Genomic DNA, 72,089 nt, shown 5'->3' on the forward strand with positions numbered 1-72,089 from the left:
GTAACTGTATTCATTTTAGTGTGCTTTATGATTTGAAAATGGTGTGCCACAAAGGTCTGCTCATGCCCCATTTGATTTTCATTATTCAAAATATTTAATTCCATTTCTATGCAGATAACAACAATTGCACATACCAGTAAAAGCCAATGACCAATCCAAAAAAACATAAAAGCCTATAGTTCTGACTTATGATAAAAGGTCAGGACCCTGTGTTCGGATCATAGTACTTTGTGAAACACAGGACCTCCCTGAAAACACTTGTGAAAATAATTTAATAGGTGATGTACAGATTGATTTTCACGTAAATGCAGCCAAGGCAGCAAGTTTCAGAGTAAACATCTAGTTGGCAATATGAAATACTTATACACGAATGAAACTGGGCTAAAAAGTGTGAATACTTGCCAAGTGGCATCTTCCCTTCCAACTCTAATCCTTTGTCTTTTATCTGTAACACACACACACAAACACACACACACCAAATGTGCCCTTTGAGAACCAGCATTAAGCAGGTTGTAAAGATACTGATCTGTCTCTCAGGATGGCGAGACAGCAGGATGCAAAACACAGTCTGACCCTTAGATCTGTGTGTGTCCGTGTGTGTGTGTGTGTGTGTGTGTGTGTGGGGTATCAGTGAATAAAAGAGTGTATGAAATAAGTAAGACTGAGTACGTTTAGTTGTGTATGTGTTTGTGTCTATGTGTGCATGTTTGAGTGTGTGTTTAAGCTTTTAACATGGCAGTCAGTGTGTGACAGAGATGGATGTGGTGGTCTTTCTGCGATCAAATCACAGTAAGGAAGAGAGACAGAGAGAGAGAGAGAGAGAGAGAGAGAGAGAGTAATATTGCAGAGTTAGTGGGAGTATAGAATAAATGCATTAGTTTGTGCGTCCTTGGTAGCTCTATTGATTTTAACCTTTTTTTACAAGGGCATCTTCTGCTCGTTGTTATGACAGAGAGAGGGGGCACTGCAACAATCCATAGACTACATAATTCAACAATCCAAACTTTTCATAATACATTTTTGATAGGGGTGTGAAAAAAAATCGATTCACATTCGTATCGCGATTCAAGCTCTACCGATTCTAAATCGATTCATAGAATTCCAAAAAAGTCCAATTACTGATCAATGCAGGAATTTAGGTTCATTCTATTCCAATGTGTCTTTAGATTCATCCATGATATTTATCAGTAAAGTCATTGTAATATATTTTTCGAGCATATTGTTGAACCTTATGCTTGCTTTAATGTATTATCTTGTCTTCTATTCCTGTTAGTGTCGACATTATGTTTATTACTGTATATTATGGTTGTTAGGGCAAGTGCCACGGTTGAATGCTAAAGCCGATGTGGAAATATCTTACAGAATAAAAAATAAATGTATTAAATTTTTCATTACCTATGATTAGATTCAGTGTTTCCACTATATACATTTAGCAGCGGCGGTCCACCGCTATTAAATTAATGCTTCAGCATCTAATGAAATTTCATTAAGACGTGATTACATGCAGAGTTGTCTGCTGCTGAAGTCAAGCGAACAGTCATCCGCTCCTTCTCCCCTTTGAGGGTGAGCAACTGGAACAGTGACAGGACGTCATCACTCGCAAAGTCATGACACCCAAATGAACAAAAGTGTGAGTACAGCATTTTCTCCTCAGGCAGAGTGGCAAACAGGGACAAAAGCCTCGACGGCTAATTGAACAATATGAATGTTCCCTCAGCATTTTGTTTTGTTAAACTGTCTGTAAAATGAGCGGTGATGCATCTGTTTCACGGTACCGTCTATGTTCTTTCCTTAGCGTTAGTTAGCTAGCAAATAAGTCCACTGACGGCGACGTTATTGTTCATATTTTGGCACAATGTTTAGTAATGACAAAGTAGTGGTGATTGAAAATGTGATCTGAGATGCACATTGCGAATGTGTTATGTATCTGGAATTGCTGTTTAGCTGTGTATGATATACAGAGATGGGAAGTAACGAACTCAAGTAGATTTTTCAGATATTTTTACTTAGCTGTACTATTTATTTTTGTGCTGACTTTTGACTTTTATTCCTTACATTTTTAACACGAATATCTGTACTTTTTACTCCTTACATTTTACTAAATTGGCTTGTTACTTTAGTTTCAAATAATTTCAGTGGCATTACCGTTATTATTTTTCGCATCATCAATATCGAATTCAATCTAATTGGATGGGAATATACGTATATAAGTTGCACTTGACGCACCACTTTAAGACGACTCGACAGATTCGGCGGCATTCATTCGCGGCAGATCATTGCGGCTTGATGGCGGTAACGTTAGCATAGTAGTATGGAAAAATTGTGAGACTGAAATATTACATTTATTATTATTAGCACTCCATGTTCAAAGATTTACTAGCTGTCAAGTCATTTCTTATACGATGCTGCCATCTAGTGGTTGTTAGTTGTTACTCTAAAAGTATGGAGAACTTCTTAATTAATGTCTGTTTAGTAATTCATATTTTATCCTTTATTTTCTTCCCAGAAGCTTTTCTGCCTTATATGGTATGCTCATGAATATTTAGATGAGCTACGCACTGATTGGTTGGTTGAGGCACACACACACACACACACACACACCCTCCCCTCCGTGCTGGTGCACACCACGTCACACACACTGCACAGAAATTTAATACATTGTTCATCTGCTATTTCATTACTAAATTCACTTCTGAGACTTTTTATGTGAGAAATCAACCATGTGCCGTTTTACAAAAATTGATGGCTAATTGCAGGAGTTCAGGAGCTCTACAGCCTGTCGTCCTGCTGCAGCCAGCTCACGGCCAGCAGCCCGCGCAGCTCCATATCTGCGCAAAGTCACCGTTTCTGGGTTACTGGACTACCAAATGCTGCTGCCCTGACAGAGCTCCACACCCCTCTTCCTGCTAAATGGCCGGTGTGTGTGAGTGAGAGTGCGGTCAGTGAGCTATGCCCGCAATCTCTTGTGGAGCATTTTAACTTTGAAAAACCACAGGTTCCAGTTAATCTTATTTAAACAAACGATTGGGGAGATAAACACCTATTGTCCGCGAGTTGGCAGGAACCAGCCGCTGTCACGTCAGATGAAAATGTATGGCTAATTGCAAATTTGGTACGACTGTGTCGGACTAAATTTGCAGTTAGCCATCAATTTTCGTAAAACGGTCCATATTTGAGCTCTACATAGTTGTTTTCTTGCATAAAAAAGTCTCAGAAGTGAATTTAGTAATGAAATAGCAGACGAACAATGTATAACATTTCTGAGATCTGCGCAACCTAGATTCAGAAGACCAGCTGGTCTCAGATCAGTGGTTTGAATGTAAATGTTGGGCCGTGACAAAGGTACAGACTAGAGTCAAATAAGTTACAGACACCGAGTTGACGTCAACTATGAGCTTTGTTGAGTTTCGCCCGTTTTCAGCAGCAGTTTCAAATTGTGAGATTTGCATAGGAAATCGGTGTCAATGGGACTTTGAGGTTCTATGTATGCCTATTTTACCCACTGAATTGTTGTAATTCAACTATGACAAGGTAAACTCGGTTTTGCATTTTATCAACCCTTTAACACAAGTATCTGTACTTCTACTTGAGTACGGGAAGCAGAGGCGGAGTGGCAATTGGGAGAGTCTGGACTTTTCCCGGTGGGCTGGTAGTGTTTCGAGGCCGCAAGGGCTGGTCTGATCGGCCGCTGTCCGCAGCTGCTACCCGGCCGCTGCCCGCTGGTCAAACTGCAGCCTCTGCTCAACCCAGGCCGGTGGTCTACGAAATTTCCTGGTAGATGTTTTGGTCCCACTCTGCTGCTGGAGTGAGTACTTTTGCCATCTCTGGTGATATATGTAAAGCTGAATGGACTCACAGTAGTAAAACAGATTTTATTCTGCTCCAAAGAATTCTGTGAGAAAAAGGGCACAATATCTTGGAATGTAATTGTAAGACATATGATTTTTTAGAAACGATTGCAAAGAAGGCAAAATGTTGCTAAAAAGGAACTACATGCTGTATTCATTTAGGTAGGGTGACCAGACGTCCCGGTTGGACCAGGACAGTCCCGATTGGACCAGGACAGTCCCGATTCTGAGTTTCGTGTCCCGAGTCCCGACAAAAGCCTGTCAGGATGCAAAAATGTCCCGATTTTAATTCAATTCAATTTTATTTATAGTATCAAATCATAACAAGAGTTATCTTGAGACACTTTACAGATAGAGTATGTCTATACCACACTCTATAGTTCACAAAGCCCCAACAATTGTAGTAATTCCCCCCAAGAGCAAGCATTTAGTGCGACAGTGCGAAAGTGGCGAGGAAAAACTCCCTTCTAGGAAGAAACCTCGGCAGACCCAGGCTCTTGGTAGGCAGTGTCTGATGGTGCCGGTTGGGGATGCGATGAACAGTGGAAATAATAGTCACAATAAAGATAAAGGAACAGTGACTACAAATGGTAGTCATAGTAGTTGTCATAGCAGGGCACTGCAGGGCGTTACAGGATGTAGTGTGGCACAGCAGAGCATAGCTGGACGTAGCAGGACACAGCAGGACGCAGCAGGACACTGCAGGGCACCGCAGAGCGTAGCAGGGAGTGCAGCAGGACCATGGCGACATCTGCAACCGAGATCTTGGTGCCATCCCAATCCAAGGAAATATGCTGGCCGAAAAAAAAAACATAAGGACTTCGGGGAGTAACTAGGTTAGTAACAAGCATTTCTGGGACAAGGATGCACACAAATGGAAACAAATGGAAAGAGAGGTGAGAGAAGCTCAGTGTGTCAAAGGAAGGAAGGAAGTCTCCCGGCAGTCTAGAACTATAACAGCATAACTAAGAGAGACAGATTAAGGAGAGGAGCCTGGTTTGGATAGAACTCTCCCCAACCGGATTGTGCTGTACTGGCTGTACCCATATTATTGATTTATTATTATTGATATGATAGATGAGTCTGACGACTATGAAGAGAAGCAGGTGGGCCGGGCTAGGCGGACGCTGCAACTCCTCACTCTCTAACTATAAGTTTTATCAAAGAGGAGGGTTTTCAGTTTATTCTTAAATGTGGCGACGGTGTCTGCCCCCCAAACCCAGACTGGGAGCTGTTTCCACAGGAGAGGAGCCTGATAGCTGAAGGCTCTGGCCCCCATCCTACTTTTACACCAACCACTATGAAATTGTCAGCGATTACATAGCTGACGTGGTCTTATATTAGCCCAATCATTAACTAAACCCATGTAGAAGACTAATAAAGCGTCCAGCGTATGATTTTAACAGTGTGTGTGTGTGTGTGTGTGTGTGTGTGTTTGTGTGTGTGTGTGTGTGTGTGTCAGTCAATCGTAGCAATCTGTTCACCCTACACTTAGGTAACATTACTGTTGACAACCACACATGTTGTAAATAACCAGAACTCTCTTCACCACTCACCCAAAGTGATTTACGAATATTAGCTATACATATTAACTAGTTGTGTATATACTGTATGTTTCAGGGATCTAGTTTAAGCACCTAGTTAGGTGCGCAAGCTGCACAATTTAGCTAACATATTGCGGGATGTGGGCATGTGGTGACAAATTGTTGTTCCTAAGTTACGTTTTTGCTTGTGATAAACAGTGATGCGACAGGTCACATAAAGATATGTAGGCAATAAAAGAGGTGAATGAAGAAGAATCTTAATTTGTTTTCTGTGGGTGTTTATGGGAATGTGGATCTTCCAGATAAATTTGAGGAGTGCCTATGGTTAGCATTTTCCACATTTAATCGTGTCATGCAGTGAGGGATTCACACTGGTCTGGTCTTGGTCTTGACTTGGTCTCACCCCCTCAAAGTCTTGGTACAAACCAGCTGAGAGCATAGGCGTGCCCGACAGGCTTGAAGCTAATGCAGAAGTGCAAAAAACTGCAGTGTATCCCCATAGACCATGTTTAAATGCCCTCTACAGCATGATTCTGATTCTGATTCATTAAATTGTTGGTTATAGATGTACAGTGGTTCCTATAGAATTAGATTTTATTTGTGGTAGTAACGGTCCAGGTGGAGGGAGACCTTTAGTTAGGTGCTGTAGCAACTTGAATTCAGGCAGCACAAACTCTAGGGCCGAGCCCCGCCTGGAGCTGCGGTTTGTGCTGCCTGAATTTGAGTTTTCTCCAGGCTGCCTACTGCGGCTCTCCCCGCTACTAAGTAGTCTAACTCGCGTCTAAGCCTAGCTTTTTAGTCTTTGCTAGCTTTGTAGCTTTGAGCCAGGCTTCATTCGGCCCGCCTCAGCTCCATCCACGCTCTACATCTTTGCCCATTATGGATTAGTCGAGAGTAGGCGGAGTCAGGCACTGCCAACATGGCGATGGCCGGTGCCACCGGGAGCTAGGATTTAATCCTGGGATATGGGATTCCTGGGAAATCGGATCAAGACTATTTCCCAATTCCCAGAAAAGGTTATGACGGGAAACAAAATTAAATTAAAAATGCAAGAAGTAGTCATGGATATTTTGGATGGATTTACATTTAATAGCACAAAATGCGACTATCTCAGATGAGCACTTAAAGGTGCCCTACAACACGTATTTCATTACTTTGTGGTAATGTCTGAAGTTCTACCATGGACTCTGTAAAATGCCTTGGTTACCTTGTTTCAAGCCATTCTAGCGTGGTATAGAAAGCCTACAGGAAGACTCAGCTCGATTTCTGCCAGTTCTCATTAATAGTCAATGAATCAAGTTTGAATCTGATTGGCTAACAGCTAGCCAATGAGAGCCTGGCTGTCAGAATCCTTTACCCAGCCCAACTGGGTGAGCTAATGAATAGTAATGAGCTCCGGCAATATGTCAGACTGACCAGCTTTTGTAATTGCTCTGATTTCTCTGCTTATTTCTTTTCAGTGGCTAGAGCTGACAACGGAGGTAGCAGTTCATTTTCACATTCATAACACAAACACATATGGACCTAACATATTTCAAAAAATGAAAGTAAAAACCGTTTTAAATGGCAGGGCACCTTTAAAAGAGACGGCCATATTCTTCCCAAGAATCCCTCTGAAATCTCCCAGCAGGTTAGAGGGTTTGCTAATGAACAAAAAAACAAACTGGCAGATATATTCCAAGATATGGTGAAGCAAGGGATGCGTTTTTCTTTGACCATCGACAAATACACTTCCTCACAACATAAACGATTCATGAGCATAAACGTGCATGGGGCACAAACATATTGGAATCTAGGTATCGTTAAGATTCATGGAACAATGCCAGCCGAGAAAGTCAAAGTGTTGGTTGACTCCCAGCTTCAAAGATTCAAGCTTGACATGGACAAACACATTGTGTGCTGCACTACCGATGGAGCATCAGTGATAGTGAAATTTGGTAGACTGGTGCTGCCCGAACTACAGCTGTGCTAAGCGCATGCTGTTCACCTGGCTGTCACAGATGTGCTCTACCGCCGTGGTGATCACCGAGAAGAGTTAGCTGACGTCCCTGAAAGAGTGATCGAGAGCGAGGAAGAGGAGGATAGCAACCCCGAGTCTGACGACGATTCTGCCGAGGATGGTCGGTCTGGGTGAGAGAAGAAATGTACAAGAGAGTGGAGTGAGTCCGGAAAATTGCCAGGTATTTCCACAAGTCACCTGTCAGTAATGACAAGCTGAGAGAATGCATCAAACGAGATCATGGGAAAGAGTTGGTGCTCATTTTGGATTGCCAAACCCATTGGAACAGCCTGGCTGATATGTTGGATTGCTATATTGTACTCCATAGACCAGTGACCAGTACTCTCATTGACAGCAATCCTGCACTAATAATCACCAACGAGCAGCTCGCCCTTATAAAACAACTGAGCTCCTGCTTGAAACCGGTGAGGATGGGTGTCAAATCTCTTTGGAAGCGAGACACCACTCTCATTAAGGCAGATGGAATTTTTATTTTCATGATGGATCAGCTGAGTAAGCAGGAGACTCCACTGAGCCAAGAAATGAGAGATGCAATTGAGACCAGGTTCACGCAGCGGAGACAGAACAAACTAGTGTCTTTGTACAGGTGGGCCTTCCACGGAATTTAGCCTTAATTCGATTAATAATTAATTGGATAATTAATTTAATTAGAATGGAATGCCTTCTAGTGTATAGTGACAATAAAATGCATTCTATTCTGTTCTTATCTCTTCTATTTAAATCGTGATTGGGGGTGCATGTCAATAGGCTCATTTTAATAACTATCATGTTGGCAGGTACCTTCTGGTTCTATTTCGTATAGGCTTCGCCCTCTAAGGGTACGCTATTGGGTTTATCCCTTCGCGCATGCGCAGTCGTGAAGATTTTCTTTCCCGCCCTTGCGTACAGTACGGGCTTCAACTACGTCCGCAGATACTGTATATATACAGAGCGGACCCGTTGTTCATCTCCCACTTTTTCTTCAAGCTAGCAGTATGAAGACAAACTCGACTTCCAGCGGTGTTCTCTTCTGCTCCAACTGCCGGACCGGCTACATTCCTCCGCCGGACCTCCATCCCCGCTGCGAGACCTGCCTCGGTGCCACTCACGCGGGCCTGGCTCTCGCCCCCAACACCTCCTGCCAGTTCTGTGCCCGCCTGCCATCTAAAGCTTAACCGGCGGGCGGAAGCTTTTCTGGTTTGTCAGCCTAGCGTGGAAGGGGATGGCAGCTGGGCAGACAGACAGCAATCCGTCAACACCCTGGATCCGCGGGAGGAAGGCTTTATCGACGAGCACGAGCTCGATTCCCTCGGATAACGCCTCCGTCACCGGCTGTCCCCCCCCCTGGGAGGACTAGACCTCGAAACAGGGATCGATGCCCTCTCATTGCGGCTCTCCCCATCTCCGAAACCGTTTCAGTGGCCTCCACCACTAAGGCTCTCTTCTTGGATCTGCCGGAGATCATCAAAAGGCGGCAGACCAGAGAGGCATAGCGCTCCCGGCTGAGCTTCCTCTTGAGCGGGGATGTTTACACTCAGGAGCCGCCCTTCTCACGGGCTCCACTCTGGCCGCGCTTCATGGAGCATTCGGCCGTTCGTGGAGGAGGCTCTCTCTCTCCCAGCCCGGGAAACTGAAGGCTCCCGTCTCTCGCTACGCCCCGTTCACTCGGGTTCAAGGCGACACAGAAGTGGGCTTACCTTTGGTAACCCCCCTGGAGCAGAGCCTGGCGTCCATTCTGCTTCCAGAGGCTGCTTTTTTCGGCCACCGGAAGCCCGTGCCTTTTTCCCCAGGATCAGGTATTTGCTAACCTCTGCCGTCTCCGCTATGGCGTGGCTATGTCGGGGCGCGGGTAACGTCTGTCCCTCTACGGTTAAGTGCCGGAGACACAACAGCCCTTGTTCCCACTGAACAATGCGCTAACAACATGACAGTCGTTCCCCACACAAGCCCACACAAGCCCACCGCAGCACGCGGAGCACCACCGCTCTCTCACTATGCAAACAGCGGAAGCCAACGCTCACGAGCTATGAGCGGTGCCGCTCAGTCATTCTTCTCCCCCCGGCTATGCCAGCGGGATGAGGACGACAGTGACCCGGTGGCCACTCCCGCCCCACTCGGGCGCCGCCCTTTCAACAGAGCCCTACCATGGGCTGAGCGACACGATCACACGTCTCGCTCAGCGGCGGAATGAGCTCTGCGCTCCTTGCTGGCCATGTCTGTAAACACAAACATGCGCATGCCCGCTTTCGGAGCACAGCGCGGCATGGATGAGTGTGACACACAAAAGAAAGGCGGGTTGCATCCTATTCTCGACCTGCCCCAATTCAACCGGTGCATAATGGGGCGCCAATTCCACATGCTGACGGTCAAGCACGTGTTGGAATGTGTGCGCCACCACGAATGGTTCACGTCTGTGGATTTGTAAGACGTATACTTTCACATCCAATTATTCCCAGACACAGGAAATTCCTGCGCTTCTTTTTCCAAGGGGCCCATTCCAGTACAACCGGCTGCTGGTCGGGTACTCACTGCCCCCCCGCACTTTTTCCAAGTGCATGGAGACGGCACTTCAGCCGTTGCAGAAGAAAGGCATCAGGGTCCTGTTTTATCTGGACGATCTGCTCATTCTGGCCCCCTCCCGGGAAAAGGCAGCGCTGCAAACTATGAAAGTTTGCGACATCTGCAAACACTGGCTTCGCCATGAACTGGCAAAAAACGCTCACTGCTCCCTGCACAATCGATAGTTTTTCTGGGCGTGGACATAAACTCGATTGTCATGAGGGCCAGGCTGTCAACGGCAAGACGAGACGCACTGATCTCTCTGTTGTCGCACACCACGCCATACGCGGCAGTGTTAGCGTTGTCTGTGATGCTTTTTCAGGGAGACATGTTGTCGTGCGGACGGACAACATTACAGCAGCAGCGTTCATAAACCGCCAGGGCGGCGTGCGCTCGGCCCGGCTATTGGAAATGGCCAGGAGCCTTCTGCTGTGGGCCCACAGTCATCTGGGGTTTTGAACCGGGCGGCAGACCTAATGTTGAAGGGAGGGCCCTCTCACAACGAGTGGAAATTGAATCCCTCTGTTGTTCAGGAGCTGCGGAGCAGGTTCAGGAAAGCGGAAGTGGATCTGTTCGCCTCACGAGAGAACACACAGTGCACACTGTGGTTTTCCTTGAGCACATGGGACAATCCACCCCTCGGCGTAGACACCGCTGGTAAAGCGTTTTCTTGAAGGGGGTCAGCTTGTTGTTTTTGGAAAGAGGAAGGCACTGAGAGGGACAGGACTGTTTACAATTGCTCTCTTCTTAACAGTTAGCTGCCATGTATCATTATGCATATTCATTTTCTTTTGTTGTAAACTGTAAAGCTTGAAATAAAAATCCTGGAAATAGAAGTTTATTCTATGTCTGTTTTTTATTTTTGGTTTGCATAATTTCTTATTTATTTGGATAGCCTAATTCTTATATGGGTAGGCTAATATTCAGTGTAAAATGTTACATTTCATAATATTTCCCCTCTTTGCTGAAGTCAAATTTTTCACGCACAAATACCTACCTTTTCTGCAGTAAATGGTTCACCAATGGCTCCAGACTTGTGATGAATTACGACAGAGAAATCCTTATCAATTACTTTACCATAACCATGTCAGAGAAAAATACAGTTGAATATTGAATTACACGGAGGGGGGAATTGACTCCAAAATAATTTATTTAAATAACTATATACAACAGTGCAAGTGCATAAATTCTCATCTTCCCTTCCCTCCCCCCCTCCCCCCTCCCCATCCCTTTGCACCAGTCCTGTCTGCTCCTTTTTTTTCCCATAGCCTCTGGCTGCCAGGCACTCCCGCCATTCAGTCAAGGACTCGATGGCTGTCTCCCCACAGTACCAGTTCCCGTAGAACTCCTGGTGCCCTGGCAGCTTGCGATCCTTTAAGCAGCTTCTACACACCACCACATCGTTTTTTTTTAGTGTACTTTCTAAACTGTTCACCCGCCTCTTCCCTCTCCGTCCTCCTCTTTCTGTACCTTTGTGTACTATAGGGAACATCTAAAACAGGTGGTGTTGAAGGCACAAGATCGGCTGGCAGGATCAGCCTCTGGCTTGGACCTTGTGTCGTTGTGGCTGAAGGGCACTGCAGGGATGTGAGCGTGGCGGTGGCTGAAGGGCACTGCAGGGATGTGAGCGTGGCGGTGGCTGAAGGGCGCTGTAGCGAAGAGGATGTTGCGGCAGGTTGGTCCGTCTCCCCAAATGTCAGCCGTCTTTTCCTGGCCGTGCCTGCTGTATTGGTTGGCAGGGAAAAGACGTGGGTTGTCCACCACAACCACGACGGACAGAGCCTCTTTCTGGAGTGTAGACTGCTGCTGCACAGGTCCTGTAATTGGAGCCTCAGGACAGGGGATGGCTTGTTGCAGCACCTTAGTCTCTTGACTCCGGCTACGATCGTTAACAACAACAAAAGGGCATGTTTAAAGAAGAGATATATTCCACAAATAAAGTCGTTGTTGCTACCTAGGTTGTACAGATATTTATTGATTTACTCACCATTTTGCCAGCGTTGCCGTGTTCACCTCGGACAGCTGGATGGTGGTTTCAGTCATCACACGTGCGTTGTTGATAACACATTGGCGTAAGTTGTTATACGCATGGATGACTTGGGTCCAGCGGCTCTGGCTCTGGCTGCTCTCGGGGCTCCTCTTTTTTTTGCCAGTGATGGCCATGCAGAGCTGGATGAAGATGGTCTCCATCAGGCGGTTGCAGTTTGGCCACTGGGCCGAACCGTGTGACCCGATGAAAGACCTGGACAATTAAGGCAGTGCAAAACATGGTAATTATAGCTATGGTCACACTGATTGCAAAACAAACAAACTAACACAAAAATCAAATGAACGTACCGTCTGGTGGACTCCACCCCTGGTGCCACATTAAGTTTTTTGACCCTAAACCGACCTATGTTTAGGGTTTGCTGGTGACGAGGAGGGTATGTTGTCCTGCCCTTGTCAAAATCAGACAAGCCCTGCCAGAGGGCTATGATGTGCTTTGCCTCCTCCTGTGTCAGGGCAAGGCTGTGGATTTTTAGTGCCACAAGACAGCGTGCCAAGTCCTGGACTGCTGCATAGCCGGGGATGTTGTCCGGTCCAACAGAGCTCTAGATGAATAAAATGGAACATAGTGACAGACTTGTAGCAAAGCACAATATATTAGGATTGATTCTTTAAAATCAATTGCAAAAAAAGTTAAAACTTACATCAGATGAAGACACAGGATCAGGAGCTACAGCAGACGGGCCTGTGGCAGGTGGAGGGGCTGTGGCAAGCCCACCTGTGGCGGCTGGGGACTGGGCAGTGGAGGGCACTGCAGTGGCAGGGGACTGACTGGTGAGTGGCGTGGCACGCGCTGGGGACCGTCTAGTGGGTGGTGCGGCAGGCCCCGGGAGCACACTGGTGAGTGGCGTGGCAGGCGCTGGGAGCACACTGGTGAGAGGCGTGGCAGGCGCTGGGAGCACACTGGTGAGTGGAGTGGCAGGCGCTGGGAGCACACTGGTGAGAGGCGTGGCAAGCGCTGGGAACACACTGGTGAGTGGCGGTGGGACCAGCGAGTGGGGGAGGTTCCAGGATGGGGACAGTAAAGTCCTCTAACTCCTCTACCTCAGGCTCAACATAGCCCTCATCCTTGGCCACAGACACCTCCTCTGTCTCCAACGCAGCCAGTGTGAGTTTGTAGTCCTCCAGTGCACGGCCAGTCTGGTGATACAAATACTCCACTCCAATGAGCTCACCTGAAAAACACATAGTATCCTGGATCCATGAAATAACTGGCCTTTAAAAATACAAATATGCCTGCCTCTATGGGAATTTAACATAGGGGTGCCCCCTGTATTTTAAGGAAGAGCATTTATTTATTTACGATACATTATTCATTCACAAAGAAAATTGGTCTCCTTAAAGGTTGAGATCAATTTCCAAAAGATGATTTTTTATTCCTCTTTTTAATCAACTTTAGCAAGGGTGTATTCACTTATGGTGAGCACTGTAGATGCAAAACATTTTAATTCAAATGAGATTTTTTAGACACAAAGTAAGTGTACCAGTGTATCTCTGTGGAGGGGTGTATGCCAGGACCCTCCTTCCTATGACCTCCTCGGCGAGCTGGTTGACAGCATGCCGTAGAAGGCCACTGTAGGAGTGGGGCTCCACTCTCCCCTATGCAGCCATGCCCATGTCCTCGTTCCACCTGGCAAGGCCATCCACCAGATAGGCCTGGAAGAACGTGGCACCGGCCAGAGTTCCTAAAGATGGAAATAATTGTTTTATTTAATTGTGCTTTAATTCTCTACATCAATCTACATGTTTTTGTGTTAAAGTTGAGATGAGTTTTTACCTGGGATGAACCGGTTCATGTGGAGATGGAAACTCTCCAGAGATGTTGACCCCCTGGCGCATCTGTAGGTTGGCAGTGTGCGGCCCCCTTTCTGCAGGGTCCCCGTCTGCATATACAGCTGCACGCCAGGGGGGTCCTGGAGGCAGCAAAGGTGTTTTTTCTGCGCCTTCCAGATCTCCGTCATCCTCTCACTGTGGATGAGGCACACCCCTCCCCCCCCCCCAAAAAAACAAAAAAGGGGGTGTTTCTCCTTCTTTCTCCCCCCCCCCCCCGCCCCCCGCCCTCCCCCCCGCAGTTGCAGCCTATCTCTGCCCTGGAGAGGTGTCGCATGACATCAGCAGGGGTGGAGGGGTGGATGTGTCTCGCTGCCAGCTCAGCGTGCTTGGCCGCTGTCAGGGCACGCACGTCGTCCTCATCCCAGATGAAAATACACTGGCTCAGTTGGTTCATGAAGCCAGTGTAGAGAGAGTGGGAGTCTGTGGTGCACCCAATGGCAATCCTCTGCATGTAGTGCCATATGTCCAAGCGTATTAGCATGCGGTCCCACGTCCTAAACAGCCTGGGCAAATGTGTGGATCCGCAGCAGTCCCGGTCCACATAAAGCACCGCAGGAGGCGACACCCCAGCGTCGTTGTAGCGGCTGACGAGGCCTCCAATCAGTAGCCCTCACTGGCCATAGCCCTCACTGGCCGTCAGCACGGACATGATCACCTGCCCGTGATCATTGCCAATGTTGGTGGCCCATGATGCTGTGGAGCGGTGTGTCAGCTTTTTTACAATCTTCTTGGTTGAATCCATTTTCAGGACTCGCCCAAAAAGGGAGGTGATGCTTGCCTTGATCTCTTCCAGCCTGCCCAGCACGTCCTGGGAGTACACCTGCATCAGCCACCGATGTTTTGGCACCGGCAGCATCGCAGGCATGTCTCCGATGGTCACCGGAGCAACCAACCCTGCAGACACAGCCCCCACTGTGACCCCACTGCAGTCTGTCAGGAACTGGAGCTGCTTTTGCAGCCAAACCTCAGAGTGCTGCTCCGCCAGCTGTCTCTGCACCTGGCTTCTGCTGTTCCCGAGGCCCCTCTGGCGCATCTGCCACACGACTTTCATGTCGCAGCCCAGCTTGGACGTCAGCAGACAGGGGAACTGGACGCGATGGCCAATGTCCAGCTAGCGGATGATGTTGCAGGTCCAGCTGATGACCTTACGCTTGCACCCCTTGCAGGCCAGATACTCTGCCACCATAAAGTAGATCCCGCTGACCCCAACCACTTGCCGTACCCTCCGGTGCAATCCGGCAGATGTCAGCTCCTCCTTCCCACAGTCCTCATGAGGGCAGAGTAGCCGCACGCGCCACAGCTTCCTCGGCATCCAAAGGAACAGGGGGTGGCCAAAGTACCTCTCCATCGACAGAATACCGGTGGGGGCAAGTGATGGCTGCGGGGGGTACCACTGTAATGGGAAAAATTACATTTAAGCATAATTCCTTTTTATAATTCCCGTTTTATTTCTACTTTAATTCTCTCACATTATTGAAAGACCGTTTATCTCAGTTTCTGCTTAACTGCTGAGACGTCCAGTCTGGAACATAATGTGAGCACTGTTTGTCTGAACAGATAGGGGCTACAAGGTCACCCTAAAACTATTTCTAGTTTTCCCATGCCAGTTAAGATGTAACTGGGGGGGTGAAAGTCGTACAGGGAGGAGGAGGCGAAATGGCTCCGAGATGTCTCTTGTGTTTTTTCTGATTGTCTTCATGTGTATCAGATTGCCTGTAAGAATTGTAGCGTCACAATAATCCAAGTGTGTGTGTGCTGTCACTCTGAAGATGCATATAAGCCTGGTGTTCTGTTCACTCATTTGAGAAACTGACTCCACACTGGGCTGCGGCCTTTTGTGAAATCATGTTGCTCCTATTTGCAAATATATATGTTTTTAATAAAATATAAAAACCCAACTTGGTTCTAGTCTCAGACTCTAGTCTTATTTGTTTCATTATACTAAACTCTGAAAAACTCCCCCCTGCTGCAAAGGAAACTTCCACTACATCACCACATCCTGTCCACCCTGTTAAAGTCCAGCTCTGGCTGTCCAGTCCTGGACCACTTAAAGAGGGCCTTTGAGATCCACTGCTGGTCTAGGACTGGCAAGGCCGGTATCCAGCCAGCAGGGAGACAAACTCTGCTCTCTATGAAACAGAACACAAGAGATGCAGTGTAAGGCTCTTGTTTTATGTACGTTGTGCTGAACACTCACAAATTGAAATGTCTGAGATTATCTTTTGTATTTATTGTTTTCTGCGCATTGCATCAACTGTGTTTTTTTGTAATTTGTATATGTCATTTTACTACTATTATTCGTATTACTACTATCTCACAAAAAATTATGTTGTATCTACAGGCATGCCAATAACATTTAATTTCAATCAAACTGAATTGTATCTCAAGTGCTGCTATCTCCTCCTCCACACGCTCTGCTGCCATGAACAGGTCCCTGTCATCCACGGCACACGGTGGCTCCAATCCACACGGCACTGCTGCTGGGACTGATGGATGGATGGGCTCCGATGAGCCTCGTGCTGGCACTGCTGGAATGGCTAGAGAAGACAATAATGATTGAGTTTAAAAAAAAAAAAAAGAATCTTTATGTATGTGTATTCATATTACTATTGGCATCACACACTTTAATTACATCAAACTTACTAGGCTGAAACCTGTTGGCAGAAGAAGAGACAAGTCTGCCAGGCGCTGGGGACCGACTGTTGGATGGCACTGCAGAGGCTGGGGACCGGCTAGTGGGTGGCACCGACCGACTGGTGGATGCTGCTGCAGCAGAGGCTGAGGCACTGCCAACAGATGATGTGGAGGAGGATGATTGGGTGCTCGGCGCCCGTTGCAGCTTTATGGAGATAGCCCTCAGGAACATCTCCATGTAGCGTCGGAAGGCTTGCTTGTTGACTCTGTTGGCCAGGGAGTCCTTCACCTCACCCCTCTCACTCTCCCTGATCATGGAAGCCACCAGGTACCCACCAAACCCAAGAGCATTCTCCAAGACCCACCTGAATGTCTGCCCCCTGAAAACACCAACCTGCAGCTTATGCAGACCCAGCACACAGACCTCATCTTCTGGGTCAAGGTCTTGCTCAACTGCAGCTCGCTTGGTCGACTCCAACACCTCCTCTGGTGAAAGAGGACGCAACCATGGTTGGGCCCTGCTCTTCACCCGACCAGCATCATGGGAGTCATTTAAATTGACTTTCCCATCAGCCCTCTTTCTGAACTTTGGCAACATATCTGTCAGTAAGGAAGACAATGTTAAAACCTCATGTGCATCTGAGCACCTATCAGAAGATTAGCCCAATGATACATCTTAAAGACTATTTAAAAGTTAGAAACATGATGACAAGTCCAGATAGCGCTAAGGCTATAACCACCCCATAATTTTCGATTTGTTTAAAAATGTACATACTGTAATTACACCTATATATAGCCACACAAATGTACATACTGTAATCACACCTATACATAGCCTTGTTCTACTGCTCTTCATGCTATTCATCCTGCACATACACTTATTCTACTACTCTTATAATGTTACCACACTGCACATAGCTGTACATATCTGTCTATATGGTTCACACAGATTACCCATATTTATTCAGTTTTTCTTATTATATTCTGCTAATACACTGCATATATCTATATTATTCGTAATATTATTATAATGTCACTGCTACTTCATTGCACATATCTGTACATGGTGTTTATACATCGTTCATGTTACATATATTACATAGCCATATTTATTCTGCTCTCATAACACTGTAATATATTTAATTGTCCTGTCTATGCTCAACCTGTCTATACTTGTATATTACACTGTACTTTTCAGATTTTTTTTTGCACTTTTGGTTGGATGCATTTTGTTGTCTTTGTACTTGTACTCTGCACAATGACAATAAAGTTGAATCTAATATCAACGCAGAAAGGAGAATGGCACTGTACCGACCACACACATACCTATAGATTGATTATATAGTAATAAAGGCTTTGCTAATAAAAGTCCACCAAAAGTGACGATGACTAGCTAGCTAAAGATAAAAAAAAAAAGCTTCAAGCGACGACTTTGATTACGTCCCGGTAAGATAACTGCCGCGGGCTAATTTAACATTAATTCCTACCTGGCTTGTCCTAACAGTGATTAATCATCAATGGTAGGCTAATAATAATTAACAAAAACCAGTAACTTTAACTTAGTCAAGCTTTATGAATGAAGCAGAGTTCAGTTTGTGTAATCGTTTTCAAGTGGGGGAGGGATAACTTCAGTAACTTTGAACTTTTGAACATGACACTTACAATACAATAAATATAAATAAAAAAAACGTAAACAAAGTCGAAATCTTCCTCCGCAGAAACAAAACTTGCCGAAAACAACACTGCAAAATACTCGCTGAGGTAAATAACCGTAGAGTTAGCGTACCTGTCCAATTTAGAGCTCGCGCCGCTACAGGGGGTGAGGGCAGGACGTACCCCATAGCAACGGTTCTCTGATTGGCTCATGCTTGACCCGGCCCTTGGATATGCTGACTGCTCAGGGACTGTCTGTTGCCAGGCTGTCACTCTGGGGGAAACAGCTCTCCTCATTGGCTCCTGTTTCTAGGAAGACACTCGAGCTGTGATTGGTTGCTGATTTGTGGTGGCAACGAGCCCCCTCATTGGCCAATTCTTGAAAGCTATTCGAGCTGTCATTCGCTGGCCGTTGCTCAACTCACAGCCAGCCTTAGGCACCAACGAGGCCACGGAAAGTCTTGCAATTATTGAGAAAATTACGGAAAGTGTTAGGTTGTAAAAAGTTAAAACCATACTTATGTTTTGAAAACATTGTTTAATGGGGCCTGCAGCTAAATCTAATCAAGTAACTACACTAATCAGCATTTGTCTGGCTCACACCTTCTCTAGCTTCTAGAGAATCAGTAGAGGTCATATCAGTCATTTATCATACAGGAGAAAGCTCCTTGTCTCCACACATGGAGATCTATTGTATCTGTTTTGGGGGAGCCACCCCCTGTTGGGCCAGACTTGTTTAGAACAAAGAAAATGTGTATCTCTGTAAACTTGAATATAATCAGCACTACCATGATAATTGACATTTGTCTGTGACCTGGAGTTAATCTAATCAGAGGTGTGTCCTTAATCTGAGAGACCTCTGACCAATAGGGTAAGATTTTATTTGAGGAACCACCCAGGTGTAGGGAATAAATGTGGAATCCAGGGAAGGTCTCGGGGCTTCAATCTGTGACCCCGCAAGGGAAGCAGTTGACGTCCGCTGTTTACAGCGTATTGTTTTGTCATCTTGCATGGCTGCAATCTGTGTCCCCACAAGGGGAAGCATGTCTGCAGTCTGCTGCTGGCAGTGTTTTATGTTTTATGTTTAATTGTGTTTTGACTGTCGTTTTCATGCAGTTTCATTAAACCTTTTGCTTAACTTTCAATTCGACCCCAGCCTCTTCTTCCTCCTCAGAAATCAGAACGATCACGTCTTTTAGAGATTCCTTACAAAAGACTAACAATGCAGTCTTTAAACTCAATAACAGCAATGTATCTGCAAACCCAAATGCTCACACAAAGGCTCAAATCAACCGTAGGTGCTTTGTCATGACCCCACGCAAAAGCCATGACAAAAGACGGGAAGCAAAGGCTGTGAAGGAAATGCAAGACTAAGAATATGACTACAACACAAGAAATGATGATTCAGTGACGGCGGTAGTCAGTTTAGTCAGTGGTGAATGTGTGTGCATGGATGAGTGTGAGGTATGGTGTCAGAGATTTACGCTGGACAGCGTAAAACAAACAAAGATGAGCGGGAGAAGTGCTGGACAGAGCTCCTCTAGGGCAATCACTGATGGACAACAGCTAGTGAAACACTACTGAGGGCGGGCTTTATACGACGATGGACAGATGATCAACAGTAACGTAATCAACCACGTCACCAAAGAGCGCTTAGGTTGAATTTGTTTACAGCAAAGATGGCAGCCGCTGGAGAATTGAGATGTGTACATTCCGCCATCGCGTCTATTGTAAAAGATATGGACAGCGCATTCATTTTGAAAGAGGAACAGTGAACCGCGATCACGTGTGTATAGACATTGCCACATCCGTCCGCACGACACTGAAACTGCCGCTTCTGCCTTTGCTCTGTCGAAGCCTGCCTTTGACTCGCAGCTTCTGTCATGTCTGTCTCTGTTGCTCTGATTGGTTGTAGGTCTATCCAGTTTAGGGCAGAGGCATTTTCTTTCCTGGTTCGGTTGAAACACGCCCTGTAATCACAGCCCAATGGAGCAGTATCGGACTCACATTCTGACTAGGATCTGAGTGTGACGACTTCATGCTAGGTGGGTGTGCCAACGAGGCTTGAAAATTTGCACGTGGTGATTCGGAGGAGATGTCATAGTTGAAAGCATAAAGTAACTTCATTTTCTAAAACGTCTGCCTACAGTGCCAACGAGAGCTTTTCTCATATATTACAGGTTAAGCGATAACTATTCAACTTCGCAAATCACCATTGATCTCGGAAACAACGACAGACAACACGATGTTATCACAATGCCCACTCATATGCTTGTTCCAGAGGTTTGGAGCACCTGCTTTATTTTTAAGCATCATCAATGCTTTTTTTGTTATGCAAATCTTGTGGAAGTCTACTTTTTAAGAACACATATTCGCAGTTGATTTTAAAACTCCTGCCCCGTGTGAGGCTTGAACTCACGACCTTCAGATTATGAGACGCCGCTGCCTACTGCGCCAACGAGGCCACGGAAAGTCTAGCAATTATTGAGAGAATTACGGAAAGACTAACAAGCGGTCTTTAAACTCAATAAAAGCAATGTATCTGCAAACCCAAATACTCACACAAAGGCTCAAATCAACCGTAGGTGCTTTGTCATGACCCCATGCAAAAGCCATGACAAAAGACGGGAAGCAAAGGCTGTGAAGGAAATGCAAGACTAAGAATATGACTACAACACAAGAAATGATGATTCAGTGATGGCGGTAGTCAGTTTAGTCAGTGGTGAATGTGTGTGCATGGATGAGTGTGGGGTATGGTGTCGTGAGATTTACGCTGGACAGCGTAAAACAAACAAAGACGAGCGGAGAGGTGCTGGACTGAGAGCTCCTCTAGGGCAATCACTGATGGACAACAGCTAGTGAAACACTACTGAGTGAATTTGCTCAGAAAATAAAGAAAATGGCTTAATGAAGCTTAATTTGGCCATCACTTTCAACCACCTAAACCTGGTAAAAGGTATGAGGTACTCATCCATAGCCAGTGAATTACCTACTGTAGCATTAGCCTGGATGCCAGCCGAACTTAGCCCCGCCAACAGCATTTGAGGTCGGTATGTTCGGTCTGGACTTGATCCGGTTGGATCAACTGTGCTCGAACCAGAGCAGTTCGGACCAATCAAATTGTCAGGGCGGGCTTTTGGCGATGAATGCATGAGATGATCAACAGTAACGTAATCAACCACGTCACCAAAGAGCTTAGGTTGAATTTGTTTACAACAAAGATGGCTGCCGCCGGAGAATTGAGATGTGTACATTCCGCCATCGCGTCTGTTGTAAAAGATATGGACACGACACGTCATTTTGAAAGAGGAACAGAGAACCGCGATCACGCGTGTGTATAGACATTGCCACATCCGTCCGCACGACACTGAAACTGCCGCTTCTGTCTTTGCTCTGTCGAAGCCTGCCTTTGACTCGCAGCTTCTGTCATGTCTGTCTCTGTTGCTCTGATTGGTTGTAGGTCTATCCAGTTTAGGGCAGAGGCATTTTCTTTCCTGGTTCGGTTGAAACACGCCCTGTAATCACAGCCCAATGGAGCAGTATCGGACTCACATTCTGACTAGGATCTGAGTGTGACGACTTCATGCTAGCTGGGTGCGCCAACGAGGCTTGAAAATTTGCATCGGTGATTGTCGCAGATGTCATAGTTGAAAGCATAAAGTAACTTCATTTTCTAAAACGTCTGCCTACGGTGCCAACGTACTTTTCTCATATATTACAGGTTGCCGATAACTATTCAACTTCGCAAATCACCGTTGATGTCGGAAACAACGACAGACAACACGATTTATCACAATGCCCACTCATATGCTTGTTCCAGAGGTTTGGAGCACCTGCTTTATTTTTAAGCATCATCAATGCTTTTTTTGTTATGCAAATCTTGTGGAAGTCTACTTTTTAAGAACACGTATTCGCAGTTGATTTTAAAACTCCTGCCCCGTGTGAGGCTTGAACTCACGACCTTCAGATTATGAGACTGACGCGCTGCCTACTGCGCCAACGAGGCCACGGAAAGTCTAGCAATTATTGAGAGAATTACGGAAAGACTAACAAGCGGTCTTTAAACTCAATAAAAGCAATGTATCTGCAAACCCAAATACTCACACAAAGGCTCAAATCAACCGTAGGTGCTTTGTCATGACCCCACGCAAAAGCCATGACAAAAGACGGGAAGCAAAGGCTGTGAAGGAAATGCAAGACTAAGAATATGACTACAACACAAGAAATGATGATTCAGTGATGGCGGTAGTCAGTTTAGTCAGTGGTGAATGTGTGTGCATGGATGAGTGTGAGGTATGGTGTCAGAGATTTACGCTGGACAGCGTAAAACAAACAAAGACGAGCGGGAGAGGTGCTGGACTGAGAGCTCCTCTAGGGCAATCACTGATGGACAACAGCTAGTGAAACACTACTGAGTGAATTTGCTCAGAAAATAAAGAAAATGGCTTAATGAAGCTTAATTTGGCCATCACTTTCAACCACCTAAACCTGGTAAAAGGTATGAGGTACTCATCCATAGCCAGTGAATTACCTACTGTAGCATTAGCCTGGATGCCAGCCGAACTTAGCCCCGCCAACAGCATTTGAGGTCGGTAAGTTCGGTCTGGACTTGATCCGTTGTGGATCAACTGTGCTCGAACCAGAGCAGTTCGGACCAATCAAATTGTCAGGGCGGGCTTTATACGACGATGGACAGATGATCAACAGTAACGTAATCAACCACGTCACCAAAGAGCGCTTAGGTTGAATTTGTTTACAACAAAGATGGCTGCCGCTGGAGAATTGAGATGTGTACATTCCGCCATCGCGCTGGTAAGTTGTAAAAGATAGGGGAGGCATTCATTTTGAAAGAGGAACAGAGAACCGCGAATACGTGTGTATAGACATTGCCACATCCGTCCGCACGACACTGAAACTGCCGCTTCTGTCTTTGCTCTGGTCGAAGCCTGCCTTTGACTCTCGCAGCTTCTGTCATGTCTGTCTCTGTTGCTCTGATTGGTTGTGGTGGTCTATCCAGTTTAGGGCAGAGGCATTTTCTTTCCTGGTTCGGTTGAAACACGCCCTGTAATCACAGCCCAATGGAGCAGTATCGGACTCACATTCTGACTAGGATCTGAGTGTGACGACTTCATGCTAGCTGGGTGTGCCAACGAGGCTTGGAAAATTTGCACGTGGTGATTCGTCGCGAGATGTCATAGTTGAAAGCATAAAGTAACTTCATTTTCTAAAACGTCTGCCTACGGTGCCAACAGAGCTTTTCTCATATATTACAGGTTGCCGATAACTATTCAACTTCGCAAATCACCGTTGATGTCGGAAACAACGACAGACAACACGATTTATCACAATGCCCACTCATATGCTTGTTCCAGAGGTTTGGAGCACCTGCTTTATTTTTAAGCATCATCAATGCTTTTTTGTTATGCAAATCTTGTGGAAGTCTACTTTTAAGAACACGTATTCGCAGTTGATTTTAAAACTCCTGCCCCGTGTGAGGCTTGAACTCACGACCTTCAGATTATGAGACTGACGCGCTGCCTACTGCGCCAACGAGGCCACGGAAAGTCTAGCAATTATTGAGAGAATTACGGAAAGACTAACAAGCGGTCTTTAAACTCAATAAAAGCAATGTATCTGCAAACCCAAATACTCACACAAAGGCTCAAATCAACCGTAGGGTGCTTTGTCATGACCCCACCAAAAGCCAGCGCAAAAGACGGGAAGCAAAGGCTGTGAAGGAAATGCAAGACTAAGAATATGACTACAACACAAGAAATGATGATTCAGTGATGGCGGTAGTCAGTTTAGTCAGTGGTGAATGTGTGTGCATGGATGAGTGTGAGGTATGGTGTCAGAGATTTACGCTGGACAGCGTAAAACAAACAAAGACGAGCGGGAGAGGTGCTGGACTGAGAGCTCCTCTAGGGCAATCACTGATGGACAACAGCTAGTGAAACACTACTGAGTGAATTTGCTCAGAAAATAAAGAAAATGGCTTAATGAAGCTTAATTTGGCCATCACTTTCAACCACCTAAACCTGGTAAAAGGTATGAGGTACTCATCCATAGCCAGTGAATTACCTACTGTAGCATTAGCCTGGATGCCAGCCGAACTTAGCCCGCCAACAGCATTTGAGGTCGGTAAGTTCGGTCTGGACTCTGATCCGTTTTGGATCAACTGTGCTCGAACCAGAGCAGTTCGGACCAATCAAATTGTCAGGGCGGGCTTTATACGACGATGGACAGATGATCAACAGTAACGTAATCAACCACGTCACCAAAGAGCGCTTAGGTTGAATTTGTTTACAACAAAGATGGCTGCCGCTGGAGAATTGAGATGTGTACATTCCGCCATCGCGTCTGTTGTAAAAGATATGGACAGCGCATTCATTTTGAAAGAGGAACAGAGAACCGCGATCACGTGTGTATAGACATTGCCACATCCGTCCGCACGACACTGAAACTGCCGCTTCTGCCTTTGCTCTGTCGAAGCCTGCCTTTGACTCCGCAGCTTCTGTCATGTCTGTCTCTGTTGCTCTGATTGGTTGTAGGTCTATCCAGTTTAGGGCAGAGGCATTTTCTTTCCTGGTTCGGTTGAAACACCCTGTAAACACTCCCAATGGAGCAGTATCGGACTCTACATTCTGACAGGATCTGAGAGTGGCGACTTCATCACTTCGCTAGCTGGGTGCCAACGAGGCTTGAAAATTTGTAACGCGGGTGATTCGTTCGCAGATGTCATAGTTGAAAGCATAAAGTAACTTCATTTTCTAAAACGTCTGCCTACGGGCTAACGAGGCTTTTCTCATATATTACAGGTTAGGCGATAACTATTCAACCCGGCCAAATCACCGTTGATGTCGGAAACAACGACAGACAACACGATTTATCACAATGCCCACTCATATGCTTGTTCCAGAGGTTTGGAGCACCTGCTTTATTTTTAAGCATCATCAATGCTTTTTTGTTATGCAAATCTTGTGGAAGTCTACTTTTAAGAACACGTATTCGCAGTTGATTTTAAAACTCCTGCCCCGTGTGAGGCTTGAACTCACGACCTTCAGATTATGAGACTGACGCTACGCCTACTGCCAACGAGGCCACGGAAAGTCTAGCAATTATTGAGAGAATTACGGAAAGACTAACAAGCGGTCTTTAAACTCAATAAAAGCAATGTATCTGCAAACCCCAATACTCACAACGCGTCAAATCAACCGTAGGTGCTTTGTCGTGACCCCACGCAAAGCCATGACAAAAGACGGGAAGCAAAGGCTGTGAAGGAAATGCAAGACTAAGAATATGACTACAACACAAGAAATGATGATTCAGTGATGGCGGTAGTCAGTTTAGTCAGTGGTAATGTGTGGTTGCGTATGGATGAGTGAGGTATGGTGTCAGAGATTTACGCTGGACAGCCGTAAAACAAACAAAGACCAGCCGGGAGAGGTGCTGGACTGAGAGCTCCTCTAGGGCAATCACTGATGGACAACAGCTAGTGAAACACTACTGAGTGAATTTGCTCCGAAAATAAAGAAAATGGCTTAATGAAGCTTAATTTGGCCATCACTTTCAACCACCTAAACCTGGTAAAAGGTATGAGGTAATCTATCCATAGCCAGTGAATTACCTACTGTAGCATTAGCCTGGATGCCAGCCGAACTTAGCCCCGCCAACAGCATTTGAGGTCGGTAAGTTCGGTCTGGACTTGATCCGTTGTGGATCAACTGTGCTCGAACCAGAGCAGTTCGGACCAATCAAATTGTTAGGGCGGGCTTTATAACGACGATGGACAGATGATCAACAGTAACGTAATCAACCACGTCACCAAAGAGCTTTAGGTTGAATTTGTTTACAACAAAGATGGCTGCCGCTGGAGAATTGAGATGTGTACATTCCGCCATCGCGTTGCGTTCGTAAAAGATATGGACAGCGCATTCATTTTGGAAAGAGGAACAGAGAACCGCGATCACGTGTGTATAGACATTGCCACATCCGTCCGCGAGACACTGAAACTGCCGCTTCTGCCTTTGCTCTGTCGGGCCCGCCTTTGACTCGCAGCTTCTGTCATGTCTGTCTCTGTTGCTCTGATTGGTGGTAGGTCTATCCAGTTTAGGGCAGAGGCATTTTCTTTCCTGGTTCGGTTGAAACACGCCCTGTAATCACAGCCCAATGGAGCAGTATCGGACTCACATTCTGACTAGGATCTGAGTGTGACGCTTCATGCTAGCTGGGTACTAACGAGGCTGAAAATTTGCAACGCAAAATGCGGGTGATTCTGATACGCCGATGTCAAGTTGAAAGCATAAAGTAACTTCATTTTCTAAAACGTCTGCCTACGGTGCCAACGAGAGCTTTTCTCATATATTACAGGTTAAGCCGATAACTATTTCAACTCGCAAATCACCGTTGATGTCGGAAACAACACAGACAACACGATTTATCACAATGCCCACTCATATGCTTGTTCCAGAGGTTTGGAGCACCTGCTTTATTTTTAAGCATCATCAATGCTTTTTGTTATGCAAATCTTGTGGAAGTCTACTTTTAAGAACACGTATTCGCGAGTTGATTTTAAAACTCCTGCCCCGTGTGAGGCTTGAACTCACGACCTTCAGATTATGAGACTGACGCGCTGCCTACCGCTAACGAGGGCTAATGGAAAGTCGAAAGCAATTATTGAGAGAATTCGAAAGGAAGACAACAAGCGGTCTCTTAAACTCAATAAAAGCAATGTATCTGCAAACCCAAATACTCACACAAAGGCTCAAATCAACCGTAGGTGCTTTGTCATGACCCCACGCAAAAGCCAGACAAAGAACGGGAAGCAAAGGCTGTGAAGGAAATGCAAGACTAAGAATATGACTAGAACACAAGAAATGATGATTCAGTGACGGGCGGTAGTCAGTTTAGTCAGTGGTGAATGTGTGCTGGATGAGTGTGAGGTATGGTGTTCAGAGATTTACGCTGGACAGCGTAAAACAAACAAAGACGAGCGGAGAGGTGCTGGACTGAGAGCTCCTCTAGGGCAATCACTGATGGACAACAGCTAGTGAAACACTACTGAGTGAATTTGCTCAGAAAATAAAGAAAAGGCTTAATGAAGCTTAATTTGGCTATCACTTTCAACCACCTAAACCTGGTAAAAGGTATGAGGTAACTCATCCATAGCCAGTGAATTACCTACTGTAGCATTAGCCGGATGCCAGCGAACTTAGCCCCGCCAACAGCATTTGAGGTCGGTAAGTTCGGTCTGGATCTTGATCCGTTGTGGATCAACTGCGCTCAACCAGAGCAGTTCGGACCAATCAAATTGTCAGGGCGGGGCTTATACGACGATGGACAGATGATCAATAGTAACGTAATCAACCACGTCACCAAAGAGCGCTTAGGTTGAATTTGTTTACAACAAAGATGGCTGCCGCTGGAGAATTGAGATGTGTACATTCCGCCATCGCGTCTGTTGTAAAAGATAACGGAAGCGCATTCATTTTGAAAGAGGAACAGAGAACCGCATCACGCGGTGTATAGACATTGCCACATCCTCATCCGCGACACACTGAAACTGCCGCTTGCTCCTTTGCTCTGTCGAAGCCTGCCTTTGACTCGCAGCTTCTGTCATGTCTGTCTCTGTTGCTCTGATTGGTTGTAGGTCTATCCAGTTTAGGGCAGAGGCATTTTCTTTCCTGGTTCGGTTGAAACACGCCCTGTAATCACAGCCCAATGGAGCAGTATCGGACTCACATTCTGATTATTGAGAGAATTACGGAAAGACTAACAAGCGGTCTTTAAACTCAATAAAAGCAATGTATCTGCAAACCCAAATACTCACCCAAAGGCTCAAATCAACCGTAGGTGCTTTGTCATGACCCCACGCAAAAGCCATGACAAAAGACGGGAAGCAAAGGCTGTGAAGGAAATGCAAGACTAAGAATATGACTACAACACAAGAAAATGATTATTCAGTGACGGGGTAGTCAGTTTAGTCAAGTGGTGAATGTGTGTGCATGGATGAGTGTGAGGTATGGAAGTAGAGATTTACGCTGACCTGCGGAAACAACAAAGAAGAGCCGGAGAGGTGCTGGACTGAGAGCTCCTCTAGGGCAATCACTGATGGACAACAACTTAGTGAAACACTACTGGAGTGAATTTGCTCAGAAAATAAAGAAAATGGCTTAATGAAGCTTAATTTGGCCATCACTTTCAACCACCTAAACCTGGTAAAGGTATGTAGGTACTCATCCATAGCCAGTGAATTACCTACTGTAGCATTAGCCTGGATGCCAGCCGAACCTAGCCCCGCCAACAGCATTTGAGGTCGGTAAGTTCGGTCTGACCTGATCCGTTAGGATCAACTGGCCCAACCAGAGCAGTTCCGGACCAATCAAATTGCAGGGGCTTTACATGGACAGAGATCAATAGTAACGAATCAACCACGTCACCAAAGACCCTTAGGTTGAATTTGTTTACAACAAAGATGTCGCCGCTGGAGAATTGAGATGTGTACATTCCCCACCGCCTTGGTTGTAAAAGATATGGACAGCGCATTCATTTTGAAAGAGGAACAGAAAACCGCGATCACGTGGTATAGACATTGCCACATCCGTCCACGCAACGACACTGAAACTGCCGCTTCTGCCTTTGCTCTGTCGGAAGCCCCGCCTTTGACTCGCAGCTTCGTGACGTTGTCTCTGTTTGCTCTGATTGGTTGTGTGGTCTATCCAGTTTAGGGCAGAGGCATATTCTCTTCCTGGTTCGGTTGAAACAACCCTGTAATCACAGCCCAATGGAGCAGTATCGACTCACATATCTGACTAGGATCTGAGTGTGACGAATTCATGCTAGCTGGTGTGCCAACGCAGGCTTTGAAAACTTGCACGGGTGATTCACATCGCAGATGTCATAGTTGAAAGCATAAAAGTAACTTCATTTTCTAAAACGCCTGCCTACAGTGCCAACGGGAGCTTTTCTCATATATTACAGGTTAGCGATAACTATTCAACTTCCGCAAAATCACCGTTGATCTCGAAACGACAGACAACACGATTTATCACAATGCCCACTCATATGCTTGTTCCAGAGGTTTGGAGCACCTGCTTTATTTTTAAGCATAATCAATGCTTTTTTGTTATGCAAATCTTGTGGAAGTCTACTTTTAAGAACACGATTCGCAGTTGATTTTTAAACCCCTGCCCCGTGAGGCTTGAACTCACCAATCTTCAGATTATGAGACTGACGCGCTGCCTACTGCTAACGAAGCTAAATAAAGAAAGTCTAGAAAATTATTGAGATGAATTTCGGAAAGACTCCGAACAAGCGGGCCCTAAACTCAATAAAGCAATGTATCTGCAAACCCAAATACATACACAATAAAGGCTCAAATCAATCATAGGTGCTTGTCATGACCCCCAATGCGAAAAGCCCAAGACAAAAGACGGAAGCAAAGGCTGTGAAGGGGAAATGCAAGATTCAAAGAATATCACTACAACACAAGAAATGATGATTCAGTTGACGGGGGTAGTCAGTTTAGTCAGTGGTGAATGTGTGTGCATGGATGAGTGGAGGTATGGTAGTCAGAGATTTACGCTTGGACAGCGTGAAAACAAACAAAGACGAAGGGAGAGGTGCTGGACTCGAGAGCTCCTCTAGGGCAATCACTGATGGACAACAGCTAGTGAAACACTACCTGAGTGGAATTTGCTTCAGGAAAATAAAGAAAAATGGCTTAATGAAGCTTAATTTGGCCATCACTTCAACCACCTAAACCTGGTAAAAGGTATGAGGTACTCTCCATCCTATAGCCAGTGAATTACCCACTGTAGCATTAGCCTGATGCCAGCCGAACTTAGCCCCCCAACAGCAATTTTGAGGTCTGGTAAGTTCGTCTGACTTGATCCCGCTGTGGATCAACTGGGCGCCGGAACCAGAGCAGTTCGACCAATCAAATTGGTTAGGGGCTTTATAATGACGATGGACAGATGATCAACAGTAACGTAATCAACCACGCCACCAAAGAGCGCTTTAGTTGAATTTGTTTACAACAAAAAGATGGCTGCCGCTGGAGAATTGAGATGTGTATATTCCGCCATCGCGCCTGTTGTAAAAGATAATGGAAGGATTTTTTTGAAAGAGGAAACAGAGAACCGCATCACCGTGTATAGAATTCCACATCCTCACACACACTCGAAAACTGCCGCTTGCCTTTGCTCTGTCGAAGCCCGCCTTGAACCTCCGGCAGTTTTGTCATGTCTGTCTCTGTTGCTCTGATTGGTTGTAGGTTCATCCAGTTTAGGGCAGAGAGAGGCTCTTCTCCCTGGTTCGCGCAAAACAACCTTCCTGTAATCACAGCCCAATGGCAGCTATCGGACTCACCATCTGACCTAGGGATCTTGAGTGTGACGACTTCAGCTAGCTGGGTGTGCCAACGAGGCTTGAAAAATTTGCACGCAAACGTGATTCCGTCGCTAGATGTCAGTAGTTGAAAGCATAAAGTAACTTCATTATTTTCTAAAACGGGTCTGCCTACAGTGCCAACGAGAGCTTTTCTCTATATATTACAGGTTAGCTGATAACTATTCAACTTCGCAAATCACCGCTGATCTCGAAACAACGACAGACAACACTCTTACTATCACAATGCCCACTCATATGCTTGTTCCAGAGGTTGGAGCACCTGCTTTATTTTTAAGCATCGAACAATGCTTTTTTGTTATGCAAATCTTGTGGAAGTCTTACTTTTGGAAGCACACATTGATCAGCAAGTTGAGATTTTAAAACCCCTGCCCCGCGGTGAGGCGTTGAACCCACAACCTTCAGAGTATGAGAACTGACGCTGGCTGCCTATGCGCTAAACGAGGCAATGGAGAGTCTTAGCAATTATTGAAAGAGAATTCACGGAAAGACTAACAAGCGGGTTCTTTAAACTCAATAAAAGCAATGTACCCTGCAAACCCAAAATACTCACACAAAGGCTCAAATCAATCGTAGAGGTGCTCTCTGTCAAGACCCCTCCAGCTACTCATGACAAAAAGATGACGGGAAGCAAAGGCTGTAAATGAAATGCAAGGACAAGAATCATGACTACGGAGCAATACAAAAACTGAACGAAGCATACCGATAGCATCATCAATGCTTTTTTGTTATGCAAAATCTTGTGTAAAGTCTACTTTTAAGAACCGCGTATTCACAGTTGATTTTAAACTCCTGCCCGTGTAAGGCCTGAACTCACGACCTTCCAGATTATGGAGACCCGTGGCGGCTGCCTACTGCGCCAAGATACGGAGAGTCTAGCAATTATTGAGAGAATTACCCAAATACTCACACAAGGCTCTAATCAACCGTGGGTGCTTTGTCATGACTACGCATAAAAGCCATGACAAAAGGCGGAAAACAAAGACTGTGAAGAAATGCAAGACTAAGAATATGACTACAACACAGAAATGATGATTCAGTGGCCAGTGGTGAAGATCAGTTTAGTCAGTGGTGAAGATATTATTGCATGGATGAGTGTGAGGTATGGTGTCAGAGATTTCACAGCTGGACGAAGCATTAAAACAAACAGGCAATGAGAGGTGCTTTGGACTGAGAGCTCCTCTAGGGCAATCACTGATGGACAACAGCTAGTGAAACACTACTGAGTGAATTTGCTCAAGAAAATAAAGAAAATGGCTTAATGGAAGCTTAATTTGGCCATCACTTTCAACCACCTAAACCTGGTAAAAAGGTATAGGGGTATAATCCATAGCCAGTGAATTACCCTACCACAGCATTAGCCTGGATGCCAGCCAGACTTATTGTAACTGTAGCATTTAGGGTCGCGGTAGGATTCGGTCCTGGACTGATCCGTTAATGGATCAACTGCGCTTCGAACCAAACAGTTCAGGGACCAATCAAATTGTCAAGGGCGGGCTTTTGCTCACGACTGATGGACAGATGATCAACAGTAGCGTAATCAACCACATCACCAAAAACTTAGGTTGAATTTTGTTTACAACAAAGATGGCTGCCGCTGGAGAATTGAGATGTGTACATTCCGCCATCGCGTCTGTTGTAAAAGATACGGACAGCGCATTCATTTTGAAAGAGGAACAGAGAACCGCGATCACGTGTGTATAGACATTGCCACATCCGTCCGCACGACACTGAAACTGCCGCTTCTGCCTTTGCTCTGTCGAAGCCTGCCTTTGACTCGCAGCTTCTGTCATGTCTGTCTCTGTTGCTCTGATTGGTTGTAGGTCTATCCAGTTTAGGGCAGAGGCATTTTCTTTCCTGGTTCGGTTGAAACACGCCCTGTAATCACAGCCCAATGGAGCAGTATCGGACTCACATTCTGACTAGGATCGTGAGTGTGCGACTTCATGCTAGCGGGTGGGTGCGCCAACGAGGCTTGAAAATTTGCACGTGGTGATTCGTCGCAGATGTCATAGTTGAAAGCATAAAGTAACTTCATTTTCTAAAACGTCTGCCTACAGTGCCAACGAGAGCTTTTCTCATATATTACAGGTTAAGCGATAACTATTCAACTTCGCAAATCACCGTTGATCTCGGAAACAACGACAGACAACACGATTTATCACAATGCCCACTCATATGCTTGTTCCAGAGGTTTGGAGCACCTGCTTTATTTTTAAGCATCATCAATGCTTTTTTTGTTATGCAAATCTTGTGGAAGTCTACTTTTTAAGAACACGTATTCGCAGTTGATTTTAAAACTCCTGCCCCGTGTGAGGCTTGAACTCACGACCTTCAGATTATGAGACTGACGCGCTGCCTACTGCGCCAACGAGGCCACGGAGAGTCTAGCAATTATTGAGAGAATTACGGAAAGACTAACAAGCGGTCTTTAAACTCAATAAAAGCAATGTATCTGCAAACCCAAATACTCACACAAAGGCTCAAATCAACCGTAGGTGCTTTGTCATGACCCCACGCAAAAGCCATGACAAAAGACGGGAAGCAAAGGCTGTGAAGGAAATGCAAGACTAAGAATATGACTACAACACAAGAAATGATTATTCAGTGACGGCGGTAGTCAGTTTAGTCAGTGGTGAATGTGTGTGCATGGATGAGTGTGAGGTATGGTGTCAGAGATTTACGCTGGACAGCGTAAAACTAACAAAGACGAGCGGGAGAGGTGCTGGACTGAGAGCTCCTCTAGGGCAATCACTGATGGACAACAGCTAGTGAAACACTACTGAGTGAATTTGCTCAGAAAATAAAGAAAATGGCTTAATGAAGCTTAATTTGGCCATCACTTTCAACCACCTAAACCTGGTAAAAGGTATGAGGTACTCATCCATAGCCAGTGAATTACCTACTGTAGCATTAGCCTGGATGCCAGCCGAACTTAGCCCCGCCAACAGCATTTGAGGTCGGTAAGTTCGGTCTGGACTTGATCCGTTGTGGATCAACTGCGCTCGAACCAGAGCAGTTCGGACCAATCAAATTGTCAGGGCGGGCTTTATACGACGATGGACAGATGATCAACAGTAACGTAATCAACCACGTCACCAAAGAGCGCTTAGGTTGAATTTGTTTACAACAAAGATGGCTGCCGCTGGAGAATTGAGATGTGTACATTCCGCCATCGCGTCTGTTGTAAAAGATATGGACAGCGCATTCATTTTGAAAGAGGAACAGAGAACCGCGATCACGTGTGTATAGACATTGCCACATCTGTCCGCACGACACTGAAACTGCCGCTTCTGCCTTTGCTCTGTCGAAGCCTGCCTTTGACTCGCAGCTTCTGTCATGTCTGTCTCTGTTGCTCTGATTGGTTGTAGGTCTATCCAGTTTAGGGCAGAGGCATTTTCTTTCCTGGTTCGGTTGAAACACGCCCTGTAATCACAGCCCAATGGAGCAGTATCGGACTCACATTCTGACTAGGATCTGAGTGTGACGACTTCATGCTAGCTGGGTGTGCCAACGAGGCTTGAAAATTTGCACGGGGGTGATTCGGTGCGCAGATGTCATAGTTGAAAGCATAAAGTAACTTCATTTTCTAAAACGTCTGCCTACAGTGCCAACGAGAGCTTTTCTCATATATTACAGGTTAAGCGATAACTATTCAACTTCGCAAATCACCGTTGATCTCGGAAACGACAGACAACACGATTTATCACAATGCCCACTCATATGCTTGTTCCAGAGGTTTGGAGCACCTGCTTTATTTTTAAGCATAATCAATGCTTTTTTTGTTATGCAAATCTTGTGGAAGTCTACTTTTTAAGAACACGTATTCGCAGTTGATTTTAAAACTCCTGCCCCGTGTGAGGCTTGAACTCACGACCTTCAGATTATGAGACTGACGCGCTGCCTACTGCGCCAACGAGGCCACGGAAAGTCTAGCAATTATGGAGAATTTTCGAAAGACTAACAAGCGTAAACCAATAAAACAAATCCAAAAATACCCAAAAGCCAAACAACATTTAACCCCAAAAACAACAAAAAAAAAACAACCGTAAAAAAATGCTTTTATGCAAATTTAGTACTTTAAAACACATATTAGTTGATTTTAAAACTCCTGCCCTGTGAGGTTGAACTCACACTTCAGATTATGAGACTGACGCTGCCTAGCAAGAGGAGAAAGTCTAGCAATTATTGAGAGAATTACGGAAAGACTAACAAGCGGTCTTTAAACTCAATAAAAGCAATGTATCTGCAAACCCAAATACTCACACAAAGGCTCAAATCAACCGTAGGTGCTTTGTCATGACCCCACGCAAAAGCCATGACAAAAGACGGGAAGCAAAGGCTGTGAAGGAAATGCAAGACTAAGAATATGACTACAACACAAGAAATGATGATTCAGTGACGGCGGTAGTCAGTTTAGTCAGTGGTGAATGTGTGTGCATGGATGAGTGTGAGGTATGGTGTCAGAGATTTACGCTGGACAGCGTAAAACTAACAAAGACGAGCGGGAGAGGTGCTGGACTGAGAGCTCCTCTAGGGCAATCACTGATGGACAACAGCTAGTGAAACACTACTGAGTGAATTTGCTCAGAAAATAAAGAAAATGGCTTAATGAAGCTTAATTTGGCCATCACTTTCAACCACCTAAACCTGGTAAAAGGTATGAGGTACTCATCCATAGCCAGTGAATTACCTACTGTAGCATTAGCCTGGATGCCAGCCGAACTTAGCCCCGCCAACAGCATTTGAGGTCGGTAAGTTCGGTCTGGACTTGCCACCTAAACCTGGTAAAAGGTATGAGGTACTCATCCATAGCCAGTGAATTACCTACTGTAGCATTAGCCTGGATGCCAGCCGAACTTAGCCCCGCCAACAGCATTTGAGGTCGGTAAGTTCGGTCTGGACTTGATCCGTTGTGGATCAACTGCGCTCGAACCAGAGCAGTTCGGACCAATCAAATTGTCAGGGCGGGCTTTATACGACGATGGACAGATGATCAACAGTAACGTAATCAACCACGTCACCAAAGAGCGCTTAGGTTGAATTTGTTTACAACAAAGATGGCTGCCGCTGGAGAATTGAGATGTGTACATTCCGCCATCGCGTCTGTTGTAAAAGATATGGACAGGCACATCCATTTTGAAAGAGGAACAGAGAACCGCGATACGCTGTGTATAGACATTGCCACATCCGTCCGCACGACACTGAAACTGCCGCTTCTGCCTTTGCTCTGTCGAAGCCTGCCTTTGACTCGCAGCTTCTGTCATGTCTGTCTCTGTTGCTCTGATTGGTTGTAGGTCTATCCAGTTTAGGGCAGAGGCATTTTCTTTCCTGGTTCGGTTGAAACACGCCCTGTAATCACAGCCCAATGGAGCAGTATCGGACTCACATTCTGACTAGGATCTGAGTGTGACGACTTCATGCTAGCTGGGTGTGCCAACGAGGCTTGAAAATTTGCACGTGGTGATTCGTCGCAGATGTCATAGTTGAAAGCATAAAGTAACTTCATTTTCTAAAACGTCTGCCTACAGTGCCAACGAGAGCTTTTCTCATATATTACAGGTTAAGCGATAACTATTCAACTTCGCAAATCACCGTTGATCTCGGAAACGACAGACAACACGATTTATCACAATGCCCACTCATATGCTTGTTCCAGAGGTTTGGAGCACCTGCTTTATTTTTAAGCATAATCAATGCTTTTTTTGTTATGCAAATCTTGTGGAAGTCTACTTTTTAAGAACACGTATTCGCAGTTGATTTTAAAACTCCTGCCCCGTGTGAGGCTTGAACTCACGACCTTCAGATTATGAGACTGACGCGCTGCCTACTGCGCCAACGAGGCCACGGAAAGTCTAGCAATTATTGAGAGAATTTCGGAAAGACTAACAAGCGGTCTTTAAACTCAATAAAAGCAATGTATCTGCAAACCCAAATACTCACACAAAGGCTCAAATCAACCGTAGGTGCTTTGTCATGACCCCACGCAAAAGCCATGACAAAAGGGGAAGCAAAGGCTGTGAAGGTGCAAGATAAGAATATCTAAAAAGAAATTAACTGATAAATAAAAAAAATAAAAAATTAAACAAATACTCACAAAGGCTCAAATCACCGTAGGTGCTTTGTCATGACCCCACGCAAAAGCCATGACAAAAGACGGGAAGCAAAGGCTGTGAAGGAAATGCAAGACTAAGAATATGACTACAACACAAGAAATGATGATTCAGTGACGGCGGTAGTCAGTTTAGTCAGTGGTGAATGTGTGTGCATGGATGAGTGTGAGGTATGGTGTCAGAGATTTACGCTGGACAGCGTAAAACTAACAAAGACGAGCGGGAGAGGTGCTGGACTGAGAGCTCCTCTAGGGCAATCACTGATGGACAACAGCTAGTGAAACACTACTGAGTGAATTTGCTCAGAAAATAAAGAAAATGGCTTAATGAAGCTTAATTTGGCCATCACTTTCAACCACCTAAACCTGGTAAAAGGTATGAGGTACTCATCCATAGCCAGTGAATTACCTACTGTAGCATTAGCCTGGATGCCAGCCGAACTTAGCCCCGCCAACAGCATTTGATTAATTTTTACAAACTGTAAAGTATGTACTATCCATAGCAGTAATTACCTACTGTAGCATTAGCCTGGATGCCAGCCGAACTTAGCCCCGCCAACAGCATTTGAGGTCGGTAAGTTCGGTCTGGACTTGATCCGTTGTGGATCAACTGCGCTCGAACCAGAGCAGTTCGGACCAATCAAATTGTCAGGGCGGGCTTTATACGACGATGGACAGATGATCAACAGTAACGTAATCAACCACGTCACCAAAGAGCGCTTAGGTTGAATTTGTTTACAACAAAGATGGCTGCCGCTGGAGAATTGAGATGTGTACATTCCGCCATCGCGTCTGTTGTAAAAGATATGGACAGCGCATTCATTTTGAAAGAGGAACAGAGAACCGCGATCACGTGTGTATAGACATTGCCACATCCGTCCGCACGACACTGAAACTGCCGCTTCTGCCTTTGCTCTGTCGAAGCCTGCCTTTGACTCGCAGCTTCTGTCATGTCTGTCTCTGTTGCTCTGATTGGTTGTAGGTCTATCCAGTTTAGGGCAGAGGCATTTTCTTTCCTGGTTCGGTTGAAACACGCCCTGTAATCACAGCCCAATGGAGCAGTATCGGACTCACATTCTGACTAGGATCTGAGTGTGACGACTTCATGCTAGCTGGGTGTGCCAACGAGGCTTGAAAATTTGCACGTGGTGATTCGTCGCAGATGTCATAGTTGAAAGCATAAAGTAACTTCATTTTCTAAAACGTCTGCCTACAGTGCCAACGAGAGCTTTTCTCATATATTACAGGTTAAGCGATAACTATTCAACTTCGCAAATCACCGTTGATCTCGGAAACAACGACAGACAACACGATTTATCACAATGCCCACTCATATGCTTGTTCCAGAGGTTTGGAGCACCTGCTTTATTTTTAAGCATCATCAATGCTTTTTTTGTTATGCAAATCTTGTGGAAGTCTACTTTTTAAGAACACGTATTCGCAGTTGATTTTAAAACTCCTGCCCCGTGTGAGGCTTGAACTCACGACCTTCAGATTATGAGACTGACGCGCTGCCTACTGCGCCAACGAGGCCACGGAAAGTCTAGCAATTATTGAGAGAATTACGGAAAGACTAACAAGCGGTCTTTAAACTCAATAAAAGCAATGTATCTGCAAACCCAAATACTCACACAAAGGCTCAAATCAACTGTAGGTGCTTTGTCATGACCCCACGCAAAAGCCATGACAAAAGACGGGAAGCAAAGGCTGTGAAGGAAATGCAAGACTAAGAATATGACTACAACACAAGAAATGATTATTCAGTGACGGCGGTAGTCAGTTTAGTCAGTGGTGAATGTGTGTGCATGGATGAGTGTGAGGTATGGTGTCAGAGATTTACGCTGGACAGCGTAAAACTAACAAAGACGAGCGGGAGAGGTGCTGGACTGAGAGCTCCTCTAGGGCAATCACTGATGGACAACAGCTAGTGAAACACTACTGAGTGAATTTGCTCAGAAAATAAAGAAAATGGCTTAATGAAGCTTAATTTGGCCATCACTTTCAACCACCTAAACCTGGTAAAAGGTATGAGGTACTCATCCATAGCCAGTGAATTACCTACTGTAGCATTAGCCTGACCGAACGATTATTATTACAGGATGCCAGCCGAACTTAGCCCCGCCAACAGCATTTGAGGTCGGTAAGTTCGGTCTGGACTTGATCCGTTGTGGATCAACTGCGCTCGAACCAGAGCAGTTCGGACCAATCAAATTGTCAGGGCGGGCTTTATACGACGATGGACAGATGATCAACAGTAACGTAATCAACCACGTCACCAAAGAGCGCTTAGGTTGAATTTGTTTACAACAAAGATGGCTGCCGCTGGAGAATTGAGATGTGTACATTCCGCCATCGCGTCTGTTGTAAAAGATATGGACAGCGCATTCATTTTGAAAGAGGAACAGAGAACCGGATCACGCGGTGTATAGACATTGCCACATCCGTCCGCACGACACTGAAACTGCCGCTTCTGCCTTTGCTCTGTCGAGGCCTGCCTTTGACTCGCAGCTTCTGTCATGTCTGTCTCTGTTGCTCTGATTGGTTGTAGGTCTATCCAGTTTAGGGCAGAGGCATTTTCTTTCCTGGTTCGGTTGAAACACGCCCTGTAATCACAGCCCAATGGAGCAGTATCGGACTCACATTCTGACTAGGATCTGAGTGTGACGACTTCATGCTAGCTGGGTGTGCCAACGAGGCTTGAAAAATTTGCACGTGGGGGGTGATTCGTCGCAGATGTCATAGTTGAAAGCATAAAGTAACTTCATTTTCTAAAACCCCTGCCTACAGTGCCAACGGAGCTTTTCTCATATATTACAGGTTAAGCGATAACTATTCAACTTCGCAAATCACCGTTGATCTCGGAAACAACGACAGACAACACGATTTATCACAATGCCCACTCATATGCTTGTTCCAGAGGTTTGGAGCACCTGCTTTATTTTTAAGCATCATCAATGCTTTTTTTGTTATGCAAATCTTGTGGAAGTCTACTTTTTAAGAACACGTATTCGCAGTTGATTTTAAAACTCCTGCCCCGTGTGAGGCTTGAACTCACGACCTTCAGATTATGAGACTGACGCGCTGCCTACTGCGCCAACGAGGCCACGGAAAGTCTAGCAATTATTGAGAGAATTACGGAAAGACTAACAAGCGGTCTTTAAACTCAATAAAAGCAATGTATCTGCAAACCCAAATACTCACACAAAGGCTCAAATCAACTGTAGGTGCTTTGTCATGACCCCACGCAAAAGCCATGACAAAAGACGGGAAGCAAAGGCTGTGAAGGAAATGCAAGACTAAGAATATGACTACAACACAAGAAATGATGATTCAGTGACGGCGGTAGTCAGTTTAGTCAGTGGTGAATGTGTGTGCATGGATGAGTGTGAGGTATGGTGTCAGAGATTTACGCTGGACAGCGTAAAACTAACAAAGACGAGCGGGAGAGGTGCTGGACTGAGAGCTCCTCTAGGGCAATCACTGATGGACAACAGCTAGTGAAACACTACTGAGTGAATTTGCTCAGAAAATAAAGAAAATGGCTTAATGAAGCTTAATTTGGCCATCACTTTCAACCACCTAAACCTGGTAAAAGGTATGAGGTACTCATCCATAGCCAGTGAATTACCTACTGTAGCATTAGCCTGGATGCCAGCCGAACTTAGCCCCCAACAGCATTTGAGGTCGGTAAGTTCGGTCTGGACTTCCACCTAAACCTGGTAAAAGGTATGAGGTACTCATCCATAGCCAGTGAATTACCTACTGTAGCATTAGCCTGGATGCCAGCGAACTTAGCCCCGCCAACAGCATTTGAGGTCGGTAAGTTCGGTCTGGACTTGATCCGTTGTGATCAACTGCGCTCGAACCAGAGCAGTTCGGACCAATCAAATTGTCAGGGGGCGGGTTTATAGCTACGATGGACAGATGATCAACAGTAACGTAATCAACCACGTCACCAAAGAGCTTAGGTTGAATTTGTTTACAACAAAGATGGCTGCCGCTGGAGAATTGAGATGTGTACATTCCGCCATCGCGTCTGTTGTAAAAGATATGGACAGCGCATTCATTTTGAAAGAGGAACAGAGAACCGCGACCACGTGTGTATAGACATTGCCACATCCGTCCGCACGACACTGAAACTGCCGCTTCTGCCTTTGCTCTGTCGAAGCCTGCCTTTGACTCGCAGCTTCTGTCATGTCTGTCTCTGTTGCTCTGATTGGTTGTAGGTCTATCCAGTTTAGGGCAGAGGCATTTTCTTTCCTGGTTCGGTTGAAACACGCCCTGTAATCACAGCCCAATGGAGCAGTATCGGACTCACATTCTGACTAGGATCTGAGTGTGACGACTTCATGCTAGCTGGGTGTGCCAACGAGGCTTGAAAATTTGCACGCGTGGTGATTCGTCGCAGATGTCATAGTTGAAAGCATAAAGTAACTTCATTTTCTAAAACGTCTGCCTACAGTGCCAACGGAGCTTTTCTCATATATTACAGGTTAAGCGATAACTATTCAACCTCGCAAATCACCGTTTGATCTTCGAAACCCACAACACGATTTATCACAATGCCCACTCATATGCTTGTTCCAGAGGTTTGGAGCACCTGCTTTATTTTTAAGCATCATCAATGCTTTTTTGTTATGCAAATCTTGTGGAAGTCTACTTTTAAGAACACGCATTCGGTTGATTTTAAAACTCCTGCCCCGTGTGAGGCTTGAACTCACGACCTTCAGATTATGAGACTGACGCGCTGCCTACTGCGCCAACGAGGCCACGGAAAGTCTAGCAATTATTGAGAGAATTACGGAAAGACTAACAAGCGGTCTTTAAACTCAATAAAAGCAATGTATCTGCAAACCCAAATACTCACACAAAGGCTCAAATCAACCGTAGGTGCTTTGTCATGACCCCACGCAAAAGCCATGACAAAAGACGGGAAGCAAAGGCTGTGAAGGAAATGCAAGACTACAAACACAAACTACGTATAACATCCACATCGCAAACTAAATGTTTTGTTTATCCTTTGTTTGTGTTGTTTAGGTTATTAGAGAGGCATTTTTTGGTTTGAAACACGTTAACACAAATGGAGCATACACATTTGATAGAGAGAACTTCATGTGGGTCAACGAGGAAAATTGCAGGGGATTGTCCAATGTCATAGTTGAAAGCATAAAGTAACTTCATTTTAAAATCTACAAACGAGAGTTCATATATTACAGTAGCATAACTATTCAACTCGAAAAGAAACAAGACAACAACAGATTAAGCCATATGTGTTCCAGAGGTTTGGAACTGCTTTATTTTTACATCATCAATGTTTTTGTTATGCAAATTTGTGAAGTTACTTTTAAAACATAACAGGTTGATTTTAAAACTCTCGTGATGACTCATTAGATTATGACGAGCTTGAAGGAGTAGAATATTAGAGAATTACAAAAGAGAATGTAGCAAAACCCAAATACTACACAAAGGCTCTAATCAACTGGTAGGTGCGCAAGACAAAGCCATGACAAAAGACGGGAAGCAAAGGTGTGAAGGAAATGCAAGACTAAGAATATGACTACAACACAAGAAATGATGATCGAGTGACGGGGTAGGTTTAGTAGTGGTGAATGGGTGCATGGATGAGTGGAGGTATGGTGTGAGATTTACGGACAGCGAAAACTAACAAAGAGAGCGGGAGAGTGATGCCAGAGAGCCCCTAGGGCAATCACTGATGGACAACAGCTAGTGAAACACTACTGAGTGAATTTGTCAAAAATAAAGAAAATGGCTTAATGGCTTAATTTGCCATCACTTTCAACCACCTAAACCTGGTAAAAGGTATGAGGTACCCATCCATAGCCAGTGAATTACCTACTGTAGCATTAGCCTGATGCCAGCCACGCACAACACATTGATGGTGTTGGGGATCATAAAGGGATCAATAGGTAAAGTATCAACCACGCACAAAGATTAGTTGAATTGGTTACAACAAAGATGGTGCCGCTGGAGAATTGAGATGTGTACATTCGCCACGTGTTGTAAAAGATATGGAGCGATTATTTTGAAAGAGGAGGAACGTAATGTATAGAATGCCACATCTCCCCATGAACGCCGTTTGCCTCTGTCGGCTGTTTGACTGCAGGATGCTTCTATTGTGTGGCTACGATTGTGAAACACGCTGTAATTGACATGGAGCAGTATGAACATTCATTGGGTGGTGAACTTCAGTAGTGGTGTGCACGAGGCTTGAAAAGGATTTGCGAGTATAGTTGAGCATAAAGTAATTCATTTATTTTACAGCCACGGGCTCCATATATACAGGTAAGATAAAACACAAACGTGATTCAAACACACCACGATTACACAACCTCATATGTTCAGAGTTTGGAGCACCTCTTTAAGATCATCAATGTTTTGTTATGCAAATCTTGTGAAGCTTTTAAGAGCAGTTGATTTTAAAATCCGTGGAGTTAACAAATTTATATGAGTGACGCTGCCTGCTAAGAGGTAAGGAAAGTCAGCAATTATTGAGAGAATTACGGAAAGACTAACAAGCGGCCTTAAACCTCAATAAAAGCAATGTATCCGTAAACCCAAATACTCACACAAAGGCTCAAATCAACTGTGGTGCTTTGTCATGACCCCACGCAAAAGCCATGACAAAAGAGGGAAGCAAAGGCTGTGAAGGAAATGCAAGACTAAGAATATGACTACAACACAAGAAATGATGATTCAGTGACGGCGGTAGTCAGTTTAGTCAGTGGTGAATGTGTGTGCATGGATGAGTGTGAGGTATGGTGTCAGAGATTTTACGCTGACAGCGTAAAACTAACAAAGACGGAGCGGAGAGGTGCTGGACTGAGAGTCTCTCTAGGGCAATCACTGATGGACAACAGCTAGTGAAACACTACTGAGTGAATTTGCTCAGAAATAAAATAAAGAAATGGCTTAATGGAAGCTTAATTTGGCCATCAACTTTCACACGCAACCACCTAAACCTGGTAAAAGGTATGAGGTACTCATCCATAGCCAGTGAATTACCTACTGTAGCATTAGCCGGATGCCAGCGAACCCTTCCCCGGCCCCAACAGCATTTGAGGTCGGTAAGTTCGGTTGGACTTGATCCGTTGAGATCAATCGCGCTCGAACCAGAGCAGTTCGGACCAATCAAATGAAATGGCCGGGCGGTATACCGACGATGGACAGATGATCAACAGTAACGTAATCAACCACGTCACCAAAGAGCGCTTAGGTTGAATTTGTTTACAACAAAGATGGCTGCCGCTGGAGAATTGAGATGTGTACATTCCGTTTCACGCGCGTCTGTTGTAAAAGATATGGACAGCGCATTCATTTTAGAAAGAGGAACAGAGAACCGCGATCACGCGGTGTGTATAGACATTGCCACATCCGTCCACGACGACACGGAAACTGCCGCTTCTGCCTTTGCTGCGCTCGAACGCCTGCCTTTGACTCGCAGCTTCTGTCATGTCTGTCTCTGTTGCTCTGATTGGTTGTTGGTCTATCCAGTTTAGGGCAGAGGCATTTTTCTTTCCTGGTTCGGTTGAAACCAGCCCTGTAATCACAGCCCAATGGAGCAGTATCGGACTCACATTCTGACTAGGATCTGAGTGTGACGACTTCATGCTAGCTGGGTGAGCTAACGGCGGCGGAAAATTTGCACGTGGTGATTCGCGCGCAGATGTCATAGTTGAAAGCATAAAGTAACTTCATTTTCTAAAACGTCTGCCTACAGTGCCGACGGGTTCTCTTTCTAATATATTACAGAAGTTGATGCGATAATTATTCAACTCGCGAAATCACCGTTGATCTCGGAAACAACGACAGACAACGGATTTATCACAGAAGCCCACTCATATGCTTGTTCCAGAGGTTTGGAGCACCTGCTTTATTTTTAAGCATCATCAATGCTTTTTTGTTATGCAAATCTTGTGGAAGTCTACTTTTTAAGAACACGTATTCGCAGTTGATTTTAAAACTCCTGCCCCGTGTGAGGCTTGAACTCACGACCTTCAGATTATGAGACAACGACGCCGCCTGCCCAGGCGAACGGAAAGTCGAAGCAATTATTGAGAGAATTACGGAAAGACTAACAAGCGGTCTTTAAACTCAATAAAAGCAATGTATCTGCAAACCCAAATACACACAATACTCACAAAGGCTCAAATCAACTGTAGGTGCTTCGTCACACCTTAACGCAAAAGCCATGACAAACGACGGCCGTGAAGGAAATGCAAGACTAAGAATATGACTACAAACACAAGAAGTGATTGATTCAGTGGACGTGTCGTAGTCATGGTGAATGTGTGAATGCATGGATGAGTGTGAGGTATGGTGTCAGAGATATTGCTGGACAGCGTAAAACAAACAAAGACGGCGGGAGAGGTGCTGGACTGAGAGCTTCTCTAGGGCAATCACTGATGGACAACAGCAAACACTAGTGAACACTTTACAGAGTGATGCTAGAAATATAGAAAATGGCTATAGCTTTGAATTTGGCCATCACTTCAACACTAAAGGTAAAGTATACCACAAGCAGTGAAACACTCCAAAGCCCCCCCAGGAGGGTGTCAACTTAAAGGTGTACACAAGCCAGTGAATACCTACTGTAGCATTAGCCCGACGTGCCGCCAACCCAGCCTTACGGAGTTCGGTAAGTTCGGTCTGGACTTGATCCGTTGTGGATCAACTGCGCTCGAACCAGAGCAGTTCGGACCAATCAAATTGTTTGGCTGAGGGCGGGCTTTATGACGATGGACAGATGATCAATAGTAACGTAATCAACCACGCACCAAAGACGCTTTAGGTTGAATTTGTTTACAACAAAGATGGCTGCCGCTGGAGAATTGAGATGTGTATTATCCCCGCCATCGTCGTCTGTTGTAAAAGATATGGACAGCGCATTCATTTTGAAAGAGGAACAGAGAACCGCGACGTGTGTATAGACATTGCCACATCCGTCCGCGACGACACTGAAACTGCCGCTTCTGCCTTTGCTCTGTCGGACGCCTGCCTTTGACTCGCCTGTTTCTGTCGTGTCTGTCTGTTGCTCTGATTGGTTGTAGGTCTATCCAGTTTAGGGGCAGAGGCTTTTCTTTCCTGGTTCGGTTAAAACCGCTGTATAATCACAGCCCAATGGAGCAGTATCGGACTCACATTCTGACTCGGATCTAGGTGGACTGACTGATGTGATTGATGTCAGCGAAGCTTGTGCGCCAAAGCACCTGCATTTTCTAAAACGTCTGCCAGTGCCAGACGAGCTTTTCTCACATATAACACGGTTAGCGATAACTATTCAACTTCGCAAACCACCGTTGATCCCGAAACAACGACAGAAACACAAGATTATCACAATGCCCACTCATATGCTTGTTCCAGAGGTTTGGAGCACCTGCTTTATTTTAAGCATCATCAATGCTTTTGTTGTTATGCAAATCTTGTGGAAGTCTACTTTTAAAGAACACCGTATTCGCAGTTGATTTTAAACTCCTGCCCCGTGTGAGGCTTGAACTCACGACCTTCAGATTATGGAGACCCGACCGCCTAACGACGCTACCGGAAAGTCCAGCAATTATTGAGAGAATTACGGAAAGACTAACAAGCGGTCTTTAAACTCAATAAAAGCAATGTATCTGCAAACCCAAATACTCACACAAGGGCTCCAAATCAATCCGTAGGTGCTTTGTCATGACCCCACGCAAAAGCCATGACAAAAGACGGGAAGCAAAGGCTGTGAAGGAAGACAGACTAAGAATATGGCTACAACACAAAAAATGATGATTCGGCGTGCGTTATTAGGGTTTAGTCAGTGGTGAATGTGTGTGCATGGATGAGTGTGAGGTATGGTGTCAGATATTTACGCTGGACAGCGTAAAACTAACAAAGACGAGCGGAGAGGTGCTGGACTGAGAGCTCCTCTAGGGCAATCACTGATGGACAACAGCTAGTGAAACACTACTGAGTGAATTTGCTCAGAAATAAAGTAAAGAAAATGGCTTAATGAAGCTTAATTTGGCCATCACTTTCAACCACCTAAACCTGGTAAAAGGTATGGGGTACTCATCCATAGCCAGTGAATTACCTACTGTAGCATTAGCCTGGATGCCAGCCGAACTTAGCCCCGCCAACAGCATTTGAGGTCGGTAAGTTCGGTCTGGACTTGCCCCTAAACCTGGTAAAAGGTATGGGGTACTCATCCATAGCCAGTGAATTACCTACTGTAGCATTAGCCTGGATGCCAGCCGAACTTAGCCCGCCAACAGCATTTGAGGTCGGTAAGTTCGGTCTGGACTTGATCCGTTAGTGGATCAACTGCGCTCGAACCAGAGCAGTTCGGACCAATCAAATTGTCAGGGCGGGCTTTATACGACGATGGACAGATGATCAACATATCCGTAATCAACCACGTCACCAAAGAGCGCTTAGGTTGAATTTGTTTTCAACAAAGATGGCTGCCGCTGGAGAATTGAGATGTGTACATTCCGCCATCGCGTCTGTTGTAAAAGATATGGACAGCGCATTCATTTTGAAAGAGGAACAGAGAACCGCGGATCGCGTGTGTATAGACATTGCCACATCCATCCGCCACGACACTGAAACTGCCGCTTCTGCCTTTGCTCTGTCGAAGCCTGCCTTTGACTCGCAGCTTCTGTCATGTCTGTCTCTGTTGCTCTGATTGGTTGTAGGTCTATCCAGTTTAGGGCAGAGGCATTTTCTTTCCTGGTTCGGTTGAAACACGCCCTGTAATCACAGCCCAATGGAGCAGTATCGGACTCACATTCTGACTAGGATCGAGTGTGACGACTTCATGCTAGCTGGGTGTGCCACGAGGCTTGAAAATTTGCGGCGTGTGTGATTCGTCGCGAATGTCATAGTTGAAAGCATAAAGTAACTTCATTTTCTAAAACGTCCGCCTACAGTGCCAACGGAGCTTTTCTCATATATTACAGGTTAGCGATAACTATTCAACTTCGCAAATCACCGTTGATCACCAAAACGACGAACAACACGATTTATCACAATGCCCACTCATATGCTTGTTCCAGAGGTTTGGAGCACCTGCTTTATTTTTAAGCATCATCAATGCTTTTTTGTTATGCAAATCTTGTGGAAGTCTACTTTTTAAGAACACGTATTCGCAGTTGATTTTATAACTCCTGCCCCGTGTGAGGCTTGAACTCACGACCTTCAGATTATGAGACGGCGGCGCTACTGCACCTACGCCAACGAACGGAAAGTCTAGCAATTATTGAGAGAATTACGGAAAGACTAACAAAGCGGTCTTTAAACTCAATAAAAGCAATGTATCTGCAAACCCAAATACTCACACAAAGGCTCAAATCAACCGTAGGTGCTTTGTCATGACCCCGCAAAAGCCATGACAAAAGCGGGAAGCAAAGGCTGTGAAGGAAATGCAAGACTAAGAATATGACTACAACACAAGAAATGATGATTCAGTGTGGCGGTAGTCAGTTTAGTCAGTGGTGAATGTGTGTGCATGGATGAGTGTGAGGTATGTGTGTCAGAGATTTACGCTGGACAGCGTAAAACTAACAAAAACGAGCGGGAGAGGTGCTGGACTGAGAGCTTCTCTAGGGCAATCACTGATGGACAACAGCTAGTGAAACACTACTGAGTGAATTTGCTCAGAAAATAAAGAAAATGGCTTAATGAAGCTTAATTTGGCCATCACTTTCAACCACCTAAACCTGGTAAAAGGTATGAGGGTACTCATCCATAGCCAGTGAATTACCTACTGTAGCATTAGCCTGGATGCCAGCCGCGAACTTAGCCCGACAACAGCATTTGAGGTCGGTAAGTTCGGTCTGGACTTGATCCGTTATGGATCAACTGCGCTCGAACCAGAGCAGTTCGGACCAATCAAATTGTCAGGGCGGGCTTTATACGACGATGGACAGATGATCAACAGTAACGTAATCAACCACGTCACCAAAGAGCGCTTAGGTTGAATTTGTTTACAACAAAGATGGCTGCCGCTGGAGAATTGAGATGTGTACATTCCGCCATCGCGTCTGTTGTAAAAGATATGGACAGCGCATTCATTTTGAAAGAGGAACAGAGAACCGCGATCACGTGTGTATAGACATTGCCACATCCGTCCGCACGACACTGAAACTGCCGCTTCTGCCTTTGCTCTGTCGAAGCCTGCCTTTGACTCGCAGCTTCTGTCATGTCTGTCTCTGTTGCTCTGATTGGTTGTAGGTCTATCCAGTTTAGGGCAGAGGCATTTTCTTTCCTGGTTCGGTTGAAACACGCCCTGTAATCACAGCCCAATGGAGCAGTATCGGACTCACATTCTGACTAGGATCTGAGTGTGACGACTTCATGCTAGCTGGGTGTGCCAACGAGGCTTGAAAATTTGCACGTGGTGATTCGTCGCAGATGTCATAGTTGAAAGCATAAAGTAACTTCATTTTTCTAAAACGTCTGCCTACAGTGCCAGCGAGCTTTTCTCATATATTACAGGTTAGCGATAACTATTCAACTCGCAAATCACCGTTGATCTCGGAAACAACGACAGACAACAACGATTTATCACAATGCCCACTCATATGCTTGTTCCAGAGGTTTGGAGCACCTGCTTTATTTTTAAGCATCATCAATGCTTTTTGTTATGCAAATCTTGTGGAAGTCTACTTTTTAAGAACACGTATTCGCAGTTGATTTTAAAACTCCTGCCCGTGTGAGGCTTGAACTCACGACCTTCAGATTATGAGACTGCACGCTGCCTACTGCGCCAACGCGAGCCGGAAAGTCTAGCAATTATTGAGAGAATTACGGAAAGACTAACAAGCGGTCTTTAAACTCAATAAAAGCAATGTATCTGCAAACCCAAATACTCACACAAAGGCTCAAATCAACTGTAGGTGCTTTGTCATGACCCCACAAAAGCCATGACAAAAGACGGAAGCAAAGGCTGTGAAGGAAATGCAAGACTAAGAATATGACTACAACACAAGAAATGATGATTCAGTGGCCGGGGTAGTCAGTTTAGTCAGTGGTGAATGTGTTTGCATGGATGAGTGTGAGGTATGGTGTCAGAGATTTACGCTGGACAGCGTAAAACTAACAAAAGACCGGAGAGGTGCTGGACTGAGAGCTCCTCTAGGGCAATCACTGATGGACAACAGCTAGTGAAACACTACTGAGTGAATTTGCTCAGAAAATAAAGAAAATGGCTTAATGAAGCTTAATTTGGCCATCACTTTCAACCACCTAAACCTGGTAAAAGGTGTAGAGTTACTCATCCATAGCCAGTGAATTACCTACTGTAGCATTAGCCTGGATGCCAGCCGAACTTAGCCCCGCCAACAGCATTTGAGGTCGGGAAGTTCGGTCTGGACTTGATCCGTTAGTGGATCAACTGCGCTCGAACCAGAGCAGTTCGGACCAATCAAATTGTCAGGGCGGGCTTGTAACGACGATGGACAGATGATCAACAGTAACGTAATCAACCACGTCACCAAAAGCGCTTTAGGTTGAATTTGTTTACAACAAAGATGGCTGCCGCTGGAGAATTGAGATGTGTACATTCCGCCATCGCGTCTGTTGTAAAAGATATGGACAGCGCATTCATTTTGAAAGAGGAACAGAGAACCGCGATCGCGCGTGTATAGACATTGCCACATCCGTCCGCCGACACTGAAACTGCCGCTTCTGCCTTTGCGCTGCCGAAGCCTGCCTTTGACTTCGCAGCTTCTGTCATGTCTGTCTCTGTTGCTCTGATTGGTTGTAGGTCTATCCAGTTTAGGGCAGAGGCATTTTCTTTCCTGGTTCGGTTGAAACACGCCCTGTAATCACAGCCCAATGGAGCAGTATCGGACTCACATTCTGACTAGGATCTGAGTGTGACGACTTCATGCTAGCTGGGTGTGACAACGAAGGCTTGAAAATTTGCGTGGTGATTGCGTGCCAGATGTCATAGTTGAAAGCATAAAGTAACTTCATTTTCTAAAACGTCTGCCTACAGTGCCAACGAGCTTTTCTCATATATTACAGGTTAAGCGATAACTATTCAACTTCGCAAATCACCGTTGATCTTGGAAACAACGACAAACAACACGATTTATCACAATGCCCACTCATATGCTTGTTTCCAGAGGTTTGGAGCACCTGCTTTATTTTTAAGCATCATCAATGCTTTTTTGTTATGCAAATCTTGTGGAAGTCTACTTTTTAAGAACACGTATTCGCAGTTGATTTTAAAACTCCTGCCCCGTGTCAGGCTTGAACTCACGACCTTCAGATTATGAGACTGACGGCGCTGCCTACTGCACGAGGCCAGCGAGTCTAAATAATGGAGAACACACAAAATATTCACAAAAAAAATAACGGCTCAAATCAACCGTAAGTGCTTTGTCATGACCCCACGCAAAAGCCATGACAAAAGACGGGAAGCAAAGGCTGTGAAGGAAATGCAAGACTAAGAATATGACTACAACACAAGAAATGATGATTCAGTGACGGCGGTAGTCAGTTTAGTCAGTGGTGAATGTGTGTGCATGGATGAGTGTGAGGTATGGTGTCAAGAGTTTTTACGCCGGACAGCGTAAAACTAACAAAGACGAAGGGAGAGGTGCTGAACTGAGAGCTCCTCTAGGGCAATCACTGATGGACAACAGCTAGTGAAACACTACTGAGTGAATTTGCTCAGAAAATAAAGAAAATGGCTTAATGAAGCTTAATTTGGCCATCACTTTCAACCACCTAAACCTGGTAAAAGGTATGAGGTACTCATCCATAGCCAGTGAATTACCTACTGTAGCATTAGCCTGGATGGCAGCCGAACTTAGCCCCGCCAACAGCATTTGAGGTCGGTAAGTTCGGTCTGGACTTGATCCGTTGTGGATCAACTGCGCTCGAACCAGAGCAGTTCGGACCAATCAAATTGATACAAATAATATAAAAAATGTCAGTTTGGGATTTGGGAATGCATATTTGAATGATATCGATACATAACTAAAGGGTAAATATTGATATATTTGTACTTGAATGTTCAACTTTTATTTGACTGCTGTGGTCTTAATTAATTTAAAATTTTAAGTAAGACTCTTCTTGATAACAAAAAATCATCATGTTATTAATAAACAGATGGACATTGACTTTCCCTGATGTGGTGCTATATATATGGAAAAATGTATTTTAAGAAACAACTGACATCTACTCTTTTTTTCGCGAAGTCAACGAGACACACTGTGATTCCACTGGGAGATTGGCAGTCGGCTCCTTACATCGCATTGTCAGAAGAATTGACTTTATTTTCATTCTAAGTATATACAACAAAATTAAAAGTGCCACTCTATGGTACAAACATAAAAACACAGACATTAAACTAAGAACCAAGAGCAGAGAATGTGAAGATAGTAGAAGGATTAAAACTAGAGTAAATAGTAAAATACTAATATAATTTAGTGAACTAGTAAAACAATTTACTCGCATTGCACATTATTACGTATTTTCTTGCCTTTCAATTGGTAATTTGGTGTTTGGCGTAGCGTCGTCATTTGCTCTACGCTAACCTGGCAGTCCTTTCACAAACTTGTTCATACTTTGCTAGCTGTGCAGCAGAACCATGCATTATTTATTTATATTTAGTGTCCCCATGCAATAACTCCAGGCCCTGCCTAGGGGGCATGCCCCCCAAGTTTGGGAACCACTGGGCTAAGATATCCTTACTTTCACTAACCCTAATGCAACTCAACAAAATCGTGTGGGAGACTTCCACTGCCTGATACAATGCCCATCAGGGTTATTTTCTCAGATTTGACAAAGCTCCTCCAAAACACAGGCTGAGTACTCATGATGAATAAACTGAAACTGATCTTCATGTTCCTTTAAATCACTTAAAATACTAGCACTGGCTAATGAAAGCCAGTATAATGTATTTGTAGCGTTGTTCCTCTGTACTTTAACAAATTAGTCTTGGCAGAAGACGCTTAATCTGATTTAAAAGGGTAGCATTGTGCATCAAATTAAATCATTCTTTTTTTCCATCGCAATTGAATAGCTTGGGTTAAAAGCTATTTTTTCTATAGTTTTAAAGCACAATTTCTGAGCTGTAATTTATTAGAACCACTTCCATTTGGTGTAAACACATTAGGTCCAAGTATAATATGTTGTTTGTTTTCTCACTGAATTCACTTAAATAAATGCAGAGTGGCATGCAGGTTAGAAATGGTAATGGGAAAGAAATGTTCTCTTTCTTTCACTGGATTTGCACTTCCAACACTGCCTGTGCTTCAATATATTTAAAACAACCTTTTGCTCCAACAAAGCCTCTCATTTGCAAGCAATTGTATAAATACGTAGGGGCAAAAAGGATAAATGCTCCGGGGTTCTTAACATGAATATACTTTTTCTTTCATTCTGTGAACCTGCATTTACTTTTGAGGAAGCAGACAAACTGTTGATTTTTTATCCAATACATTTCCAGCAGCACATCCACTTTGTTAAAAACACATTCAGACTTAGCACTACTCTATTTTATTAGGTTTAATAATATGTAACATCATAAACCAAAAAGGCTGAATGCTTTATATATGTCACCATCATATAAGAAATAAATGCTAAAATTATGTGAATGAAAATGGATTGACAATGTTGACAACAAGTATTTTTTTTTAAGTTCACATTCATTATTTATCATATGCACAACACTCACAGAGAAGCAGTCATTGGCAATGGAAATCTTAAGTCTCAGGCTCTGCAACAATGCTTATTAAATATGTATAAAAAAAGAAAAAGATCACGCAAGTCACAACAGAGTGTAAACTGAATATACTGAATGTAAACATGAATGTAGTAAACAGTAAGTAAAAGTAAGGGGTAAAGTGACAATATAATGGTAAAATGATGGGACGGTGGAACCGTGGTATTGAAGTCCCGCCCATACAGCCGCTCGATCAATCACTCAATCAATTACATCAACCCCTATATAATACTATAATCAAGGGATAGGTGGTAAACTCTAAAAGTACCTGGGGATTTTCATTGATGACAAGTTAAATTTTAATTCTAACACTGAGATGCTGTGTAAGGAGGGTCAGCAACGTTTGTTCAGTCTAGTCAAGTTATCTCAGTATCATTTTGACAAGTCCCTCATGACCCTATTTTACAGATGTTATATCGAGTCTGTTTTAACTTTTTCTTTGATCTGTTGGTACGGGAACCTTAGCATCATGGCCAAAAATCTGAATAGTGAAATTGAGCAGCAAGAGCTTGGGGGTACAGCAGAGTATGCTTTCTGATTTGTTCAACAGACAAGTAGGAAGGAAGGGTGAAGCCATCCCTTCCGACAGCACCCACCCTCTTTACTCTGAATTTCAGATTTTGCTTTCTGGCTCTAGGTTCAGATTCCCTGCTGTTAAGAATAACAGGTACAAGCAAACCTTCAGCCCCGCAGCCATTTCACTTGTGAACTCAGGCCAGGGGAGGAGGTAGTAACTCCGAACTCACTTGGCAAAGTGTGTAGTTTAGTGAGCAATATGATGTGGTTGGTGTTGCTGATGATGATGATGAGGGTGGTGTTGCTGATCAAGATGATGTCTATGCCGCTGATGTGGACAAATTGTGTTATAATGGAAGTAGTTTCACATTGCCAGACCTTCCTTCACGTCAAGATGGGTCTGGCGAGTCAATTAAGCATTCTAGGATGGGAGAAAAAAGTGCCCACGACATGGTGCTCTTTGGATGCTTTTATATAGGCCTTAGTGGTCCTGAAGTCTCTTTCCTGAGATTCAGCCTTTGTGCAGAATTACAGCCACTAGAGCCAGTCCCACAATGAGCTTTCCTTAGTATGTGCCATTTCTGTGTCTGTAGCTATTGAGGAGGAGAGGGGGGGGGGGCGCAAGGTGGAGGGTGGGGGTGTGGCCTTGACCAACTGCCACTTTGCTTGTTTGAAAGCCATGTCTCTCTCTCATAGGTGGGCCAAATTCTCTGGGCGGGCAAAGCAGAGAAAGGGGAGGTAACCTTCCAGATCGGCCCATCTGAGCTTTCATTTTCTCAAAGGCAGAGCAGGATAGCCATGGCTCGGTTTACACCTATCGCCATTTCAAACCACTGGGGGACCATAGGCAGGCGGGGGGAATGCATATTAATGTTAAAAAAAACTCATGAAGTGAAATTTTCATGCTATGGGACCTTTAAACCATTCACAATCGTCTTGGGCGGCACGTAGCAACATAGCCTCAGGAAGGAACTTGTTTTGGTGGAACATGTGTACGTTCAAAAGTTTTTTTAGCCGTGCAACAGAAAACTCAGATTGGACAGATAGTCTAGCTAGCTGTCTGGATTTACCCTGCAGAGATGTGAGGAGCAGTTAACCATAGACCTCATAAATCGACCGGAGTTTAAAATGCCAACACAAAAATAGTGGAAGGTAACGGACATCCGGACACCTGAACAATCCTGGAAGTGGAACGTCCTGGATATACACTATGATAGAAGAGATGTTGATCATGTATTCAACATGCCTGGTCATTTTGCACTGTATTATGCGTATTTGTAGTTATTTCGTCATTCTGCAGGTTTTTCAGAGGTTATTAATGCTGTGCTTTGTACACTGAGAGATGTCAAAGTCGGTGTGAAAGTTGGTCACTAGTGACTATTATTGGTCTTCTAGCCCACTGGTAATTAGGTCACCCCCCATCTTCTTCTGTATTGTATGTCTATGTTGTTTTTCATGTATTGTATGCCTTGCTCTAAAACCAATTGCCCTCCAGGGACAAAACAAAGTTGAAAGTTGAAGTTGTGTTTGTTCCCTTGTTCCTACTTCCCTCTGTTCGCTGATATTCACTCCTAATCTAAGAGGGACGATTAATTTTGATGCAGAGAGAACGATTAAAAGAGAAAATGAGAGAGAAGCCAATAACACAGTACTCTTTTCCTTGTGGCAAGAATAATTAGTTTCTATTGATCCATTACTCCGAAATGTCACTGATCTCTATACCGTATAATCAGCACAATCAGTAAAGGTAAAAGTTGCCTTTGAAGATAAGTACAATTTTCCAGTGTTCCTTGTTAGTAGCTTAGTTACTGTTTCCTTTTTTGAATTTTTGTGCTGTACCATTTCTGCATAGGGTAAAGATCAGTCAATCAATCAATTTTATTTGTGACAAGAAATCGTATGAGGTACAATTCCAGTGCAATGTTATCCCATCAACTCCTTCAAATTGTGCCTGATTCATGACATCATAAAGCAGAATTTGGCCGTCAGATCGGCACACAGAATGAGTTACTCGGTTAAATGGCACCGGCACTCCAGGATTCAGCCAAGTCTCTTTTAAAGGATACCACAGCTCCCCACATCCCGCTGGAAACCCAGCTCACCGTCCGACACCTGCACAGTGGATGGCAGGATTCCCAGCAGAGAAGTCGCAGTTGGTGTTCAATTCCTCCACTCTGATGTAGAGATGAGATGGACGCAGAGATGGTCTTGTCTACCCACAGTTGGCTCGTAGACATAGGTTGTAGCTGATAGCCATCCTCACCTTTTCCCCTGCGTTTACTCTGATGTTTACGTTCGAACATTTTGACCAGACAGCTGGCTAGCTAGCCAAGGCTAGCAGAACCGGCAGGAGACGGTAAGTTGATTTCCCGATCCTGATGAGGGACTCAAGCCACAAGTTATCACCATCCAACCTCAACAACATAAAACAAAACTAATATTTGTAAAATGTGAACGTGAAGATAGTAGTGATGGCCAAATAAAGCTTCGTAAAGCATTTTCCTTATTTTCTGAGCCCACTAGATGGCGATCTCTGTTCAATAAAGTACACCGAATTGCCAATCAGTTGAGCCTTTTTCTTAAACCACGAGCGCCAAATGAACAAATTTAAGGAATATCCTGTATAGATGAGTGTAAATGTAAAGTTAATGTGTAATTGTTAGAGTGCTCTTTCTTTGCCTGTGCCTTTTTGTGTGTGTGTGTGTGTGTGTGTGTGTGTGTGTGTGTGTGTGTGTGTGTGTGTGTGTAGCTCCTACCATCAGGTCTAGCAGATGTTTAGCTGCTGGTGAAGATCACTATCACCCAGCATGATAATAAGGTCATGTCAAGGAGCGTGTGGATGCAGATGTCTACAAGCTGGTGTCAACCCGAGCTTTGCCAAGTGTAAAAACTGACATTCATGCAGTCCACCGTGCACACCATGCAGACTGTTTCGAGCACACATAAACAGCACTCTCTCTCTCTCTCTCTTTCTCACACACATACACACACACACACACACACACACAAATTCACACAGAGATGTCACAAGCCTTCAGGGTAGTAGATGCATATGGTAGCGATGGTAGGAGACAATTGTTGAAGGGATTTTGAAGCCTTGTATTCAAATCCCTCTTTGCTTCTCCACTGTGTAACATATGCTGTACACACACACTCTATTCAGTTAACTGTGAGACACACAAAAAAAAGACTCCACTTGTGTTGGGATTTCTAAAAAACAAACAAATTGACACAGACAAATACGAAATAAGTGAAATCTTCAAAATTGCATTAGCTATTTAGAAAAGTCTGTTAATGGGACTTACGAGTTGGACTGCCACTAGTGATCATATAATTAGAATGCATATCGAAGTTCTGAAAGGCCTATTACGGTGGTGTTACTATCGTCAACATTTTCTCTTTGCCTTCTGTTTTGCAGCTGGCAAGCAGTTTCAAGGAACAACATTCCAACAGTTCCAAGAATTAATCTTCCTTAGAGCGACCTCGCAAAATAGGTCGCAGAAGTGTGTTTTTGCACTTGAATTCTATGAATGCATTTCATCTGACAGCAATAAGCATGAAGACAATACTATATGTACTGTATTATATATAGGCTAAAGTTCCATGGAAGCCCCAAATTTTGAAAAGCATGTATACCTGCGTGCAATACAATAAACATTTAATAAAATACATATTTATATATAAAAATTTTAAAACTAAGAATTTGAACTGTGTGGCATTTAGGCATGTGCACACATCAAAGGGAGCTTGAGCAACTGTCTTTTTTCCTCGAAGAAAAGTGCCCTTTAAAATTTTAAAAGACGGAGGGTAGTAGGCCTAAAACAAATACCATCTAAATGTGTATTTTGGAAGTTTTCATTCGATAAGAACAAAAATACATGGAAGCAAAATTGACCGTTACATTAAAAAAGTGTGGAATTAAACCAGATCTCCCATCAAAGGTATGTGTCATATCCACTGTGCCATCACCACCCATCATCATTTCAATTGTAGGCATCTCATCTAATAACTATCCATATTAGTTTATTGTATGCTGATAGATCTTTACATGATACAGACAGCCCTCCCTCAAATGTAAAACTAAGTCCTTGTCATCATTAGTTTGTGTGTGTGTGTGTGTGTGTGTGTGTGTGTGTGTGTGTGTTTGAGTGCATGCACATAATCTATTGGATCAACGATGTATTCAGGCGGTATTCTGTTGCTTGGCTTTGTGAGGCTGAAGGTTAGCTTGCTTGTCAAATAAAAAGTATTTAATTAAGTAATTAATTCATTTTAATCATGCCAGCATAATGCCAGAAAAAGAAAGGATACAGAAATGGAAGGAGTGCCAGGAAACAGCTAAGAGTAGCAAATTGCATGGTTAAAACCAGGTACCAACACACAAGAGAGAACACATTAACTCAGATGTTGAAAATGTTACACCAGAGTAAAGTAGAGATCTGTCAAGCAACAACTGAAAGACTTTAGGCCTAAGGGCGCTGACACACCGGGCCGATTATCGGCCGTGGGAGAGTCTGGCGAGGTCAGTGACTCAAATCTGTTCGGTGTGTCCCGTGCCGTCGTCCGTCTGTGGGGCTGTCGGCGTTCATTTTGGCCAACCTGACATGTTCGGTCGGCGGCAGGGCAGTCGGGACTCACCCGGAAATGAAGAGCGGGATGAGGTGACTAGAGTCTCTCAAAATCTGACGAAAATCTTTTAAACTGACCTTTGTTGAGCTGAAATGAAGATTAAAAAAGATTAAAAAAGCTTTACTAGCTAGCTAGCTAGTAACTTAATACAACAAAACAACAAATGTCTAGTAACCATGCTTGCAACGTAGATCACAGATAATATATATATTAATAATACTTACACTATATTAATCTTGTAGGAATCCCCTGTGGAGTGGCTTGTGTGTCCTTCAGACCAGACGCTGAGTCTCTAACGTTAGTTTACCTGCACTGAGGCTGAGCTGTCACTCAAACTTTCCCCTTAACTCTCATTAGCCAATGGAGACGCACCCCTGTAAGACCCGCCCACGCGAGATATTTGTGTCAGAATCGCAAGAAAAAACTCAGGGAGCGCAAACGAGAAAGCTGGGAGCATGACTGCAAACGTGATGGAGAGAGCAAAAGACTGATCATTGAGACAAATCAAACAAATAAAAGACCAATAGTTTACAACTACACAAATGTTTTGTTTGCAAGTTTTAAGTTTTACCTTTGAGGTGACAGTTTTTTTGCTTGAGTTAGTGTTTTTTGTTTGATACTTGAGAAGTTTGCTTGGAATTAAAGTCATAAAACTAATCCCATACCTTCCCCAATGTTTCTTCCCTAAACCCAACCGTTTATTAGCGTGTTTTTGTGACTTTCTTGTGTTACTAAAGCCTTTCCCTGCATTATTTTTCTAAACCCAACCATATTTATCTTTTTGTGTGTGACACTGTTCTCGCGATAACACACAACGTGGCGACGCGAGCTGCGTGCATATAAAACGCACCGGTCTCCCTTACTTCAATTGGAGCGCTCCGCGTATGCACGAAGAATTTTACTTTGGCATACACATTGCATGGTTGTAAACCCGTGTTATTTGTACGCTTTCGAGTGAGACCGGGTTGCACCCGTGATTACATAGAATCATGCATTAGGCACGGTTACGGTCTCTTTCAGTAACCTGGTGCACGGTCTCCCGGTGACAGCCTATCTATCACGTAACAAACATTTAACTTAACATAACTACTAAGATAATATGATGTGCATTTGTATGTGATATCCATCGATAATGCAGTCTATGAATTTGTATGTACACAATCATCTAAGATGCACGAGAAATAAAGGCTTCTGGGATCGGTTGATAACTCAAACTTGCCGAGAACCTAGACACCCGTTTGAATATAGACTCATGCAGTAGCCTCGGTTACGGTCCTTACGGTCTTGTTCAGTAGCCTGGTGCGCGCTCTCCTCGTGACAGCCTACCTACCATGTAGCAACATTCACTTCTCTAACATTTAACTTAATATAACTACCAAAATAACATGACGTGTATTTGTATGTGATGTACTGTACTTTCCCATCGATAATGTGTGAATTGCCATGAACACAATCCTCTAAGATGCACCAGAAACAAGGCTTGGTTAATAACTCAAACTTGCCGAGAACCAAGACACTGCTTGATTACATTAGACATGAGCGGGCCGGCTGGTTGCACGGTTACATTCGGTCTCGTTCAGTAGCCTGGTGCGCGGTCTAGGTAGCTCATTTCCTGATTGATTCTTCACCACTCCAATAGAGGCGCTAATGAGATAAATTACTACACACAGTAGCAGAAGAATACCAGCTACACACAACGGCACGAATGAAGTAAAAGGAAAAAAAACAGGAGTGAGTCGGTTCATTGACGTATGGCACTCGAGTCTCCCGGTTCAGTGACATGAGTCGGGTTAATTAACCGGCTCTTCGGTCAGTAACCGTGTTGAAGGGGAAGAGGCCACAGGAAGGGGAAAACAGTGGATAGTATTGAGTTGAAGAAAGCAATAAAAGAAGTTGAGGAAACTGAGTAGTTTAGAAGACGTAATAGCAAAAATTGCATCCTTAGAGTATCTTGGGCTGTGCAATTAATACACTTTAAATCGTGAATTCAATTTTGGCTCCTAATGATCAAAAAAACTAAATAATCGAGAACCAATTATACGTTTCTCAAGTAAACTCTAATTTGGTCTTGTTTTCTGAATGGTAAGCACATTTTCGCCCCTTCCATACTGTTTGTGGTATCTGGTGCACGAGCATAGACTGTAGTGTGCGAGTGAAGATGGCGGAGGGAGAGAAGCTGCGTTTGGTGAGCAAAAAATGGGAGTTAAAATTCCATTGTCTGGTAAAAGTTTTGGATTTGAGGAATCTGACGGGGAACAGAAACACATTGGGCCCTATCTTGCACCTGGCGCAGCAAAGCCCGACGCAAAGCTTGACCCAAGTGTCTTTGCTATTTTAAGACCGTCGTTTAAGTAGCAAATGCACCTGCCCCCATTTTTGCGCCCATGGGCGTGCTGGTCTTACAGTGAGGTATGTTCAGGTGAATTCTTGCCGTATTGCTATCTTGACGCAGAGGGAAGTGATCGCGCCATTGACCAACAAAAAACTGGTCTAAAGCCTAAGCTTATGCACAGCGCACGCACACTATGCTTGGTACACATACACAGGGAAGCGCCGCACCACACAAACATGCAAAAGATTACAAATAAAAATATTGCAATGCGCCGAGGTACTAACGCGCCTGGCTTTTAAAAGGAATGGGAGATGACATTCTGATTGGTTTATTGCATGTTACGCCCAAAACACACCTATGAAATAATGAAGACACTAAGTACAACCCTTTTGTACCATGCACCTGGAGCATGGATTCTTTTTTCCACCGTCAAACTAGCAAAAGGTGATTGATGAACGCACCTTCACACCATGCGCTTAGATTTACTACACGGTGTCTGCACCACTTTGTAACACCATAAATCTGTTTTACCACCTGAAACATATGCACAAAGTCACGTATGACCAACTTACAAGAATGAACAAAAAGAGAAGACAAACCCAACAAATCGTGCTTATTTTTTCCATAATCGAGCAGCCCTAATAATAACCTACAGATCCATTCCACAACCAAGCTTTTCATCTCAAGTGTAATGCCATCTATGTGATAATGTGTGTTGATAGAAGGCCATGCCAACCTGTGCTTAGATATCCCAAAAATACTTAAAGCTGATCATTTCAACAGATGTGGTATAAAATAAGCCATGGTTTCATTCACCTGACAAGGACAGTATGTACTGCTTAAGCTGTCTGCTTTTGCTTAATGAACCAAAATGCAACAAGAGTACGTGGAGAGTTAGGTGGCGAACAGGTTTTCAGTAGCTCGCCAATAGGTTGACAAACTGAGACAAAAGAAATGATGATGACAATAAATGCACCTCTTCCGACAATGTCCCACTCCCTTCAATACATAAAATAAGACCGGCCTATCAGCTGTCAATAGTCCTGTCAAGTTTGTCAACGTCTGAACCTGACCAATCACAGCAACGTAGCAGCAAACTCAAATCTACATGTCGAGTGAGTTACGTTGTACACTAGCTGAGCTAAAGTGAGGAGTTTGAGCATAAGTGAGCCCGTTTTGTCATATTTAAGATGGACAACAAAGGTGTCCACTTCAAGAAAAAGCAGAAAACATACTATTTCCACACGGAGTGGAAGGACAAGTATGTGTGCCTTATCTACGGGACCAGTGTGACAGTCGGCAAAAGAAGCAACATGGAGCGCCACCACACATTTAAATCCACGGTAACAAGCATGATCCCATCAAAGCACTCACCATGTGCACAAAAAGAGAAATAAGGAAAGAAATAGAGGAGGCCAATATATATTCAGTACTTATAGATGAAACGACTGATGTAGCTCATTGTGAGCAGGTCTCTTTTGTTGTGCGTTATGTGTATCAAATGGAAGTCAAGGACCGCTTCCTTCAGGTCTGTGTCAAAAACAACAGGAGAGGAGATGGAGAAAACAGCAATGTTACAGGCTAAAAATTACATAAAATTTGGATCGTGCAACAAGGCAGGTCTCCTTGGTTCTTTCGGAGAATGATTGTAAAGATTTATAGAGAACGTTTACGGCATTTACTCTCTAACTGGTACGTTTTGGGACCTATTTGCGGGGATTTGCTATGGACAAATTACACACTGCGATTCACTGGTAAGACCAAATTACGTTTAACCATGTATCCAGCTAATTTAACCCTCATATTATGTTAAGGGTCAATTTGACCCATTTGCGTTTTTGTGTTGACCAAAATACTGGTTAACCTATCTTTTTCTTCATGAAATTGTATGACATTTCCTCATTTAGGGTCATGAACTTGTTCATAAAATCTGGACACACTGATGTGTAGTGGAATGTCTGTTCAGAGTTTGTATACAAAGATGATGTTGCGGGTCATTTTGACCCAGACGTCTACAAACCCATTTAGGGGTGTGTGTGTGTGTGTATGTGTTTTTTATGTGTGTGTGTGGGGGGCGGCTATTGACGATCCGGATTGTGAATTTTCCTATGATGAAGAGGATTCAGGGGACCAGTCTGGTGTAGTATACAGTAGCTGAAAACAATGGGCAGCAATCATCCTCAACATGGACAGCTAAAGATGCTAACATAAAATGGTCAACATCAACACACTGACGCCAAGGCAGACTGTCATCAAGATGACTCCAAGCCCCACAAGATTTTCTGCCACACTAGTTGATGATATTCAATCACTATTTCATCTCTTCATATCCCAACCAATAGATAGGATCATAGTGGACATGACCAACTTGCAGGGGAGGTGTGTATTTCAAAAGAAATGGAAGTCACTGGATCAGATTGACTTGCATGCATACATTGAAATCCTAGTCCTGCTGCGTCCGCAGCATCCACCCATGCTCTGCAGTGCCATGTTACATCCCGCAACACCCTGCTGTGATGTTCATACGCACAGAGTAGTCAGGATCCGGTATTGGAGACTGCACTACTCAGTACGACACAATGTGCCCTGCTGTTCACTGTTCCATTATCTCTAATGTGACTTTTATTTACCACTGTTCATCACACCCCCAACCGGCCCCGTCAGACACCGCCTACCAAGAGTCTGGGTCTGCCGAGGTTTCTTCCTAAAAGGGAGTTTCTCGTCGCCACTGTCGCAACAGCCACTGATAATGCTTGCTCTTGGGGGAATTACTGTAATTGTTTGGGTTTTGGAATTTATAGAGTGTGGTCTAGACCTACTCTATCTGTAAAGTGTCTCGAGATAACTCTTGTTATGATTTGATACTATAAATAAAATAAAATTGAATAGTATTAGCTGGAGTGTACAAGTCAAAGGGAGAAGCAACTGCCAATCTGTGGAATGACGAGAGTGGAAGGCCAATATTTCTAGCAACAATGTCTTTGGAGTCAATTCATACGAAAGCTTGGGTGTTCCGCAACACCAGAGCTGGTCGAGTGAAAGAGACAAACTAGCTGAGATCAGAGATGTATGGGATGAATGGGTCAAAATTGTACCTGTCTTGTACAATCCTGGTCCCCATGTCACTGTAGATGAACACCTTGTTCCATTCAGGGGGCGCTGTCCCTTCTGACAGTACATGCCCAACAAGCCTGCCAAGTATGACATCAAAATATGGGCATCCTAGGATGCCAAATCTAGCTACTATGCATGGAATATGCAAGTGTATACCGGAAATATTTTCACTAAATAATTGGTAAAAACAGTTTTGGGGGAAAAAATGTTTGTGATGAGGAAAAAGTTTGTTTTGAGTGTATTTACACTGTACGGGTCATTTTGACCCGTAACATCATCAATGTCATTTTTTTTCAACATAATACGAGGGTTAAATAGCTTCTGTTACTGTATTGTGTGAACAGTTGACTTCATTTAATAATATTGTAATGTGGCGTTTTCTTTTGCGGGGTGCAAATGTTCCACCTAAACAAGTTTTGAAGAGCCACAGCCGTTGCGTCCGGAGCTAAGTATCACCAAAGACAATTGTGATTGGTTTAAAGAAATGGAGGAGAAAATTTAAAACAGAGTTCAGTGTTTTTAATGCCTCTTTCCCAAACACATCCACCATGAAGGAGATGTTAAAAACACTGAGAGGCAGGAAATCTTTCCAACACTGGATTCCTGAACTGAAAAGTCAAAAAATCTGGTAGCTGTGAAAGGCCCCTTAGTTACGCAAGTTAAGTATATTACATACGTGACACAAGTTATGTACCTTACCTGAGTTAAAATGCGTAAACGTTGACTTTTGGTTTCACACGGGACACAAACAGCCGTCACAAAAAAGAATATTTCAGGATTGCTTATGCTTTAGTCCCAGCCCAGTGTATTGCCATTAAATAGTCAATCTCACCCATCCGGGGCCCTAAAAGTTTGAAATCAAATTGTCCCAGCTCCAGTTTTTGGAGGTAGATTTAGATGTAATGGTCTAAATTAATTTTAACAAAATAATTTCTAAGAAAATCCAGACAACACTGCAAACCCTTTTCAATTGATTGTCATACACATATGACATTACATGTCATTTAGCTGATACTTTTATCCAAAGTGACTTACAATTGCTATATGCACTCAACTAAAGGATTATTAGGAACACCATACTAATACCGTGTTTGACCCTATCCTATCAATATGGGCCAACATTTCTAAAGAATGTTTCCAGCACCTTGTTGAATCAATGACACAAAGAATGAAGGCAGTTCTGAAGGCGAAAGGGATCCCCCACACTATTACACCCCCACCACCACCAGCCTGCCCAGTGGTAACAAGGCATGATGGATCCATGTTCTCATTCTGTTTACGCCAAATTCTGACTGTACCATCTGAATGTCTCAACAGAAATCGAGACTCATCAGACCAGGCAACATTTTTACAGTCTTCAACTGACCGATTTTGGTGAGCTTGTGCAAATTGTAGCCTCATGTTCCTATTTTTAGTGGAGATGAGTGGTCCTCGGTGGGGTCTTCTGCTGGTGTAGCCCATCCGCCTCAAGGTTGTGTGTGTTGTGGCTTCACAAATGCTTTGCTGCATACCTCGGTTGTAACGAGTGGTTATTTGAGTCAAAGTTGATCTTCTATCAGCTTGAATCACTCAGCCCATTCTCCTCTGACCTCTAGCATCAACAAGGCATTTTCGCCCCCCAGACTGCAGCACAATGGATGTTTTTCCTTTTTCAGACCATTCTTTGTAAACCCTAGAAATGGTTGTGCGTGAGAATCCCAGTAACTGAGCAGATTGTGAAATACTCAGACCAGCCCATCTGGCACCAACAATCATGCCACGCTCAAAGTTGCTTAGATCAACTTTCTTTCCCATTCTGACATTCAGTTTGGAGTTCAGGAGATTGTCTTGACCAGGACCACACCCCTAAATGCATTGAAGCAGTTGCCATGTGATTGGTTGATTAGATAAATTCATTAATGTGAAATTTAACAGGTGTTCCTAATAATCCTTTAAGTGAGCGTATATCAGAGGTTGCTCGCCTCTGGAGCAACTAGGAGTTGAGTGTCTTGCTCAGGGACACATTGGTTGATGTATCGTAGTGGGAATCGAACCCAGGTCACCAACACCAAAGGCAATGTGTCATATCCACTGTGCCATCACCACCCCTAGATGACAATTCATTTTAAAAAACAACACTTTCCTTACAGGGTCATGAAAAGTCACATTAATTGGAAAGTAATGCAGTAATGGTTCAACAGTCAGCTGCTATCATTAATATCTCATTAGGCTTCTTATTAGTGTTTGACATTGTTTTGCAGCATCTTAATAATGAAAATATTAATTCCAAAATTTTGAATATAAATTGGAAGTTTTTATTTTAATGAACCACTTAGCCATTTTAATTTAAAATGACAGATTGTTTTTAATGCTCTTAGACACAACTGTACTTGTCTGTGTGTGTGTGTGTGTGTGTGTGTGTGTGTGTGTGTGTGTGTGTGTGTGTGTGTGTGTGCTCTGTACATTGTCACCACCAATCTCAGTAATATCCCTTTGAGTGCTACTGAAGCACTCAAGCCTTCTTGGAGTTCCCATAGCAAGTCATAAATTAATATAGCACACATATCACACCAGACAGACAGACAAAAACAAAAAAAAAACACACACACACACACACACACACACACACACACACACAGGGCTGAACATGAGCATGTACATACACACACTTGAATACCTTTGATTGAATCCATACGAAGATATCAATTAGTTACTAACACCCCTCAGTGCACCGCATGTAGCATGTCAATTATCACCGAGCACACTTCAGTGAGCCTCCACATGAAGACATCAATTAACCTTAAACTCTTTGTAGTAATGCTTGTCAATGACAGTTAGTGGGAAAAGTTATCCAAACCACATACTATGATTGTGGAGACCAAAGTTATTGCATTCACCTGGGATGAAGTTGGCCTTTTTTCAGAACTGTAAGTACTCCACCCACAAACAATAATGTATTTAATAAAAATGTTGAGTGCCAATGCAAAACCAGATTTCTTGGCGACCCAGTTTCAGCACGTTAGCAGCGATTGGAAGCTGTGTTTAGCAAAATGAAGTGTGTGTTCGGAGCGTTTGGAACATGCTGAGTGTATCGAGGCACTGTGGAGAAGTAGATTAAGCAGCTGTAATGGTTTGAAAAGTTTGTACGGACATTTTAAAACTTTTATTTTCAGCGAAACTGGGTCACTGTTTGAATCCTTTGTAACCATCTTGAATCCAAGCTAACTACAAACTTTTCAGCCCTCTTTCATGCCGAGATATGGGACGCCAAAACCGACAAAAGGCAGTTTATCAGGTGAGTCAAAAACATAAGGTATTACATAATTATATAAACTGTTGTGTAGTGAAAAAACAAAATTAAAGATTTATACTTTTCCTATAAACTTCTGAGTAGCGTTAACTAGCCAACTTGCTACTTAGCTTGCTGGCTAGAATGCTTTATTATCCTTTCTCTCTGTTATGCTGTTATTGCACAACACCCCCAGCACAAAGGCCATCTGCAGTGCTCCAAAATAACAGCCAGATATAAAAAAACACAACAATACAATGACTTTATAAACATTTTAACAAGCTCCAGACTAGTATTGCAATATTATAGAAAAATGTAAGTTATTGAGATTATTATTTGTTTGGTTTTTGGTTTAGTTTAAACACACCTTATTTATTCAAAACAGTGGAACGCAATCCCTACTAATATTAGTGTATTAACTGCCTATTAACTGCGTAAAACTGCCTATATTTGAAGTCTACACAGTTGATTTTTTGCCTAAAAACTTCTCAGAAGGGAATTTAGTTATGAATTGAATATGAGGGAGATTGTTAATATCGTCCCGTTGCTGTTCTGTCTACGTACCTGAAACCTGACCCTCGTTGAATGCCGAAATGAACGTTGCGATACGGGTGCTGCCAAGTTCATACGTTACATTCATAAGTTACCAACCATCCTCTGTAAAATGGGCGCGTCAAAATCCTTTCAGGGAATTGTAACTGTTCTTGGCGAATTGTGAACTTGTTAATTGGGACAGTACTTTGGCCACAGAAGATGACGTATCACAAGAACACAAGTCCGTACAAGAACACAGATTGAGAAAGGCCCAGAGTTTGTGCAGTAGTTGTCGCGCATTGCCAGACTTATCTCCATAGCGCTGTGTACTAAGGCTGGCTCCTCCACACATACATTCCAGAATTGGAGAAAAAAAATGCATTTTTGTAAACAATCACAATTCTCTTGGTTGCTCCGGTCGCAGAGATGGTGGCTCTGCAAAATACCAAATATAAGATGACCCCCCCCCCACCCCCCCTGCATTTTCAAGACTCATTTTTGGAAAAATACTTTATAAAAGCCAAATATTGTTTTCATAAAGAACATAATTTTATTTGAAAATAATTCTAATAAAAACACATTGAATAAAACAAGGCAGGCTGTTGTTTTTAACATCTTTTAAATAAAATTACATTTTCAATTTCTTTTTACAGGTAGATGAAAGTGTCACATTTAAATTAATGGTAAATATTTCCAAGGCCTTCAGCTGAATGACTGCTCTGGTAATGGGCATCCCACACCATTACGTTTTTCTGTCACGTAATCACACACTCTACTGTCAATCTCTTGGAAGTCGCTTCTTTGAGGACCACAGTAAGATTTTCTCTGGCTGTTTGCATTTTTAGACGGTGTAACATCTCCATGACAATGCCTCGTTGTCCTTCCATATATCATTTGTTTCATCTATGTATGAATGTGGATACCGTTAGTGATATTGAGATGCTTGCTATAGTTACACTTCTAGTGATGAATCGGCGAAAACACAATTTCTTTCTTTGCGTCACGGCTTTGTTCTAACACCGCTGGGCTCTCTCTCTCCACCATATAACGTTACCATGCTTTTGGGCGCTCGTTGAGGCTCCATCTAAAACTGCTTTTTTGACCAGCTGTTTGTAACATTAAAATAAAATAGATTATGGATCATTTTATTTTTATAGTTCATAGCTGACTTCTCTTTTGGCTGTTGAAACAGGTGACGTCCCTTACGTTCTGCGACTTGAACAGCTGAAAGTCTACAGCATTCAGACTTTTTCTAGGAAAAAAAGAAAAAAAAAAAGAAAATATATATATATATATATATATATATATATATATATATATATATATATATATATATATGATATTTGGTACTCTCGGGAAAGAACTTGTTTTGGTGGAACATTTGCACCCTGCAAAAAAAACAAAAAACACCACATACAATATTAAATAAAGTTGCCTGTTCATGCAAAACCGTAACGTGAGCTATTTAAATTTGCTGAATAAATGACAAAAAGTTAAATAGCAAATGCAGTAAGTTAGTTTGGCCCATGTCTTATGGGGGGGGGATTTATGTCCTATACTGCAGCCAGCCACCAGGGGGCGATCAAGGTGTTTTGGCTTTTTACTAATACAGTCTATGCATCAACCCCTGGTTACATCATAAATCATGTAAACGACATGCTTTGCGTTCCAGTGGTTCAAGTTGTGAGAACACCGCTGCAAGGCAACAGCAACATTAAAGCACCCATATTATGCTCATACGAGCTAACGGTTGCCATAATTAGTTATATGCCAAGACGAAAAAAAAATAAATACTGCAGAGTTTAAAAATAAAATGAGCTATTAAAAATATAGTTTGTTGCCAACTGATCGGTGGTTAACGGACAAATATGAAGCCTTAGCGTCACTGTGTCCACGTTCGGACACTTATTGGCCAACATTCTATCAAAATATCTGTTCAAATACAAATATAAATGATCTATCAATGTTTTCAGTTAATTTAATGGTGTAAACCTAAAGTGTAGCTTCTTACCTTTCTAACGGTATATAGTTTTAACTGTTTACTTTAGTTTTATACTTTACAAGAGCCGGCTAAAGAACGCTATCTCCGGTGAATTAGCCGTGCGCTACCCTTGGCCATAACCGGAAACCCCTATCTCCTCACTGTAAACAATGGCCGTTGCTGGTTTTTTGGGGGCGTTAAGTCCCATCAATGCTGTAAAAACTACCGGATCGTACTTCTGTCCTTCACAATAAAATGATATGCTTCCACAACTCTGAACTATGCAATAAAAGCTCCTTAATTTTCATTACAGTAAAAATAGAAACTTTTTAGTGGAAAAGATCGTCGCCCGAGCGTTATTACTATATTTATTATTATTATACTCCTCATCAAAGTCACTTTCATATACTATTTAGACATCTAAATGTCCATGTACATATAGGAAAATTCATACATAGATTGTTAGATGGGTATGGATCAATTCTGCTAACATTTTTGGTAAAGATCAGAAACGTAAGTACCGCGAAAAGACCGGAAGGTGCGTCAGGTCGGAAGTGTCCGAATATGGCCAATAGCAGCGAGTGGTGTCCGAATGTGGACACAGTGACGCTATATGTTTTAATGTATTTATTGATGCATTCAGTTATATTTTTTGACTTTTCTGATAACCTTTTGCTACCTTTGGTCAGTTTCAAGGCTCCATACATACCAACCCAGTCTCAGGGCAGTTTGTGTACACGGACACGATCCTGTTTTTGTTTTTTTCGTGACAGTCAGCTCGTTTTTTTTAAACTAATGTATTTCAATTGGAAGCATCTTTCATGTTCAAAGCATGATTCTTTCTGCCAGTTGGGCTGCAGCAGAGAAGCTATATTGCTTTGTTATTATTGTTATTTTTGAATTATAACATCTAAATAAATGTTGATTAATGTAGCGTTATAGTTTTAAAAATATTAATAAACAGCAAAACAATCCAGCTTCCCTGGTAATAAGAACAAAATAATAACATTAAAAGAAAAAAATGTAAACCATGATAACATCTTGTTGATTAAAACAGCGGTTATAGGGCTAAAAATACCAATAATAGCAAAGCCATACAGCTTCTCTGCAGCAGCCAGACTGGCAGAAAGAATCGTGCTGTGAACACGAAAGATGCTTCCAATTGAAATACATTAGTTTAAAAAAAAGGTGCTGACCGTCACAAAAAAAATTTGATAAAAGTGTCCGTGTACACTAATTAATAGATTAAATTACGTGACCATTTCATGAACTGCCATGAGACTGGGTTGTACATACACAAGGTGAGTGTTTGACATTCAAAACATAGCCTCCTTTTTAACAACAACACACTTTATTTTCTGAGCATTTCTGCAATGACTGTACTTTTTGATGGAAGTTTTATGCACTTGTCTCTCTGCTGGTGTCCACATTTATTCTCTCATTTGAAAGAAACAGTTGCTCAAAGCATTGAATATACAGCATAACGAGTTGTGCGACATGCTGTTTGATGTCGTAATCTAACACACTGTGTAAATGGTTCCTCTACGTGTAGGATTTCCATTAAAGTGTCTGTCTAATGACTATACTTAGATTTGTCCATGTGCACTGCTATGATCTGCTCTGCATTTGCATTTTCCATTATTTCTCTGTCTGACGCTTTTAAAGTGTTACTTACTAGTCCACCATTTAAATTGTTTAAGCGCCCCAGATGGAAGCCCAAAGCAGATTCGTGCTAGTGTTGCCAGTCGTGTTTTTGACTGCTATAAAATGCAGTTTTTTTCAGTGGATTTCAAGGTACGACTCGCTGTGCCTGTGTGGATGTCTTTGGACTTAATTTTTTAATATTACAAGAGCCGAACCAGAGCCAGGTGAATTGAAAACTCATTTTGTATCCCTGCTAAATTTAGCTTCTTGAGTGTTAAGATTGCTACATCACATTTCTACAACATGAGAAAATCCCTACACATTTGACTTTCAAAATATTAGATTTTTTTGTGTGGAGCATAGTATGTTGCGTATGTTCAACATACTCATTTTACATGGAACTTACTGCTGTGGATTTGACTTGGTGACACTGTTACTAATTAACAGTTGGCGGTGATCACATGCCAAGAAGTGCAGCAGCAAAGGTAAGGAAGAAGACCGCAATCTTTCATGAATGTAAACATTGCATAGGGATTGAAATGACCTCCCCCCTCCCCCCACAAGCGCCAAACCGGGTGATTTTTGCCATTGGCAGGTAAAACTGTCAATCTGTCTGCTATGTTCTCGGGTAGCCAATGAGAATTGAGTGATTCACTAGTTGTTTTTTGCCACTGTTGTTCGTTCACATTTTAACCAAGTCCGC

The 72,089-nt window shown here is 43.7% G+C and overlaps 2 protein-coding genes and 8 non-coding genes across 10 annotated transcripts; all 10 read right to left on the minus strand.

Moving 5' to 3' along the window:
* Positions 1-11,244: 11,244 nt before the first annotated feature.
* LOC120567409 lies at positions 11,245-12,329 on the minus strand. The gene is made up of 3 exons (XM_039814366.1): positions 12,288-12,329; positions 11,938-12,192; positions 11,245-11,829 (listed from the first exon to the last, which is right to left on the minus strand). Exons 2-3 carry the CDS (start codon positions 12,138-12,140, stop codon positions 11,430-11,432), a joined length of 603 nt encoding a protein of 200 aa, XP_039670300.1. The 5' UTR covers positions 12,141-12,192; positions 12,288-12,329; the 3' UTR covers positions 11,245-11,429.
* A 362-nt stretch (positions 12,330-12,691) lies between these two features.
* LOC120567393 lies at positions 12,692-13,957 on the minus strand. Its single transcript, XM_039814351.1, has 4 exons — positions 13,774-13,957; positions 13,602-13,681; positions 13,481-13,541; positions 12,692-13,171 (listed from the first exon to the last, which is right to left on the minus strand). Exons 1-4 carry the CDS (start codon positions 13,955-13,957, stop codon positions 12,801-12,803), a joined length of 696 nt encoding a protein of 231 aa, XP_039670285.1. The 3' UTR covers positions 12,692-12,800.
* Positions 13,958-22,049: 8,092 nt separating this feature from the next.
* On the minus strand, positions 22,050-22,122 carry trnam-cau. The gene has a single exon. It is a non-coding gene; the product is annotated as a tRNA-Met (tRNA).
* A 1,477-nt stretch (positions 22,123-23,599) lies between these two features.
* On the minus strand, positions 23,600-23,672 carry trnam-cau. Its single transcript has one exon. It is a non-coding gene; the product is annotated as a tRNA-Met (tRNA).
* A 9,156-nt stretch (positions 23,673-32,828) lies between these two features.
* trnam-cau lies at positions 32,829-32,901 on the minus strand. Its single transcript has one exon. It is a non-coding gene; the product is annotated as a tRNA-Met (tRNA).
* A 1,472-nt stretch (positions 32,902-34,373) lies between these two features.
* trnam-cau lies at positions 34,374-34,446 on the minus strand. Its single transcript has one exon. It is a non-coding gene; the product is annotated as a tRNA-Met (tRNA).
* A 1,850-nt stretch (positions 34,447-36,296) lies between these two features.
* trnam-cau lies at positions 36,297-36,369 on the minus strand. The gene has a single exon. It is a non-coding gene; the product is annotated as a tRNA-Met (tRNA).
* A 1,727-nt stretch (positions 36,370-38,096) lies between these two features.
* Positions 38,097-38,169, minus strand: trnam-cau. Its single transcript has one exon. It is a non-coding gene; the product is annotated as a tRNA-Met (tRNA).
* A 1,497-nt stretch (positions 38,170-39,666) lies between these two features.
* On the minus strand, positions 39,667-39,739 carry trnam-cau. Its single transcript has one exon. It is a non-coding gene; the product is annotated as a tRNA-Met (tRNA).
* Positions 39,740-41,332: 1,593 nt separating this feature from the next.
* trnam-cau lies at positions 41,333-41,405 on the minus strand. Its single transcript has one exon. It is a non-coding gene; the product is annotated as a tRNA-Met (tRNA).
* Positions 41,406-72,089: the final 30,684 nt, after the last annotated feature.

The sequence above is a fragment of the Perca fluviatilis genome, chromosome 10 (genome assembly GCF_010015445.1).
Source record: "Perca fluviatilis chromosome 10, GENO_Pfluv_1.0, whole genome shotgun sequence".
NCBI classification, from domain to species: Eukaryota; Metazoa; Chordata; class Actinopteri; order Perciformes; family Percidae; genus Perca; species Perca fluviatilis.

What these genes read in the sequence shown, in the direction of transcription:
- LOC120567393 (XM_039814351.1), bottom strand. Translation starts at nt 13,957, where the DNA reads ATGACGGAGATCTGGAAGGCGCAGAAAAAACACCTTTGCTGCCTCCAG. An exon ending in ACGAGGACATGGGCATGGCT is followed by an intron (nt 13,542 to 13,601) that starts GCATAGGGGAGA and finishes GCTGTCAACCAG; the next exon opens with CTCGCCGAGGAGGTCATAGG. An exon ending in CCCTCCACAGAGATACACTG is followed by an intron (nt 13,172 to 13,480) that starts GTACACTTACTT and finishes TGTGTTTTTCAG; the next exon opens with GTGAGCTCATTGGAGTGGAG.
- LOC120567409 (XM_039814366.1), bottom strand. Translation starts at nt 12,140, where the DNA reads ATGGAGACCATCTTCATCCAGCTCTGCATGGCCATCACTGGCAAAAAA. An exon ending in ACGGCAACGCTGGCAAAATG is followed by an intron (nt 11,830 to 11,937) that starts GTGAGTAAATCA and finishes TAACGATCGTAG; the next exon opens with CCGGAGTCAAGAGACTAAGG.